At 39.9% G+C, this 55,482-nt stretch overlaps 2 protein-coding genes across 3 annotated transcripts; one reads left to right on the top strand and one right to left on the bottom strand.

Annotated features, from left to right (window-relative positions):
- The first annotated feature begins 723 nt into the window (after positions 1-723).
- Positions 724-29,782, top strand: afap1l1a (actin filament associated protein 1-like 1a). Of its 2 annotated transcripts, none has more exons than XM_059346647.1 (19): positions 724-925; positions 17,038-17,163; positions 17,292-17,375; positions 18,127-18,206; positions 18,623-18,758; positions 18,909-19,004; positions 19,094-19,308; positions 19,972-20,151; positions 20,309-20,392; positions 20,988-21,063; positions 21,867-21,977; positions 22,078-22,289; positions 22,781-22,926; positions 23,038-23,107; positions 23,649-23,763; positions 25,696-25,863; positions 27,649-27,824; positions 27,910-28,032; positions 28,858-29,782. In XM_059346647.1, the coding sequence occupies exons 1-19, from the start codon at positions 883-885 to the stop codon at positions 28,882-28,884; spliced, it is 2,268 nt and encodes a 755-aa protein (XP_059202630.1). In that variant the 5' UTR covers positions 724-882; the 3' UTR covers positions 28,885-29,782. The 2 variants fall into 2 exon arrangements, with proteins under 2 accessions (XP_059202630.1, XP_059202631.1); XM_059346648.1 differs by lacking the exon at positions 724-925 and adding an exon at positions 12,394-12,541.
- Positions 29,783-29,940: 158 nt separating this feature from the next.
- On the bottom strand, positions 29,941-39,793 carry gabrp (gamma-aminobutyric acid type A receptor subunit pi). The gene is made up of 9 exons (XM_059346649.1): positions 39,741-39,793; positions 39,477-39,589; positions 39,323-39,390; positions 37,923-38,140; positions 35,846-35,928; positions 35,508-35,645; positions 35,236-35,388; positions 31,766-31,959; positions 29,941-30,681 (listed from the first exon to the last, which is right to left on the bottom strand). The coding sequence occupies exons 1-9, from the start codon at positions 39,791-39,793 to the stop codon at positions 30,346-30,348; spliced, it is 1,356 nt and encodes a 451-aa protein (XP_059202632.1). The 3' UTR covers positions 29,941-30,345.
- Positions 39,794-55,482: the final 15,689 nt, after the last annotated feature.

Below are 55,482 nucleotides of genomic sequence, written 5' to 3'. Positions count from 1 at the left end.
TCCACTTCTCCAGGTTGGGGTTGGACACATAGACCAACAAAGAAAGCATTGTTACTATAAGCACAGAATAAATTCCCGATAATGTAATAAAAATCTGCACTTGAGTCCATTGAAAATGTAATAAAACCAGATAATGTAATAACTTCTCGATAATGTAATAAAAATCTGCACTTGAGTCCATTGAAAATGTAATAAAATCTGATAATGTAATAACTTCCCGATAATGTAATATAGTATAACACCAAGCACCTTTAGATTTCAAGAAGCTCTTGAATGCATTCGTGTGTCATGGATACCTCGTTTGTGAAAAAAAAGATAATAAACATTCAACTTTGACCTGTTGGTGGCGCTAGAGCTCTGGAGCTAGAGTTGCCTACACAGTATCACCACTTGAACCCAAGTAATGGGTGGTCTGCTGTTAAATTATTACAATATTGGGGAATTATTACATTATCAGGACCTGCGAAATGAAGGCTAACCTGATAATGTAATAACTTCCCATTAATGTTATACTTTATTACATTATTGGTTAAAAAAAAGTATATATTATATTATTGGGAAGTTATTACATTATCAGGTTTTATTACATTTTCAATGGACTCAAGTGCAGATTTTTATTACATTATCGGGGTTATTACATTATCGGGAATTTATTACATTATCAGGTTCTACAGGCCCTGATTTGCCATCTCTACCTGTGAGTTGTAGAGGCATTATATTGCAGCAGCTGACGCTAGGACCCAGCAGAGAAACGGCCTGCCTCCAGCTCCCGACCAGCGGATCTCTAATGTATCGACTGTATCTGTCAGCGGAGGCTCCACACCACACGCCTTCACACACTCACTCACTCATGGGCCTGCATTAAATTTCAACAACTCCCACATGGACAGCATCAACAGCGGAATGGAAACAAAAGGCACCAAATGTAAGTTTACTTCTTTAAACTAGAACAATGCTGCAAAAGATTTTAACGATGAGGAGTCTGAGTAAGTGTTTTACGACTTTTTGTTTTTGGCAAGTTTGCAAAGGTGAGGTAACATATGCATGTTTGTCTAATGTGTTAATTAGTCAATTTTTGCGGCTGTCAAAACTGTGGGATCGTCTCACACACCCACTGTGTTTCCTTCCTCCCACACCTCTGACTGTAGCACCCACACTGGGGCCGCCAACACTTCAATGGTTTTAGCCTACTGGGGGCAAATGGGACTATTTCTCTTAAAATGAATAGATTTTACTGAATATCTGCACTCAATCTGTTCTCACATTGCTCTCTAAACTTGTAATGTGTGTGTCTTCTTAGGACCAGGAATCAGTTGTCTGAGACACTTCCTTTCCCCTGTAATTCCCCCTCCAGTTGTACATCTAAAAACACAATGGTAGTGCACTTTAAACATAAATAACTGTGCTTTGGTTTCCCCCCCAGCTGCTTGGAGAGGCAGGGAACCAAGTACTCTTCTAAAGTCTGATTGTTGTTATAGAAAATGAACCTCACTCAACCTGAGTCAAGTCAAATAGCTGGATGTGGAAATAAGATATTTGGAGATTAGGCAGTCGTGGTTATCATTGTTTGATATTGGACACCACCAGCAGAGAATTCTTCATAGACATCTCTTGAGGGCTCCATTGCTTTTGTGTTGAAATAGCAAGAAATACAAAATGTGTTTCCTCCCCATGTGTTTTTTTTCTGGGAGGGGTGCAGTTGCCCCCTGCACAGTACAACATTTTCCACATTGTAACTGAAAACAAATACACTTGTCCCCCTTGTGGGTTTTGGCACATGGTTGGAAGTATCAGCATTAACAGGGCAAGGTGTGACCCAACTAAACATTTCAAATATGAAGTCATGAATTTAGTTGATTTTTTGGTTCGGTTGATATGTTTTTACTATTCAGCTTATGTTGCTGTATCATGTTTCTGCTTTGAGAGCTGTAGAGACTTGAGTGCTTTCCATAGACTTGTTGCCAGCCGCTAGGCAGGTAAACATGTGAGAGTGATTATAACATCCAGTCTAATGGACATTTTTACTCAACTGACTCGTGTTGAAAGGAAATGGGACAAACTGCATACATGGTACTAATCTTACTCCCAGCACCTTAACAGCCTTTTTGCCTTCAATAATAATACATTTTTTAGTCACATGCCACTAATTGGCCATCCCTCCTCACCTTGTCAGTGTATGTGGATTATGTCGATGCCACCACTGTGTTTAGTGTGTACACAGAGTATCTAAAGAAGGAAGTATTCTTAGGTCTTGTCCAGGTTGAGGGAAATCCTCGCCTGTCACTCCCATCTCTATAAACACACACACACACACATAGGAATTTCGCTTGACTGACTTTCTATCTGAGTTTTGTGTTTGTGTAAACACCACAGGAGAAAACACACGGTGATGGCTGATCCCTGGGGAGCATCCTACTGTTTACATGGTCTTTGAATCCCCTGATTGGCTGCTGCTAAATCACTTTTCCTTGACTCGTCTTAAATACCAGATTTAGTTGACAGTCGGGCTGCACAGTTAATCAAAATCGCAAAATGGTCTATAACAATATCCAAATCGTAGGAGGTGCAATATATTTTAAAGGCAAAATATGTGTCAAAATACCATATTGAATTAAGTTCTGTGTTGCTGCATATTTGACATTCCTCATATAATCACCTTTTCATCTGATATGGCAAACTAAGTGCCTTTTCACACACATGACATACAAGTAATAACATCAGTATTCATTCTGAGTCATGTTTACATCCATCTGATGAATAAGTTCAGTATTCTTTAGCAGCACTCCACTATGTTCACAACGCTCCACTATGTGCACCAGACCGTTGCTTACTTTGACTGTCAGCAGTTTGTTGCTGGGCAGGTAGTGTACAGAGAGCTTTTTAGAGCTTAGAGGTTTTTTTTTGCTAAAATCAGCTATCTGCTGGTGGTGGAAAAGTTACCAAAACAGCAAAGTTGCTGGTCATAACACCATAACAATAGGCTAAAAGGCAGTAAAGAGCTGAATGAACGGCCAATTTTCAATCGGCTTTGTGTCACTGCAGTGTGGGTAGTGTGTGCAGCTTGCTGTGTGGGATTACACAAGTTTACATATCAAGCTTAGTAAGTTTGATGAGAGGCAGGTATGAGCTTGAATGGTGGGAGTTTCTTAATATGCACGATTCAAGCCAGCTGGAGCAGCAGTGTAATAAAGGTTTTGTTTCCTCAGTCGCCTGAGCGTGCACAGTGAGGAGCAGAGCACCAGGTGGGTGTGAGAGGGGAGAGGCTGTCCCCACAGAGGTGCATTGCAGTGATGGGATTGTCTGTGATTTAGCCCAGCAGATATGATGAATTGTGTCTATTGTCAGGATTTTTTTGGAGCATATGGAAGAACTTGTGGACAAAACAGTGATCTGCTATGGATCCCACAATGATGCATAAATGTAACATGCTGCTCATGAAGCACAACTCTGCTGCATGTGCATGAAATCCCTACTTCACCCATCCTCTAATTAGGTGGTTTGCTCCATATATGCACATTCCACTGAGAAATCTATGACAAGAGATCCTATGTGTTTGTGTGAATGTGGTTTTGCTCGCGCGCACGTGCGCGCGCGCGCGTGTGTGTGTGTGTGTGTGTGTGTGAATCTGTTTTTACCCCTCATATTAGTTACACAAGTGGCTCTGAGCAACAGTTTAGTTTTTCATGATACAAATCTAAGTTTTCAGGCTCGTGGAGAATGTGTTAAGAAGGATTTGAATTGTTAAAAGTTGAATTAACATAGTGTTTTAGTTGGTCTGGGTTAGCAGGGCAGAAGAGCACAATTAAAATGCAGTCTGCTGTCGTCATCTAGCCAGTGGTCAGTGACCTCATTGTGTGTGCGCCTTTATGCTTTATTACTCATAATGCATGCCATGATCTATATTTTCATATAGCAAAAGCAGAGTTTGTTGTTGTAACTTTACTTCCACTTGAAGGTTTATATCATTCTTAAATAAGTATTCCTTTATTTTATCTAGGTCTTACAGTCTACTTGCTGGTGTAACTAAAATGTCATATTCTAGATTTTGGAAGCAAATGTTGAGTTGAAAGCAGCTTTCCAATCTTGTCCAATGGGGCCAAAGAAACAGCAGCCTTTACAACAATAAGCTCACCCAATGGTTCAGTTTGATGTCAATGCTACTTCTACATTATGACAGATTGTTTTGACAACAGATTTCAATGTTCAGCTTCATTAAAACATCCAAACCACATCTTTTGTCACTAGACTCTGTTGTAAAGCTGTTTCCAGTGGAGTACTCCAGCCTGCTCTCTCTGCAGTGCTTGGTAAATGGTGTGTTATTCCAAGTAATTGAAACACCAGCTATAATAACAAAGAGATATAAGGAGAGGAAATCACCCTCCCATATACGTTATTAATTGTACATGCAAGGTGAAAGAATTCACTTGTTTTGTTTGCACTATCAGATTTTATCAAGAGTTTTAGCCATAAAATTAATGTGCAGACTTGCTGACTATCATACATATAGTACATTATATTACACACAGCATGATATGTTATATATGCCCCATCATGTAGGAGCTGTAAATCATGGATGATTGTGGACCAGCCCTGTAAGAAGTGGAATTCCCCTCTTTAACCCTTGTGAGATGAGAAGATGACTATGATTTATATGTCTGAGATATGTGCAGGGTATTTGTATGCATGTGCACGTGTGGGTGTGCACATGTGCATTGTGTAAAGGCAATGGTCATCCTCTGCACAGCTGTTTATGTCGTGTCTCCATGGAGATATGGTGCACAACATTACAGCAGACAGCTATAGAGTGTGTATGACACTATGGTGCAAAGGACACAAAGTGACTGTGCCTGGGGTGTGCATGCATACAGATATAGGCAAAGTACTCACAGTGAAATTTGGCAGAATATCAGAGGGTCTTAGTTAGGATAGGACTTGCTTTACCTGTTATAAGTTTAATATGATGCTTGACAACAGCCATAATTTAGCTTTGAAATATGATTCATGTTAATATGCAGGTATGGGAGTGTAATAGTTTGGCCTTAGGGATACATTCAGGTTAAGAGGTAAAACAGTGCAGTACAATTCAGATAGTGCTGACAAAATGTGGTTCTGGTAAGCCCACAAAAGAAAAAGATATATATATATAACACATTCAGCACTTTTGGAAAATCATTTGATATGAAAAGTTTATTACAAGCACAGTATTGTACTTCATTTAGACCTTTTAATTGCACTGTTAAAATGTGGAAGTATACACCATCTCATCTTAGGCGCCTCAGCAGCCTCACCTTGGCCATTAAATTGTCACAAGCTGTTATTATGTCCCAAAAAGTGCACACTGTAGGTAGAATTACTAAACCACCCAGGGTTATACACACGGACCAAAGGTTTTTCGGGAAATCATTTTTATTCAGTAAAAATTTCAACTACTCAACATAATTGGAACATGAGAAGACAAAAGACACCTTAGATCATCTACAAGAAGAAGTAATGCTACATGATGGTTAGATTCAGACAACAGCAAGAAGACACTGAGAGTGTGCCCTAGTTTTCTGGTGCACAACTGAAGACAGGGCTCGACTCTGGTCAAAATCCCATTAACACGAAAAATCCCAAATGGAGACAAAGCAGCTCCTTTTCCCCCTTGCGTGTGCGTGTGTGTGTGTGTGTGTGTGTGCACAGTCATGCATGTGTGTTCTGTGTATGTTACCCTTGTCTGTGCAACATCAGTAAAGCAGTGCTTCCACTTGTAGAATAGCATCTTTCTCAGTGTGTGAATACTTTTCTGTGAGGGAGACATAGCATTGTGGTGATCTCATAGGACTGAGGGCAGATACGGGATCTGAATAATACTGACTGCACTATAGGGCCTTTGTCTGGCAGCAGGCTGAGTCAAGCCCTCTGTGCCATCTCAGACCTGAATAAATCAGAGAGCACAAGATGAAAAATGAGAAAGAGGGGAAGGAGGTTTAGCAGACGGACATCCCCTGCCTACATCATGGTCAGTTCTGTGACCTTTGACCTTTGACCTGAATCCATATTGAGAAATACCCAGATGCAGTGTTTGCCACCTGGCCAGTGCTACTATTACATTACTTCTACCCATCTGTCCATTCGCTGTAACTGTTTTTTTTCCAGTTCGGGGCCACTGGGGAGATCAGCTTTTCACATAATGCTCTGGGAAAAGACAGAGTTTGTTTATCATAGTGCTAAAGTAAAATGGCACTCGGTAAAGTCAGACCTCTGCCAAGGTCAATGGTGCATTCATGTGCTTGTCAGATGGTCCCTTTTTTCAGATTTGAGAAGTCCTTCTTCCAACTTCCGTGCGTTCATGAGCTGTAAGTCGTAATGTGAAAACAACATGGACGCTACAAAGAAGATGTGTTGTAATTTATTGTTGAAATCTTTTTAACAACATATTCAGAGCTGTTTCCAGTATTTGTGGGACAACAAAGAGCAAAGGAAACAGATGAAATCAGGAAATATGACCAGGAAACACATTTTTTCAGATCATTCAGACACCGGATAAATGCAGCACAAATGCTTTATCTTGCAATGTTAACTAAAGTGAAAACTAATTTATGTGTGTTCGTTTCCACTCCAAAACTGAATAGGTTCTCCCTTGGCCCATGATGTACCCTTCCACAAAGTTTAATGGCAGTCAGACCAATAGTTTTTCTGTAACTCTGCTAACAGACAGACAAACTGCACCGAAAACATGAACTCCTTGGCAGAGATAAGAAGCACATGTAAGGATACAACAGAATACAGTACAGTATTTGACATGATAAGTGGGGGGTAAAGGATTACATGAGGGATGAATTAGACATTAACAGGAGGAGAAGGGAACACTGTCACACAAAAACTATGGAAAAACCCTTCTTTGTGTCAGGGAAATTGAGCTGTAAAAGCTGTTAAAGATTACCAATGGGTTGTTTTCCTCCATGTCACACTATACACAATGAAAGTATTTTGTGGCACACATTTTTGTTGCCCCACATCTGTCAGATTTGGCCATTATGAAGCTCATAATGCAATCCAACCCCAGGTCCAAGCTTACTAAAACAATGCAAACACATAGTGAATAAACATAGAGGATGTTGGATGGGAAAATGAGCAGCATTGCTTTAATAACCTGACCTGTAACTGGGGCTCTTGACTCTGTCTCACTGCTGAGATAGCAGCTCCCTGCTATCTCCACTGCTTCACACTGCAGTGAAGCCATGGGTAGCAGTGGGTGTATAATGTGTGTATGTGTGCCTGAACATCAAAAGCTTCTGTGCTCCACTGCTGCCCTTCAAAAGCCAGTTAATGCCTAAACAGGTGAGTGGGAGTGCACTAACCCATAATTCTCCCACTCCATCACCATAGAAACGTCCCAGCAGCTTAAGCGGCCTAATGACTTTGAGTAGATTTCTCTCGATGTGACGTGCTCATTAGAGTGGCCTAATTAGAAGGAGTGAGGATGCACGTCTAAGCTAGAAATTAGCCAGAGACATTGTCTGCAGGATACATACACACCCCAGTTAAATGATGTCTACAAATATTTGCAACAATTTAACTGAAACCTTGCTCTACCTTATCTGCAGATTTAAATGAAGATGTGAGGCTGGGGAGTAATTATGCTGTGGAATGTGCACTCCATATGATGGAGATTATGAAATGGTGTTTTTAAGTAAGCAATCAGCTGAAGTGTATGCGTGTAAGTCAATGTACTAGCCAATTATTTCTGACTTTAAAAAAACTAGGACAGTATACTACCTAATGAATCAACAAATAAAGTCAAAGCATCTATCTCCCTGGACTGTTTCCATCTCGAGTGTATTTAATGTTTGTGTTCGTACACTTGTGAGTATCATGTTGTGTGGGATGGCATTCTCGCTGTATTTTATGATAACCCGAAGCATCTTCCCGTGTACAATAAAAACAGTGGGGAGAACATGTTTTTCCCCGCTCCGCTTAATTTGTATAACTTTACGACTCCTCCAAACCAAATAAGTTTTTCCACATGCTCCCTTCACCTGCTGCCCAACTTTGCTGGTTTTGCATTGTGCATTTGGTATGCATGTTTATTATTGTATGTTTGTTTCACGTCCACCCACATAATAAATCAACATGTCAACACCATGAGAAAGGAATTCTCACTCCATGGGAATACCTGCAGCAGCTAAAAAAAGGACCATAATAATGGCACATTCAAAAGCTCCATTATATTGTGACCCCTTTGAAATACAGTTATAGAAGCAGGGACCCTCAGTTCTACCGTATCTAGCCTCGAATCTAGGCAGTGCATTGAGAACGGGGTCACCAGAGACAGGACAGTAAATGTGGGAGTGGGTCAGCTGACAGGAAGAGGAAACAGAAGGCCGGAGGTGATAAGTGATGTCATCAGAAGAGGGAGGAAGTCCATCTCTATAGGGGGCATATGGGGCATCCCTTACAGTTGGTAAGCCCATTAACTGAAGTAGGACAGGAAAAGTGTTTTGTTGGCAGCATGTGGAATAAAATCAAAACCAGTCTCTAAGGGTGTTTATTAGTAGTCAGCCAGCATGATCTTTAAATGCCTGCTCTCATGATTTACATGTCTCTCTATAAGTGTTTATGCTACCTGTGATCTGGTTTTCTGACAGGGTGTCTGGGTTTCTACTGCACTGGATGACCTTTTTCCAGTATATTGTTTCTCTTGGAAATCTCATCTAATTTCCCCTGACCCTTCAAATGATCAAGAAAAATTAAGATTAATGTTACAAATCAAATAAAAAGTGGGGTCATTTTCTCATGGATTTTCATACAATCTAACCTCTTCTGCAGCCAACGGAGTCACCCTCTGCTGGCTATTAGAAAGAATGCAGGTTTAATGCACTTCGATATTTTATTGCCTTCACTTTTCAGACCAAGAGGTTGCCCACTGAAAGTAGCACAGTGTTGGATTTGGCTAAAAATGACTATATGCTGCATCTAGAAACAACACTAACGAGAGTGACCAAACAATACTGTTGCATGCTGTAAAATGCCCTGTAGAGCTGCAGATTTAGGTGATAATTATCTGTGGGTTCACTACTACAAGTGAACCCTTTCACATACATTGATTCATTCACCTCAAATCCAAAATGATGAATACAAAGGTGCAGCAGCAGAAAGACAGTTACATCATACAGTTGTCATCTTACTGATTCATATGATCATCCTGATAAACCAATAGTGTCTCTGTTTACCTATCACGGGCTCCGCTGGTATCAGTTTGTGAATGCCCTGACATGTTTTTTTGCTGGGGAGAGGAGGACTGTCAGACTTGGGAAATGCCTGGAATCTGAGGAGTAAAGTGGGAGGAGATTTCATCATGATAGGGCACAGACTGGTGAGAGACGACATTGTTGGCACAGCTCTTAGTGTAATTAAAAAACCTCAAGCACATCTGGTCATCTGGCTTACCTCACCTTTGTTAGCATGTGATGGCTGCACACACCTCAGTGATTTATGTGAAGCAAATAGGTGTGATAGGTCAGTGGGTTTTTGAACTACAGATGTGACATCCAATTTTCTATCTGTGTTGTAAATGTTATGATTCAGCTATTTTCTTTTAACTTGCATGTCCCAGCTTTGATGACTGAGTTGGAAGTGGTATTTAGATAACCTTCACACGGCATGAAGATAACATTCAAATCCTGCTGTCTCTTAACTGAAAAACCTCTCCTGTGACTCACTTAACATGAGATAAGATTGTGCTTTCTCACAAAAAGGAAGAAAAAATGTTTTTCATTTCCTTTCAAAAGTTGCTGGGTCATAATGTTCAGCTGACCTTAGCGGTGAGACAAAGTAAGACTCCCACATTTTGTGTCTGGACACCTCAAAGTCTTCAACCTGCAGTGCTCTTTCATGTCAGATCAGGTTGGGAAATGGCTGTATATCCAACATGTCCAAAGACAATAAGGAAGGGGAGACTTCCAAGAAAAGCCCAGCAGTTTTCATTAGATACTGATCTCTTGTTGAGTCACAGATGGTACAGTCGTTTGATTTCTCACAGCAGCTTTGTCTAGCAGGAGTTACATCTTTGAGGTTATAACTATGTTTTGTATAGCAGACTTGATTAGTCCTACTTACTGTTTATCTGGAAAATACATCAATTTTCTTAATTAGGAAACCTGAATACGTCCGTCCTGCAAGCATCAGTTTTACACAAACACATGAGAGCTATTGAACCCAGTCGTAACGTGAAGAAAAAATGTGTTTTTTACTACCCGATGTGTTTTCCCGTCCCTCCTCTGGCATCCATGGCCCCGTGTGAGTTCACAGCTTTACTCAGGAGGTCAGAGGTCACATTTAGTCACAGTGAGGAGAGTCGGTAGTCTATCAGGGTGTGTCTGTGGTATTTGTCACAGCTAGAGAGAATTTTGTCAAAGTTGGAAAACACTTGAAATACCCTAGGGAAGCTACAGTATCTGGCCTGTGTATCAAATTAGATGGTAGGAGGACTTCCTGTCTACATTATTAGGCAATTAATTTTCCATTTTTCAACACTGACATCCTTGATATTTATGCAGGGTTCTATATTGTTAGAGGTCATGGTGGTCTCAAAACTAAATAATGTTTTGGCGCCAGCCTAAACGTTATAACACGTGAATTATGACAAGCTGGAATTGAATGTCTGCTCGTATGTAAGTAAGTCTTGTTTGCTTTTTCTTTAATCTCATTCCAAGTAAATGGTTACTATGGACAAACAAACAAAGAAAAGAGTGATAACTACAGAGGAGGAAACTTTAAAAAAAAGAGAAAAAGTGAAAGTGAGATCCAAAAACACGCCTGCACTTACTGCTTATTGCTGTAGATGGTGCCAAGCAGAACAAAACAGAGATCTTCGAGATTTTATCTTTAAATAAAATACACATTTTAATTTAAAAGAAACATAATTTTGCCAGTTAGATTATTTTTTAAGCAAGGTTCTTGTTTTTGTGCTCTGACTACATTTAAAATACATCTTTGATGATCTCGCAAAAATGATGGAGTTGATTACTTTGAACATTCAATGTTCCTTTATCCCCAAACCATTTGCTCTCTTGCCAAGGCTTTTTTCAATCAAAACAAGTAAAAACAACACAATGTGGTTTCACTGAAGGTTATTTACTGTATTTCTTCATTCTCCAGGAGCAGTGCCTTACTGGAAGGAGAAAAACCTGAAAAACAATTTAAGATTAGAGGTGCTGGCTGCTGATTACAGTCTTCATGTTAAGCTAAACTTAGTATCGTCCTATTTGCCGTATCTCATCTAACATTTGAAGCGTTCAACAAAAAGGTGAATAAGCTTATTTGAAATGTATTATATAGGTAAGTTAAAAAGGGTTCAGTGGTTAAGTATGGCTTCAAAACAACAGGTGATCTTACAAAACGCTGGTTCCAAAAAGTTGCATGTATGTCAAAAAGGATAAGCAGATTATTGCATTCTGTTTAATTTACATGTTAGACAACATCCCAACATTTTTGGAATCGGGTTGCATCTTATATCAGCAGCTGATACTGTTTTCATTCTGCAGCTGATATACAGTGTGTTATGTCTGCTCATGTTAGTTTCTACATTGCTGTGCACATGGTTGTGTATTTGTGTGTGTGTGCTGGTGGGTTTGTTTGTGCAGCGTTGGTGCTCTTGTGATTGAAGGCAGCGTGTTGCATCGTGTTGGGGCACATGCGTCTGCCTTGAGGCAACGAGTCATCCACGTGTAACTTCGAAAAGTCTCAACTTGCCTGTACCTCTAGCCCACAGCCTTCACTCAAATCTCCTCTGTATCTTTCACTTTGCATTTACACATACATTAATTTGACATATAAAAGTTGCCGCTTGTAGAACCTGCTTCACTGGGAACATTTTTACTGATTTTTATCAAAAAGTTACCCTGTTGAAGACCCTCTAATGTAAAGTTGTAGTACAATGCCTTACTGTACCATCTGGTATGTCAATGGGTTCATTGGCATCATCTGGATGGCAGCCTTTATGTGAAACTAGTTAAAGGTTAATAATGTATTGAGGGGAAGAATGTGAAAGAATAAAGAATGTGAGTTAGCTATTAGTCGGCATGTGTGTGTTTACACAGCAAGCCTTTCCCAGGTGCTATACGATCCCTAGGATTACAGCGGAGGGGCTACACACACACACACACACACACACACACACACACACACACACACACACACACACACACACACACACACATACACACACACACACGCACACACACACACACACACATACACACACAGAGCACCACCACCACCTACCCCCCTGAAAGAACAGAGAGGAGGGGAGACAGAGTGGGAGGGAGGTACCGGGAGATAACAGATCAGAGGGAGGAAGGGAGAGGTAAAAGAAGTGTGAATTCAGCAGTAGGCAGAGTATAGCTCACCTCCACTACAAAGACTTCACAGGACCAAGCACACAGGGAGGCTTTGATTTTGGAATATCTCCTCCAGTATCTGCTTGTGTATGAATGAACCGGTTTGTCTCCTTCTTAACCTTGGAAAATGGTGGGACTCTCATCCACTGCTGTCGAGGGTAAGTGTTGAAGGGAGCTCATCAGGATATTAACACAGCAGGTATCTAAAGATATGTAAATAAACGGAACAATGCCAAGACACGGGCTGTGAAGGTGTTGTAAACATGAGACTGAATGCGAGACATCAGGTGATGTTTACTTCGTGCCTTAAGCATCATGCCAGCTTGCTGAAATACCAAGAAAAGCAGCAATGTTGAATTGTTAAGAAAGCAGCCACCCAGACTCAGTCGTGAAACATTGCAACTTTTTAAGCCACTAGAGACTCTTTGTGGGATGCAAATTCTTGTGTGATTAGCTGGAATGTCTGCCTGCAACAATGTTGTGAAACGGAGTTGCTGCCGAATGACTGAATTTTGTCACTTTCGACATACTGTGATTTCTTTTGGGGTGTGTGAGTGTGTAATGTGTGGAAAGATAAATAAGCTGAGCATGAAGAAAGCCCTTGGCGTGAAAAGGAGGGAGAAGAAAAAAACCCCTGTGCAGCCGATTGAGGTCACATTATTCTTCATATCAGGATTTGTTGGACATGTTAGCACAGGTGCTCAACTCGCTGACATTACTCACCCCCACCACCACCATCACCACCACCACCACCCCTCTCTCCCTCTCACTCCCTCACACAGATTATACAGAAGGTCTGCTAATGCAGGCCTCTTTCAAAGACCTGAGTCTGCACTGTTAAACAAACTTCTCTCTGTGTTTCACTACACATGCACACTCACACAAACACACTTTGCAAAGGCTTGCACTATTAACAAGGTGAGGAATGTGTCTAGTGTTTAACAGTGATTGTGAGACAAGTGTGAGGAGGTAAATGTTTGAGCTTTGAATGGCTCAACACATTCCTGCATGGTGCACTGCCCGCACACATCTTTTGTGCTAAAATATCGTGTTTTCTCTTATGGATTCAAAAGTAAAGTTGTTTGTCCTTCTTTCTGCTGCAAATATTCAAATGTTCACCCTGTTCTGACTTTAAAGGATTGTTTTGATTTTTTTGAAGTGGGGTTGTATGAGGTATTTAAACATCTGAGTATTTACTACAGTAGATGGCGGTCATCGGTTATAGTCTGACTTTGGTTTTTTAAAGGGTTAGTTTGGTTGACCAACGTCAAACAAGGACAAAAATAAACTAATCAACTGAGGAGCAGTAGACTAGCATCTCCCGTGTTTGGCAGAGTAAAATTACTATTTTTGTTAATGGAGTCTGGTGGCTTTGACAAGAGCATATAACTGCTACAGTTATTTTAGGTGGCTTGAATACATTTTGCTGCCCATCTTCACAGCAGTACAATTCTTAGTTTCCTTTCTGGTACTCCTGCCTGCTTTTTTGAAACAGGGAGCTTGCCAACTGCCATCCATTGCAGATAATACACTGAATATGGATAATAATCTCATACAACCCCCTTCAAAAACACCAAACTATCCCTTTAATCAAACCATATCCAACCTGTCTTCATGTAGCATTATTATCATATGCAAGCTTCAGTGTGGTTTCCCTCAGGTGCTAGGCTCACAATCTGTTTTATCTGGCTTTTAAACACATCAAAGACACACATCACACTCACACAAACACACAGAGTTACAGCAGGGATTTAAAGATTCATGTGCTGAGAGAACCCATGTGAGTAGTGTGGTGTTGATTATAAAGGCAAGGCGGGGGATTTAAGGGTGGTCTTATGCATCTCACATGCCAAATACTACGTAGTAATTCCTCTTTGCTCATATTGGCACGAGAATCACAGTGTAATCGTCAAATTGGATAATAAGCTTTTTAGAGCACTGGTGCAAGTGAAATAGTGAAATAGTTTTATGAGTGTTTTCACGCCAAGTCCTTGAAAGCAACGCCTTGATTTCTGAGTTATATTAGATTTAATGCTGACTGGTGTAAATTTCAGTTTCTCTCTGCTGTGAATGAGTCATGCAGTGGATAAAGTTCTGTCTTTCACTCGGCTAGGGGAAGCCCAGTGGTGCACTGCAGCCAGAATCTAAACAGCTGGAACCTCTGGCAGAGAGACAGCGCTCGCCAGGCCAAAACATCCCACTCTCATGAGTTTCCTTTCCTTCCCAGACCCCCACTTCCTTATTTCCCTTGGGTGAATAAGATCTTAATGAGGAGACATTCCAGGTCCCTGCATGAATTAATTCCTCATGCCCTCAGTGCGAGCGTGCTTTTTATGACAATAGAAGGAAACGGCACTCGTAAATAAATGGTTGAACAAACGCAGGCAAACACACACCTACTGTAGCTCTTGCTGCTTCTGACTGTAGCCTTGGCAGGGCATAGTGAAGCCCATAGGAAGACCCACCTCAGGAAACTATGTCTGTCTTTAAGGAGTGGGAGAGGCCTGAAAAAGGGCCGGGCCATTTTGGCCTAAATCTTCTATCCTGATATAGGTCATGTCATATCTGAATAATGATATAGCTCATAAAAATTATCATGTTTTTTGGTAATTCAATAACTCAATAGTCTATATATGACATAAACACATGGTAAAGCTTAGTTTTCCTCCAGTGAAGCTTCACTCTACAATAAGGGGCCTTCTGATTATGCACAGTAGTGTTTCTCACGCTGGCACTGCCAGGGAGTTCCCACTCGGCCCACAGTCTTCATGTTATGATGACATCACAGGTTTAACATTCACTTTTCTGGGTTTGAGTAAAGTTTTACAAAAATAAAACCTCCATGGATCAAAAATGCATAACAGAAAGAGACATAATTCACTTTGTTTTCAGTTGGACTCATCCTGTAAACAGTTTTACAGATGTCTCTTTTATATTAGTGGTCTATTAGGAAAATGCTTTTTGTGCTCAAGGGGGATTTTTCACTGCAATATCACAAGTGGCCACTTCAAAAGTTGGCCTCTAGTTTGTCATCCAAATAGCAAATATTGCTATAGTTTGTTTTTTCATCAATATAGAAATTACACAGAAACATATAAAACAATATACATTTATATATCATTTTACAATATATATCGTCATGTCGCCCAGCCCTAGTCTGAAATGTAGAACACACATCCTGTACAAACACCAGACACATCTCTCAGATAATCAAGAGTTTCTACCTGTCAGTGGTGATTACATACAAGATTGCTGTGTCAGAGTAAAACATTTAGGAGTCCAACATTCTGCCTGAAGTCATTAATATGCTCCTCAAACTGGCACACACTCATGTAACAGCACAGCTTGTTGACAGGTGCACCAAAGTTCACTTTTGACACTCCCCACTAAATACACAAGCATTCTTGTGTGTTTTACCTTTTTTTTTTTTGCATGTGTGCAAGTCTATACGTGTGTGTTTGTTTACTTGTTGCCATATGACCGCCTACCGAACAAAAGACTTTTCTGGCTCAGCAGTTGTCCCGTGGCTGAACTCTGCAAGATGCACGGTTCAGCAGGTCTAATGCAGCTGGACTGTGAAAATTGGGCAGCAGGGGAGTTAGTGGGAGAAAAAAAAGATGGAGGGAGTCGGGGGGAGGCAGACAAGTGTGCCAGCATTGACTCAGCCAGTTGTCAGGTTTGCTGGGGATTTTCAGGATTATAGAGGCAGAGAAATGGGTATTAGGATACAATAATACGGAGGCAAAGAATACAAAAGTAGCAATTAGCAGAAAGAACGCAGATTGCATGTGTGTGTCAGAAAATCAGATGAAGGAATCCAAACACACATCAGCAGCAGGTTGCGGACCTGTTCTCATGACGTCCAGCAGCTGGGGGAGTGAGATAGTTTATTTATGTGAAAACAGGGAGTGGAGCAGATCAACACTGTGGCTCATATATTCCTATAAGCTAAGTGTTACAGAGCCTGCAGAGTCTTGTGAACAATGTGTATTGCTGTAGGTCTGGCTGTCTGAGCCAGCTTGTGCTTTCTGTGAGTCCAGAACTTTAACTCTCTCCACTGTCAGATAAAGATCAGGTGCCATGAGACTGTACTTGCTGGTACATTTGGCTCCCTCAGGGCTCTGTAAAGTGGTGCTTCAGCTATTCTTGTCAGAATCTCATATTTCTGCCAACATCTTTACAACCTTTGCATCACAGTTAATTTACCTTTACAGCATTAAGAGTGACAGGTGATTGAAATTTGGATTTGTGCCCATCAGCCTGAGCCAGCAACATTCCAGAGCTGCGGCAGCAAGGCAACACTCGTTTTCTGTGCTTCTTGTTCTGGTCTTATTCTGAGTTATTTTTGGTAGCTTCACTTCCAGTTCTGTGTTAATAAGCAATTAGCAAAGGTGTTTCCTGTCACTTCTGCCTTTTGTTGTTGTTTAGTCTGGTTGGTAAACGAGAGAGGAAGACTGTGATAAGGTGGCAGATTGATATTGACAAACTGTGAAGCAAAGTGACAGAAAATGAAAGAAAAACACAGAAAGCAAAGCAGAAAGAGGCTCTCTGACATACAGCCCTTTGGTTTGTTTTGACTTGTCAGTCTGACCTTTGCCCTCCTTGCTGATACATTGAACCCATGCCTCCCCTGACCTTTGACCCCTCTGTGCAGCAATGGAGGTGCTGGTGAGTGAGCTGGGCGTCCTGCTGAAGATGCTGGACCAGGAGAACCTCAGTTCTACCACGCAGGAGAAGAAGACCTCAGTGTGGAACCTCCTGCAGCAGATCCAGCCATCAGGTCAGTGAGAGGAGGAAAGACTTCTCTCTGTCTTACCTTGGTTTCATTCTCTTGTTTCTTCTGTGTTTTATTCATAATTAAATATGCAATCTACTTGACGTTTTAAAGGTCTCTTTCTTTGCCTCAAGTTTCAGGAACAGACTACATTTACATGAACTCAGCAGTGTACAGAAATGGCACCAGCTTTGTGGAGTCCCTATTTGAGACATTTGGTGAGTTTGATGAGTATTGATGGTGATCCTACATAGTGCTGTAAGATGTAAAGCTATCCATATACAGGGTTACCACAGATTCTTAAAAAAGCCATTGACTCATTATTCTAAATATGAGGCCCAAATTAGTATTAAAATGTCTTAAATCAATTTTTCAAATGCTCAGACGTGGGTTTTGTAGGATTAAATTGTTTTTCTTATGTTGCATCATTGCAAAGAAAATTGGTAATTTATTAGTAAATGGATAAAAGGAATGATCAGAGCAGAGGATACAATGTCTGCTAGATATACATTAGCTATAAATTGGCCGTGGAACAAAGATTTCACAACATGGCAGAATACCGCACAAGGTAATTTAGACCAGGCTCACTGTATTTTATGCAAAAGTTATTCAAACTTGACACAATGGGAGTCAAAGCAGTGGAATCCCACATGCAGAGTGTAAAACCCAAAATTGCCAAGAAAACTTTCCAACAAACACCAGGCCAACATCAAGACATGTTTTATGGTGTAACATTTGGGCAAAATTGTTGATTGCTTAATGTTTTTTTCCTTCAGTTTTGATTATTGTAAAAATGGACTTGAATTTCATTCAGAGTAGCAATACAAAGTCCTTAAAACGTCATAAATCTAACTTCCCTGAAGCTGTAGGAACCCTGTATATGAAAGTGCTGTAGATATTGTGTTCTCTTTGTATGAGCGTGAGTTCAAATGTATGCTGTTTTTTTTTTGTTATTGTCTGTTTTTATAGACTGCAAGCTTGGAGACCTAAAGGATGTTACAGATGATCTGAAAGAAGACAAAAACACACAATCTGACACTTTAAAACAGGCAAGTGGCCAATAGTTCATTTTCTACCTTGTCCCTTTCCAGAATGATCAATTTCATATGACACTGTGTGTGGGATGTATGTTGTTGTATATATGCTGTTCACACCATCCAAATCCAACTTTGCAGAGAGCTTTTGCACCTCAATGAATTGAGGGAAAAAACGCAAAGAAAAACAGAGATTGTATTCCATGTTGTGGGGGTTTCCCATGCACACATGCTCATCACTCTGCAAGCTGTTGGAAAAGTAAAGATTTAGGGACCCGCCCAGAGCCCATGTGTCTAATTTATGATATAATTTTAAGGCTTTAACTATGTATCTCTTTGATGATGAAGCTCTAAGGCTGTGAAAAAAAGAAAAATCTTTCATGGTTATGAGGGAAATTTGAGAGTTGTGTTTGTGTGTTACCATTTCACAGAACTGTGCAGACTCCTCAGCCCCGCACTCAGCTGACTCTCCTCCCCCTCTGCCCACAACTCCTCCTCCTGAGGACTATTACGAGGAAGCAGTGCCCCTCAGTCCTGGCAAGTTGCCCGAGTACATCATCACACGAGGTCAGCATCTTCCCGCTTCTGCTGAACTCAGTGCCCTTAGTGTCATGTTGCTGTAAAAACCACTAAGTCTGTAATTACAAAGTACAAGTTACATTAAAAGGCACGATGGAACATAAGGACTAATTAGGATTTTTTTCCTTCCATTTTCAGTCAGGCCTAGTCCTCCCAACTCAATAGAGGATGGGTATGAAGATGCTGATAACAACTACCCCACTACCTGCATAAACACACATCGCAAAAACTCCTGTGAGTTCAAAACAAAATATTACCCCCAGATTTACATTATTACTAGATAAAAAGCCTGTTTTTAAAGCTCTTCTCTGTTGTCCTCTCAGACAATGACTCTGATGCTCTGAGCAGTTCCTACGAGTCCTACGAAGAGGATGAGGAAGAGAGGAGCCCCGGTGTTACACTCACTCATCAGTGGCCCTCTGTTGAGAGCTCCATGCCTCCTGCCAGGGACTGCCGTATCTGTGCCTTCCTGCTGCGCAAAAAACGATTCGGCCAGTGGGCGAAACAGCTCACTGTCATACGGGAGAACAGACTACAGGTGAGAAGTCTCTGATGTAAGTAACACTGTTCTTACACCAAGCTGGGGAGGCACAAGAACATGAACAGATCTTCGTTTTCTAGGACTCTGGGAAAATAGGAGAACCTGGTGCAGTGGTGGAGTGAACAAGACAATATCAAAAGTGTTTTTTCCCTGCATGTATGAAATCCACCAACCAGCACTTTTTTAGTGACAAATCTTAATTTTTGCCTCTCATTCCCACAGTCTTCTGCCCCTAAAATAGCTAAGCTAACACACATAGGCCAGTAGTGAATATTAAAAAGAAAAAAATCAACATATAAAGTTTGTACTCAAATACAGTTTATGGATTATGTTAATGCCAAATTGCCAATATAATGTCTTTTATCTTGTTTTTTCTAAAGTTATGTGTTTTTATGGATACCAAATGAATTATTTAATTGTCAAAATGTATTATTAGTCTTGCAAATAGTGACCCTGCAAAATGCCCAGTCTTTCCAAAATCTTATTGTCTGTGACTAAAAACTCACATTGTCTTCAGATGTGAAAGGTTGTCAAACTTTAGTCTTCTACTGTGTCACAGACACAAGTCTTCGAGAAAGCATGCAATAATGCTTTCAGGATAGATACACAATGCAGTTTGTCTCTTCTTAAACTTTCTATTCTGTGACCTCCTCTCTGCAGTGCTATAAGAGTTCTAAGGACACAAACCCCTATGTGGACCTCCTGCTGCCCCAATGCACTGTTGTATATGCGCCCAAAGACAGCAAGAGGAAGCACCATGAGCTCCGGTTCACCTTACCAAATGGAGATGCACTGGTGCTGGCTGTACAAAGCAAGGAGCAGGCCCACAGATGGCTGAGAGTGAGCTACACTTTTAAATTATATGCATGCATGCAGGAATACAGGCTTGTAACAGAGCCATTAATCTTGTTGACAATCAGAGGAAGTGACAATGTGGAAAAACAAACCTCAAAAGGAAGCGAACAGTCAAGAGTGATACGTAAAATATCACCCACAGGTTGTCAAAGAGGTGAGTGGTCAGAGCGCAGGGCCTGAGGAATCCGCCTCCCCCATCATCCCAAGAAAAATTGAACTTGACAAGGTAAGAGCAGGAGAGAGGATGTTTGTGTCGGCACGTCCCTGTCATTTTTATCTTCAAGACATAATTTATCTTTACAGCTGAGGTGTGAGGAAAAGTTGGTGGCAAGCAGCAATTGTGTTGTCAACATCAATTTTCCTAAAGAATCGTTTGGCTCCGCACAGTGCACAGTGATAGCTGTATTTGGCTTGCAGAACAAAGAGGAGATATGTAGCGTAATTGGGTGTTAAGGCAGCAATGATAGGGGTGGTGGTGAGTCAGTGTTGGAACAAGCACATCCTCTTTAAAGCTAACCAACCTGCCAGAACATAAACTGCAAAAGGCCCAGTCATGAAGGAGAGCATGGGATGAAGAGAGAGGGGCCACCATAAGAACTGAAGAAGGGAAGAGTCATATTATAGATAATAAGAGCAATCCAGATGCACATACCTGAAAGCTTGTTAATGAATTGTCTCAAGTATAGTTATTTAGCTCGTAAGTAAGACTAGTGTTGACGGCTAAGCTCTAGTTTGATCCTGGCACACAGCCCGATTCTGTGTAGGATTTGGACTGTGTTGCTGCTGAAAGTCTAAACCTGTATTCTGTGCTTTTTCCTCAGAGGCTATCTGCAGAGAGAAACACATCAGACTCAGACAGTGTGGGTGTGTCGACTGGAGAGAACTGCAGAGAGAATGGTGAGACAGAGACACACACAGCCACAAATGATTACAGCAGCTGCTGTAAATCATAGTAATGCAATGGCCATTTACTAGTTTCTTTTCAACTATATCTGTCTCATTGTGAAATTAGGCAGCTATTTTAGATTTAGTCTTCATCTTAAGATGAAAATCCTTTGTACATTTTGTGTTTCAATTTCATTTTATTAATGTTTAGTCTACTTCTAGTCATTGCAGTCAAGTTTTTAAATTCAAATGTTTCTCTTAATTTTGTAAGCTATCATTTGGTTTGGTCAAATTTTAGGTGTTTATATTATGTTGAACATTTTAGTCCTAGTCTAGTCAAAACCAGTAATTCGTTTTAGTACATATTTGTCATTTTACCACATATTTCACAAAAGAGTTTATTTGATAATTTTCTGGAGGAAAAAAACACAGGTTGAATGATTAATAATGAGTTAAAGTTAATCAAGCCTCTGACCGTAAACTCTATGCATTATGGGAGCACAGTTGTCAGGACTGAGGACAAGTGACACAAAGATAGAGACAGACTGACTTTTTCTTCAACAATACTGCGTGTAGATATCTTCACAGTTGGTGTTTAATGACATGGTGCCGCCTATTCGCCATCTTGTCTAAGTCATGGCACAGAAGGTCATTGACAAGCATTTCATTATAGGTTTCTTTAAAGAAATTAACACTGATCTGTCTCACAGTCCTCAGCAGCCAATAGAGTTTGCTCAGTTGTCATCACATAACTTAATATCTTACAGTTCCCACATGCCAACAGCACCTGTTTAATCCTTCCATTCTTGATGCAGGCAAGGTGAAACGGGGAGCTTTGGCTGCTGGCCGTAAAATCACACGTATCATCAGCTTCTCTAAGAAGAAGCCCCCCCGACCAGGAGAACCCCGGAGCGACCCTGGACAAGGTCAGACACCATTTCACTGTCACTCTTTAGCTCTCTTGAGCCTTTTTAGTCCTATTTGCTCTCCAGATGCATCATGTGTCTTTCTCTTCTCACCACGAAGGCCACCTGTCCGTGCTGGTGAATCAGGTGTGGCGTGAGCAGTGGTGCTGTGTGTGCAGAGGCTCCCTGCACTTCTACCATGATAAAGGAGACCTTCGGACCTCCCTGCCTTCACTTCCTCTCCACGGCTGCGATGTGGTCCCGGGGCTGGGACCCAAACATCCTTTTGCTTTCCGAATCCTACGGAACAGCACAGAGTTGGCTGCTATGGAGGTAAAATACTGAGCAAATGTTCCCTATGTTAATAGATTAGATTAGACTTTATTAATCCCACAGCGGGGAAATTTCTTTGTTACAGCTGACCACAAAAATGTTCACACAAAATGATTTCCCTTTAAGATAAAAATAGAAAAATAAACAATATAAGAAAAAGACATTAGACAAAGACATTATACAATATACAATATACTATATACAACTTAGTGCAAGTTAAGTGAAGAAAGTGCAGAGTGCAAATTATATGCAAAAATGTGCAGAAGAGAAAGAAAGAAAACTCCAACACGTTCAGGTTGTGCTGGTGTTGTACAGTCTTATGGCAGCTGGAATAAATGACCTGCAGAAGCGTTCCTTCTTAATATTTCCATTTGAACAATAACTCAAATTACTTTGTGTAATTCTCTATATGATTGAGGTTTTACAGTGTGCAATTTAGATGTTTGGCGCCACCTGAATATTTAAAGCTGATTTGTCTTGTCTCTTTTTAGGCGAGCAGCTCTCAGGAACTTGGAAGGTGGCTCGGTGTCATCTTGGCAGAGACAGGCTCGGCGACAGATCCAGAGTCACTGCATTACGACTACGTTGACGTGGAAACCATCGCTAACATCCGCGACGCTGCACGACATTCCTTCCTGTGAGTGAGACAGAGAGGGGGGAGTTGGAATATTTGAACGGGGTCAATGCAGGGCTACTGACCAATGCAATGATGTTTAGACCTCACGTAGATTTAATTTTTCTCTCCTAGGTGGGCCACGTCCTCCAGCACTAGCACAGACTCCAGGACATATGACGAGGTTCCTAATGAGGACATGCAGGTGGGGTGCATGTGCTCACAAACATTTTCCAATTTCAGTTATGTGTAATGCTTTACTTTGATGTGATAAGATTAGAAGCTTCATGTCTGTGTGTGTGCAGCTGTTTGGCGCTGTAATTGTCTGAATATGACACACAATATCAGTCATCCAAACAGACAGACAGTGCTCTGTTACATGTCTATCAATGACGGCTTTTTGTACGCCGGAGGATAAGCATGGGAGTGTGTGGGCATGGGAGAGGAAAAAAAGACCAAAAAAAGAAAAAGCAATCAAACTGATGACAGGAAGCCAAGAGGTCATGGCAGTTTTACAGCCTGTAAACTCCTTTCTTAACCCCACTGACATGCACTTAAACTGCTTCTCACCTCCTACAGCCACAAACATACACACCTCAGTGGTCTCAAACCAATAAATCTGAAGATTAGTTCGCTGCTATATAATAATATACAAACTTTGCCATCTTTTCTCCCTCTGTCCTCATCCCTCTTGATGCATCCTCCCACATCTGTCATGTCCCCCCACCCTTTTCTACTCCACCCAGTCAGTGGAGAACCACAGGCAGCAGTCTGGGAGTCAGACGAAGCGGCGCTCAAGTTTCTCCAGCAGCGACTCTGACAGAACCAAGCCTTTAGTCTCCCTCAAACGAACAGGCTCAAGTAAGTAAAAAAAAACACATCTTCACCTCCGTCAATGCTGAACCTGTTCTCATTATCTGTACTGATGGGTTAATGGAAGTCTTTATTTATGCAGTGGAAAAACTGTCTTTTGCTGCAGTGTCCTGTTTAACCCATTGAAGCCTGGAAAGCGGATACGTCGTTTTGTAGTATTTGTATAAGCTCTCAAATACTTTTTGAATTTCATTTCTATCTGCTACAGAGGCTGAAATATCTATTATTTAGTAGAAGCGACACTTCTGTTGAATTTCCAGAAAAACTTCAGGTTTTAGGGGCTTATTTTAAAATCGCCCAGAGGTTTTACAGGCGTTTCAGGCCTCAATGGGTTAAGAGACAACTCAGTTATGGGAACAGGAAAGTAAAGTAAAACATTCACATTCAACTAGTGTTTCAATGACAAAGACAAACGGTGAGAATCATATTAATGTGGCAAGTCCAAGAGCATTTTGAAGGTTTTTCCATTTGTAATGTGCAGAGAACCTGATTTCCTTAGGATGGTCTTAGTTCTAGGGATTTAAAAAAAATCTGATTTGCGCCAAACTAGTTGATGGAAACAAGCTGTATTTACATTTAACTCGTTTGACTGTTCCTTATCTCAGCTTGAGGTTAACGGCCCTATTACGATCCATTGTCGAGCTGTCAGTGGGTTAGTCTGACAATGTTGTGGGAGTGCAGTGCTAAATCAGTGGAGAACTACTTCAATCACTTGAAGAAATTAAGATAGGGTTAATTGTTTCTTGTATTGTTTTGTTTTAGTTTAGCTACTTTATCATTTTGTCAGTGTGACAGTGAATAACCAAACACCAAGACGAAGATCAAAACTATTCTATATGTTAATAAATGTTTTTTTGTGAGATTTTCATACAAATGAAAACGACTTTCTTCATTCAGGCCTAGGTTATTCATATAGTTTAAAAAGAGAAAAGGACCATAAACTGACCCCTGTGGAACCCCTTCGTTAATTTTACTGATTCAGTATCTGTAATGCATTTAAACAACATATTGTTTTAAATGCATTACATTTAAACCTCTGAGATCAGGACCAAAATCTTCAGAAACGTCCCTGCTATATCTTTTTAGCTTTACGCCCTTATCTGCTTTCCATCTGTCTCTCCTCAAATAAAATAAATCCAAATAAAATAAGGGTAGCAGCCTGCTGCCCTTCAAGGGAAACAAGAATAATACAGATGGCACCTCTTAATATAGTTGTGTGTCATACAGAAGTATTGTAAGTTAGTTTTGTTGCAGCTTACTCTATTCATTCAGTCCTTTCAGTGGTGTACCAATTCACAGACAGTCATAAAACTTGAGCTTTTATCTGGCTCAATATTCCCCTTCTTCCTCTCTCCTCTCAATCATCTTCTCGCTTTCCATCCATAATCTCTTTCCTCTTCACTCACCTCTCCCATTTGCTCCATTGTGTCAGTTGGCTTCTGCCATACAAATAAAGGAGATGAGCGTCCTTAGTTCAGGAAAGTGATATCGCCATGGTCGGCTGTCTCAGTGCTGTTTCACAGGCCTTCACTGTGACTGTCTGACACATCAAAGACTCTATGCTCTCCATGGCTGAAGGCTTCAGGATGTAACCTGAGATTTATTGGACACTCACATTAGATCCGCTGCCTTACCTTCTGACCTCTCCCTCTGCAGGAGTGTGTGTGTGTGTGTGTCTTCATCTTTTATTCATGCATCATATCATTGTTTCCTCCCAAAAGTCTTCGTTTGAATTATGAAAGATCAGATTTGTGTGCTCTGCTTTTATGTGAGTTCTAGATGTGGTTTCATACTCTTGGCTTGCAGAGCGTGACACTTATGAGGACACGCAGGAAGATCACTGTGAGATGTTTTGTCTCATTCCCATAACCCCTGCACATTCGACCCTCACCTTTGCTCTCTTCTGACATCTCTACCCAGACGCCAACCAATATGGAAAGTATGGGAAAACGCGAGCGGAAGAGGATGCCAAGCGTTACCTGAAAGAGAAAGAGGATCTGGAACGAGAGAGGGATGGGATAAGAAATGCACTTGTGACCCTCCGAAAGGAGAAGAGAGAGCTGAAGGAGGAGCTGAAGACAGCCTCTGGTAAGGAAAGCAAAACAGACAGCAGATGCTATATCATATCACTGAGCTCAGCTCCAATACATCTCTGAAGCTCTTCAAAGCCCGGAAGGAAACCTGTTACCATAGCCTCAAAATGAACAGCATAGCAGGAACATGTATCTACTGTTTTTACCTTGATTATCATAGGGATGGACAGACAAATGGGGTCTTCCTATACAAAAGTACTAGTTTGTAGTATATTTTCGCCAGCTGGATGGTTCAGTCTCTGTCTGCACATTAATGAGAAGGCTTAAATATTCAGTAGACATTCTGTATCCCTGCTCCATATCCGACCCTGACCTCCGTTATTAGAGGGCCGTGTGAGAAGACATTTTCCCTACAGGGATAAATAAAACATCTAATTGCTTCCATTATTAAATCAAAAACACGGTTATGAAAATTCCTGCTCAACGCAATTAATTTCCTGTACTTTCACATATTATGCTGCGAGCAGTGTTGGAAGATTAAAAGTCACAAGTAGCACACAAAGAAGGAGAAGCAGCAAAATGAATAACAAGTAACGGTACATACTAGTTTTAGAGATTAATAATAATAATAATAAGAAGAAGAAGAAGAAGATTACTTTATTAATCCCACAAAGGATTTAACCCATCCTTTTTTACACACAAGTGAACACACCATGCAAGGAGCAGTGGGCAGCATATTACTGCGCCCGGGGAGCTGTGCAGGGGGGTTAGGTGCCTTCCTCAAGGGCACTTCAGTCCTAGAAGTGTCAGTACCGGGATTGAAACCGGCGACTCTCCAGTTACAAGCCCGATTCCTAACCTCTAGGCCACGGACTAATATTACTTTATTAATCTTTTACTACTTTTGTGTAGTTTAATCTCTATGTGATATTTATTACACAGTATGTAAACTCATCACAGGTTGTCATGAATCTGAGAATCTATAAATAAGAATAAGAATATAAGAATCTATAATTGTAGTAATGCAAAAAATACATAAGTGGCAGTGTACAATGTAGTGCAGGTCTAAGTATAAAGCAACATGGAATTACTCAAGTCAAGTCAGTTTTATTTGTAAGGCATGTGTGCTTTTGTGTGCTTTTCAGTAAATATAGAAAACATGAAACAAACCAACAAACAAGGAAAAGTACTCCAAAACTCTACTTATAGTTAATACAGTACTTGAGTAGAATTATTATGGGAGTAGAAGGAACTGTTTGCAATGGTCACTTGACTAGTTCAAAAGGAAATGGCCATTGGGACGACACAAGCCACAGGTCGGTTTATATGGACTTCTTCGAAGTATCAGTGGTACACAGGGCATAGATTGGTCACCCACTGATCGGAAGGCCGGTGGTTCAATCCCTGTCAGCCTACATGTCGAAGTATCCTTTGGCAAGATACTGTGCCCCAAATTGCTCACACTGCATTCATCGGTGCGTGAATGAATGAATTCCTGATGGGGGGCAGGTGGCACTGTTTAGCGTAGCCTCTGCCACCTATATGAATGTGTGTGTGAATGGGTGAATGAGCGCCGTCTGTAGTGTAAAGCGCTTTGAGTGTTAAAGACTAGAAAAAGCGCTATATAAGTGCATTCCATTTCATCATTTTACACATAAAAATGTCCGCCACTCTGACCATCCTGCTATGTAGATTTGAAAGGGAAATCTGTTTTTTTTTTTTATTGCTATGGTCTAAACCCCAACTAAAAGAACCTAAAACTACAAAATCTGCCTGTCTAATCCTTTCTAACCTAATCATCTCAATGGGTTTTGTGTCTTGCTGTGTTTCTGTGGAGCAGAGAGGAGGAAGTCCTCCCTGAACAAGCGTGTGTCCCAGCTGGAGGACGCCTGTCGAGCTAAAGAGGCAGAGAGGGTGGATCTGGAGCTCCGGCTGACTCAGGTCAATGAAAACCTCAAGAAGAGCCTGGCCGGTGGAGCACTGGGCGCTCCTGTTGAGACGAAACCTCCCGCTAAGGTATTTTTGTTGCCTCATGTGGATAAAATGCACAAACACTATCTGTATACACAACGTTTATTTACTGTTTTTTATATTTATGTAGGCCTCCATCAAAAAGACACAGAATATCTACAGTGATTCTTTACCAGTAAACTGTGCCTCGGAGATGCGTAGGAGACCTCCATCTGTTTATGCTTCTACAGGAACTGTCATGCAGAAGGCAAAGGTAACTCTCTCTCTCTTCCTGAGTAATTCCTCAGCCCATCATTATGAACACATTTCTCTCTCAGGCTTCACAGGGGGTTGATAAGATCCCAGCAGCATGTGTCATCATCTAATGGGTTTTCACAGTTCACACATAAAATAAGACAGTCTGCGTGTTCACACAGTCACTTTCGACATTACAGTTTATTGCCTGCTATGGTTTTGAGTGATCAAATGTGATTCTGTCACTACACATGGATGTTTGATATCACTTTGCTCAGCTGCTTCTGCTTTCACAACATCTCTACCTATGTTATACCAGCAAGTCTAGGCGATTTACTGAATTAATATGGTACCCTGCTGTGGACCACCAAGACATTAATTGTCAATAACAATAATTGTCTTGTCTTATTAGCATTTTGATTTTGGGAAAATGAGCACAGAAACATTATATTTGCAAATTAAGCTGCAGAAAATATACTATACTATATATATGTAGTAGTCACTTGATATGCATTTCTGGTTTATTTTGTCTTAAAATTATTTTGTAAAAAGAACTTGATGAAGCTTAGAAAGCTGGATAGTGTAACTAATTGCTACAATCATGAAAATATTTTTGGAAAGCCATTCATTTGAGGCCTACAAATATAAAGATAGTATGTATTTTTGTGGACTCTTTGTTTGGTTGTTTTTTTCTTAATTACAGTACATTACAGCACAAAACAATTTTTGTTCAACTTATTGCTTATCCTTTTTTCAGTTCACCTGCCTTAACATTTTTTCCTTGGGAATAATAACCTTTTTCCCCATTGTTACTAAATCAGCTATAAATTTTCTACCTTTACAGGAATGGGAATCAAAGAAAGCAGCATAAGAGTGTCGAGGACTGGAGAAAGACTGAATGGATGTCAGAGTCTGACTGTTGCCTCATTCAATCCTACAAAGAATGACCTTCCATCAAAAAGACTTTACTGATGAAATAAACTGTAATGAAATAAATCAGCCACTAGGTGGAGGTACATCTCACTGAATATTTACCCTTCTGTCTTCCTAAAAGGACTTTTTCAAATCCAAGAACTGCTCACTGTGTATCCAAGTATTTTCATTGTCTTCAGTGACACAGGTTGAAATGTGGCAATTAGAAAAGTTACAAGAAGGAAAGACATAAGAAAAGTGCACAGTTAATGCATAGCTTTGTAAAGGAAAGGTTAACACAGGATTATGTTCTTATACAGTGTTGCATGTGGTGAAATGTCTGGTAAAGTGCCATGTGAGAAATGTGATGGGTTTGGAAAATTAGAAGATGGGGGCAGTATAAGCCACAGTGTGCCTTTTATATAATATAATGTTTTGATGTGCCTGTACAGAGTGAGCCATGACTACTGTTTTGTATGTTTTCTACTTTTTCTACTGTTCCACGGTTCATTTCTCATAATAACCACAAGCCGTACCTATTAGAGGTATTCAGTTCTGTGCCATTGAGGGCTAAATAGATTATCATTGATTTGACTGCACTTATTAGCTTCTCCTCTCAGGTTGAAGCTGTGCTGTTGACCCTCTCTGGCACACATTTAAATACTCCTGCTGGAGGTAATCGAACTGACTAACAAAGAGGTGCTATTCCAAGCTACAAGCCAAACCTTTTTCTGAGTGGTAAAATCTCCACTATATATCATTTTAACAACTTTTCCGCTGAACCTGTGGTTGATTTTTGCACTTTACTGTTCTCCTACCCGGATAAGGGAATAATAAACGTGTGTCTTATTCTCAAACATGAGCTCTTTCATTTCATCATTTGTGACAATACATAATTTATTTGTCATTAAAATGCATTCTTGGTCATTGATTTAGTCTTTTAATTTCACATAATATACTGTGAAGTAAATATACAGTATATGGTCTCGTAGAAACAATGTATGAAAGCTAAAACAAGAAAAAAAAAACACATCTACATCAGTCACTTAATGAAGGCAATTCAATGCAACACAGTACAGTGTGATGCAGTTCAGGCAGCCTATAACTAGTTAACTCATCCTCATTTGTTCGATAGAAGTTGTCAGGAAATAGATGTAGGCTTTGTTTCTTCACTTGTACTTAATAGCCAAACATGATCAATAATAGCTTTCAGCACAGAGTGTGATACAAAGATTAATTTCTGATTTTTATCACTTTGCAGCCCTGTCTGTGGGACACAAAGGTTTTTCTGTATGTGATACAAAAAGCTTGTATGATCAGTTTAAATCCAGGCAGTGGCAACTGGTATTGGGTCTCAAATGAGGAGGTAGAGCAGCTTCAGGATGGTGAAATGAACTACGCAGCAGCATTAAACCTACGCTCAGAGAAAGAGATAGTAAAGCCAGTAGAGGATATTGACAAAGAGGAATGCCGTAGGGAAAGCGGTGCGAGCGTGGCGATCAATGTTGTGCGGGTTTTCCACAATGAAGACGGATGCTGCTCTACGGGATGCGTCCTTCACTGAAGACAGGCCGCAGCTCTGCTCTGAGGCCTTCTCCTTTTTTAAGTCAGCATTGTTCCTAGTGTCACTGTTGGCTGACTGCTCTGTAGGCTCCTCTGCAGTGGAGCCGATCTCCACGGACAGGTTGGGTCGGGTGGAGCTGACGATGGGGATGGAGCCGTTTCCATTGGATTCATTGAAGTCCCTCAGAAGCTCCTGATAGGTAAAAAAAAAAAAACCCACATACCATAGAGGTTCGTCCTCTATCAATAAAGCTATAAAAATGTTTAATGTTTAACTTATGTTTTATTTATAATAATAATAATAACTTTAAAAACAGCAGCTTAAAAAGTGCTTGGTCAGAAAGCAGTTAATCACAAAGACAATGATGTCATAAGGCTTAAGAGTCAATATCACCATATGGTGCCTTTGACATGACAGGGTGAACATATTGGGCTAATTTTAGCATTTCATTTAGCATGGATTGACCTTCAGTTAGCAACATGACTCAGTTAGCAAGTTCACCTTTTCCAAAATCTCAAGACAATGGCAATTTTTCATATCAATATATACCAAATATGCATTTTTATCTTTCAGCATATGAATATTCCAAATTCCATTCCTAAAGCTTTCAGTGAATATTTCCATGTCAACTCACAATTACATAAGTACAATACAAGGCAACTGACAAGATTTCACCCTCCTCACTATCGTACTACCCTTGGTCACATAATGACAGGGTGGGCTGCGATTTGATATGATTATGAAAATAGAATATATATGATCAAAATGATTTGATCAAATAACTTGTTGTGGAAAATATAACCGTGTATTTTTTTTCTGAATTAGTATCATATAACCACTAATTACACACACTGCAGTAAGTGGTGCAGTGTGTGGCACATGCCAAAATCACATACATCCAATGAAAAAAACAGTATAAAATGAAGGAAACACATTTTGATATGTATGTAAATGTTTGGCTATTTATAAGTTTATAAGAATTTAATTATTTTACTACATTTTCATGATGACAGCGATTCTGATGAGGACAAAAAGCACTTTATAGTGGTATTGACTCTAAAAACAATTCTTACATTAAAAGGAAAAAATAAAAGACAGAGCAGGAACAATCATAATAAATTCTCAGATACACAGAAAATAAAAGGAAAAGGGAGTAAAAAAGTAAAAAGGAGTAGTAAAATAGAAAGCAATACATAAAAGCAAGTCTATAAAAGTGGGTTTTAAGAAGTGGTTTAAAAGAAGTTACATTTGAATGTATAAAAAAAATGTGGCTCACCCTGTGTAGATCCTCTAAAGTCTGGTGCTGCATGGTGTAGAAGTGGGCGCAGGCGTACTCCAGCAGAGCACCGAAGATGAAGGTGAAGCAGATTCCTAGGTAAACATCTATGGCCTTGATGAAGCAGTTGGCATTGGGCAGGGAAGTGCGGGCGCCCATCATCAGAGTGGTCATTGTTAGGACGGTTGTCACGCCTGGAAAATACATCACAGTATTGTTGTTTAATGATGTAAACTAGTGGTTGAACTTGTTAATCCATGTATTAGTAATCAATTCAAGTGTTGGCAATTCAGTGGCAGTTCCAAACCAATTTTACTGTGGGGACCAAGGAAGGGCCAGTGTTTAATCAGAGGGGCACATTAAAAAACGTCAAAAATGATATTTAAGCATTCAAAACCTTTATTTTAGCCAAAAGTCTCATATATGTATATTTGGAAGAACTACATTGATTGAAACAATGAGACAATTATTTTTGTACACCAATGACATTTCTAATTTTTGTGCACAATTACTTTTTTATCATTTTGAAAGTGCATGATCTTTATATTTAGCTTTTATTGCACAATTAAACTATTATACAATGTACACATTATGGGTTCCTTTTGTGTACAATGAGATATTGTTTGAACAAAAAATAGGTCAGAATTGTTCCGTCGTTCATTGTTATAAATTGATCATTTTATTATTAATTTGACACAAGGGCCACAGCAGGGGCCAAAGGATTCTTCACAGGGGCAGTGGCCCCTGTAGGCCCCTGTGTAGAACCGCCACTGGTTGGCATGTATGTTTGTCCAACACTTCGTCATGTCAATAATCCTCGACTGCTCAGATTTCTCTTCTACCTTTTTACTGTTTATTCTTTGTTTCTGTTACTCTTTTATCTATTATGAACAGGTAGTGGTGTCAGTAAAGCGTATAATGGTTGAATCATGTGTAGTCACTTCACTTTATCTTATCTCTAATCACTTTAGTCGATAATCAGTTGACTCTAGAAGTGACCGAGGTGAGGATTTTTATATCGTGCATAAGTAAAAACACATTATAAACCCCAAAATGTGTTCTAAATGCTTTTAACCACAATACAAATGGAATTTTATGCGTCATGCGTCATTTTTAGGTTATGGTAATTGTAAAGGTAAATGTCAATATTATATTATGGTTGGGAGCTTAATTCAATTTTTTTCAGTGTAGCGAAGTTATCAGGTTTGTGCTACAAAATACAGATTGTCATTTAAATATATGACATTAAAATACATCTTATTTCTCTGATCATATAAAGTCGCTTAGATAGGGTGTAATAAGGTCATAAAGTGAATCAAAAATGTGGAATTTCTATGATAGTAATGTTTTTATTTAATGTTTATTTGAAAAGGGACAAGTATGTAGCATAAACCAATGCCACATAGTACTGTTAAGTCTATTTCCTGTTTGTATATTCTTTTATTTTTAATCGTTTCCTGTTTTATTTATGTACTCTTTTTTTTGTCTCACATTTCAGGTGTCTTCACTTCCTACTCCCATGTGCCTGAATTGATTACCTGCCCCACCCTTGATCACTTTCACCTGTCACCCTTTACCCAGCATCCCTTGTTTAGTCTCTGTTCTTTTGTATCTGCAAGTTTGTCTTGTCTGTTCTTCACTCAGTGCACCAGCTTTGTTTCTAACTTCTCTCTGTTTTTTTGGTTTGTTTGTTTTCTGGCAAGTTAAGACTTCTAAAACTTTTCATCTGTGTCTTTAGTTGTACATTTCGGTCCATTTAACAAACACAAATTAAGTAAAAAAAATAAAATGCACAAAGCTCAGATCTCATCAAGCAAATGCCGACAAAAACAGTTCTAATCCCTCTTCACAGTGAGGATCCAGATTAAGTTCTGTTCATAAGAAGTTTCACATGTTGCTCCCCGAACAGAAAAATCTGTTTGTCTCAATAAGGATTTACATAATGGCATCTTACAGTTCCCCCTGGATGCCTCACATGTTACTGAGCCTGAAGCTCTGAGTGGAAGCACAAGATCACTGAGCACTCCCAACCAAAGCTTTACATTTTTGAAAGGATCGATCAAATATCATCATGAAAAGGTTGGTTGTTATACTGCCCTACAAAGCCTTACTTCAGTAACTACGCAAAAGGGTAAAACTGAGAAAAACTGCTTCCAAGTTTTTTTTATGTTTTCTAACAGGCATTTTTATGCTCAAAAATCATGACAATTTGTTTGACCTTTGACCCCCAAAATGTAGTTACTGCACTCTGGTTTTGCATTGCTGGAAAAGCTTCTTATAGTAATGTTGTTGTCTTCTTTCAGTTTTTATATTTAGTTTGTAAGTGTATTTGAAAGTGTTAAACGATTATTTTAAAAGATTTCTGTATTTTAGACCTAAAGTAAATGTTATATTTTAGTCTAGAATTTTATCTCACTTTTTTACTTAATCACTATCTAGATAATACTTTTCCTATTAAATAAACTTCATTTCTATTATTTTTGTCTTCACTGTTCAACACAATGATGAAATACAAGGCTGCACTGTATCAAACCATGGTAAGTGCAATTACTGCGATCTGCTTCTGTTTTGAGATGGATTTTGTAGTTACTGCAATTTTTATATAATTATTTCTCTGAAATAAAGCAAAAATTTAAATCTAAAACTTTGTCACAAGATAAAACAGACATCAAGGAGTTCATTTTTAGTTATAACTCAATTTCGACCAAAAGTTACTGCAGTTAGGCTTTCTGGGCAGTATAGCTGCAGCTACACAAGTTTACACAAACACTGTGTAAGATATTTTATCTCTGAGACCTGTTCAATAATGAGCAATAATTCAAAGGGATGCTCTCAAATGCATCTTTACCAGTGGTGGAAAAAGTATTCAGATCTATTACTTAAAAATACTTAAAAGTACTAACACCACACAGTGAAATTACTCCACTACAAGTAAAAGTCCTGCGTTCAAAATTTACTGAGGTAAAAGTACAGAAGTATCAGCATTGAAATGTACTTAAAGTATCAAAAGTAAAAGTACTTGTTATGTTGAATGGACCCTGATAGTTTTATATATTTCAAAAATATAATACGATCATTATTATTGATGCATTTATGTAAGCAGCATTTTAATTTTCTCAAGATAGAGCTCATTTTAACTACTTAATATACTGTTATGAGATTTCTTTTTTTTTTTTAAAAGATCTAATCACTTTAAATCGATCATGTTTTTCAAGTTAAATCTCGACCTGAAAAGGAATTAGAGCTTTCAGCTAAATGTAGTGGAGTAAAAAGTACAATATTTGCCTCTACTTTTAGTGGAGTAGAAGTATAAAGTTACATAAAATGGAAATACTCAAGTAAAGTACACATACCTCAAAATTGTACTTAAGTACAGTGCTTGAGTAAATGTACTTTGTTTCTTTCCACCACTGGTCATCACCATTACACTTTGATCTTTAGTGGAATGCAGTAAGAGGTCTGGTACTGACCGATACAGGTCCTAGCTGGGACAGAGGACTGGCTGATCCAGAAGGAGACCCAGGACAGAACCACCAGCAGAACGGACGGAACGTACGTCTCCAAAATAAAGAACAACACATTTCTACGCAGTGCAAAATGCAACACCAGCTTGGGGTATTGTCCTGTGAAGAAACACAAAAAGACACAGCTTCTAAAAAAAGGGGATAGATTTTAAAGATGATGCATTACATACAGGATTGCTCTGCAGGTAAGGGGGATTCTGGGAGTTGTAGTGTCCTACCTGTCTCATAAACAGCCTCTGACACTGTTGTATAGTAGCTCTCTACACTGTACTGAGCCAGCCGCAGTATGTCAAGTCCTTTCACTGAATCATTGCCTCTGGTCCAGTAGAACACCACATCCTGCAGGTTGTAGCCCCCTGAAAACACACACACACACACACACACATATAGATTAAGTGTCAGTGTGAGCCTGACCTGCTAAAGTTGATATCTCTTCAGTTTGACACTCACTACATTGATGATTATGATGATGAAGATGATGATGGGTATGAAATGATGGTGATGTATGTCCACATACACGCTTGATGGAGGGTTGGTGGAGTTCACAGGTACTCACAGCTCTCCAGCTGCAGAGTGCACACCTGTCTGTCCATGGGGTACTTGGTCAGGTCCATGTTACAGGCGATCGTAGCCGTGATGCTGTTGTGTATTCATAACAAGATCATGAGAAAAACTCCCCCTGAGACACTGTTAGTCCTTTGATGCTGCACAGGGTAGTTAATAACTAGTGAACACAAAGAACTCATCCACCTGAGCAACAATGGAAAGAACAAAGGCTCACATCAAGTGTCAGACAGTTCTGTATCTGAAGCATTAATTGTGTATAAGTGGCAGACTCGTTGGAATTGAAATTCCTCTGTAACATGTTACTTACCTAAAGAAACAGCATGCATTAAGGGTGCACATATTTAGAATATTTTCACTGCTTTACCTTGCTGTTAGACAATGTTTGAGAGTCAACTGACAAAACCAGTAGTTTTACCTCACAGAATATGGCTGTTGCTTGTCTACTAACCATAACCATAATTATAGCCCAACTACAGGTGCATCTCAATAAATTAGAATATCATAGAAAAGTTTATTTATGTCAGTAATTCAATTAAAAAAGTGGAAATAACAGATTATAGAGATCCATTATAAACAGAATGAAACATTTCATGTCTTAATTTATTAAATTTCTTGATGATTATGGCTTATGTTTAATGAAGACCTAAAATTCAGTGTATTAAAAAAATATGAATATTACAAAAGACCAGTTTTAAAAGGTATGTTTAATATGCAAAATGTTGGCCTCTGAAAAGTCCATCTATATGACTCAATACTTGGTTGGTGTTATTTGACTTGAACTACTAGAAATTGACTTTTCCATCATATTCTAATGTATTGAGATGCACCTGTATGTTTAAGTTTATGCCACCAGACTCCATTGACAAAAAGAGTAATTTTACCTTGCAGAACATGGGAGTTACTTGTCTGCTGTTGCCTCAGTCGTTTAGTTTGCTTGTGTTTTTGTGTGACTTTGTTGAATTTTGACTAACCCTGTAAAACACCAAAGTTGAATATTAACACTAACAATTTAACCATTCCAGGCAGCAGGGAGACCTGCAACTCCTGTATTCTGCAAGGGAACAATTAGCGTTTTTGTCAAAGGAGTCTGGTGGCTTTGAGGAGAACATGGAACAACTTCAGTTCTCTCCACAAAAACTTAAATAGGGTTGTCTGTCGACAAGGTAAAGTATTTAAAATATTCTATAGCACACACTTAAATTGATATTGATTCTTTTTAGGCGTTTCCTTTTTTTTGTTTGCTAAATTATGTTTTGCTGCTGCCCTCATCTGCAGCAGTACATTTCTTAGCATCCGTGCCAGTACACCTGCCTGCTTCTCCAAACTGGAGGCATGCCAACCACCATGTAATACACTGACAATGGAAGAGTACCTCATATAAAAGCAGTTCAAAACTATTTTTCTCATATAGTCATGGCAAAATATGCTAAATCCAATAAACATGGCGGATCTCTGATTGACAAGTATGGATGCGTACATCATTGATCTACTATAAAACGTAACTATTGAAACAATAATAAATAAGCTGCATAAAATCAGACTCCACTGACATTTCAAATCAAAATGAAGTCTTCTTCCAAAGAAGAATAATGAACATCCTGCACAGTACTGCCCTTTCAGTCCTCAATAAAGCTGCATAGTCATAACAAAGTTCTTTATCAGTGTGACATGACAGATTAGACATCGGGACAAATTTGTGTGACTGTGACCTTAGGGGACCCGACATATCTTCCCTAACACAATCTGAAGGGCAGGAAAAATACAGAAATCCACTGGCATTGCCTTCAGTTATATGACTGAGTGATGATACATAAGTGCTTCCTTTTTTTAGAAGAACCCCAGGCCAATTTACGGCTGATTACCACGACAATCATAAAAACAACATGAAATAGAAAAAAAAAGTGAAAAAAAGAAAAGAATCTGGGTCTCTCTTTTCGTTTTCGTGCATTTTGAGTGTCATATTTTCATTTTTTTCTCCTTCCAGGTCATTTTCCTCATACTGCAGCAGGACCTGTGAGGAGTATCAAATGTCAGTAAATGTTAAATCAATAAACATAAAGCTGTACCGTAGGGCATAGAGAACAGTTCCATTGCTGAAGATGCGTATGAGGCGGTTTTCCACTGTGACGTCATGCAGGAAGGAGCGTTTGGAGTCTGGGATGAAGGTATCAGGGATCCACAGCAGTGACACGAGGCGTCCGTCCACGCTGACGCTCTCATTTCCTGGGAACACCAGCCTGGAGTCACGCCAGCGCTGACGCAGGAAGATGGTTGCAGTGTAGTCCTAAAAAGATGATTTAAAGACTTGTATTAATTCATTATTTTCCTCTAGAGCACTTCATGGTGCAGGTTCATGGGTTATCATGATTTAATGCATGACCTAATGCATGAAAAAGCATGAATTAATTAAGGTAGTATCTCATGATCGGCTATGTACAGAAATTAATATTACCTCATGCATGAGTTAGTGCAAGCACAGCATGTCGATTAAGCAAAAAAAGTAAGGTATCTCAGTTCATGATTTCTGAGTTATTAGTGATGTTCGAGTCTTCTTCAACCTTTCTTGTCCTTACTTGTATTGGTAATTGAAATTAACTAAAAAATGATCTAATTTGCATTTGCAATTTTTTTTTCAAATGCATGCCTTCATACACAGAGCGACTGCATCATTTGTCATAAAGATGATTAACTCACATACAGAAAAAGGTTAATACATTATTATTGATCCTATGTTATTCAGAGTCCAACTGATATGGATTTTTTTGAGACTGATACTGATTTTCGAGGAAAAATTTAACGATTACCAATATGGCAGCCTTTGTAATTTATAATTAATTGATATAACATATATAATTGCTAAATAAACATCAGTACTGTATGTTCAGTATCAGCCAATTACTGAATATTTAGAAAAGTTAAAGACATTTAAAAAAATCTAATATTTATTGACAAAAAAATATTTGCAATATTAAAGAATAAATTAAAAATAAAATTACTAGCTACCACCATTTCATAATCAGCCAAAACATGGTTTTCTCTATTATATGTTCTGTAAAAAAAAGTTTTCATATCATATGTGACAACATATACGCCAAACGCTGGGAGGTACCGATATGACTGTGATATGCCAGTAACGGCTGACTGATATGATGAAGTTATGAAAAAGTGATTTATAGTAAATCATGATTATCAACAGAAGTTGTACATGTACAGTGCTGTTGTTTTCACTGATACATGTTAGTTGATGCATTAATTAACCAATACTTCCTGCATTAACTCATATATAAGATACTATTGATTCTTGTACATTCATGAAGTACTACATGAATTAATTCATGCTTTTTCATGCAATAAGTCATGCATAAATTCACGATCGTTCCTGAACCTGCACCATGAAGTGTCACTACCATTCCTGCAGTGACACACACATTTACCCATTGACTAAAGAGGGAGAAGAGTGGTGTACCATATTGATTTCAGAGATGGCATCAATGCTGGCGATGTCAAGACTCATTCCAATTTCCACAGGACCCTCTATCAAAGACAGAGACCCAGGGAGATTTAGAAATAAGTCTGCTTTTAAATGAAATGACACAATCACTCATCAAGCTCCTCCCTACCGTTGAAATTAGGTCTGAGGTAGCGGTTGTATCCTTTCATCAGCTTCTGAATCGTTGGCTGGAGCTGAGAGTCATTCCAGTCTCCCCAGTGGTTGCTAGAAAACATACAAGCCCTGACAACAATAAAGAGAGATGGGAAGGAAAAGAGACATGTGATGGACCATAAAAAAACTGGTGCAGAGCATAAGTGAGCTCAATCAATACACACATATCAATGTCAGCACATGAAGTTCTGAAACCTGATTGTAAGTTTTTATCTCTCACCCCTGTATGAATGTCAGGCAGAGGGTCAGCAGCGCGTGCAGATGGACAGACATTGTGGCTCGGCGGGCAGGGGTCAGCAGCTGTGACAGAAAAAAAGCAAAAAAACAAAAAAATCTCCGGCATTTAATGGGGTGGCAGCGTTTCACCATAGGATGGCAGCACCTAACTGGAGTGATCCCAAACCTCAGGGGAAATTTGCAGCACAGCAGCAATTCTCACCCTTTGATGTTATAAAACTGTGCCTTCTCCCTGCCTTCATACTGTACTTGTAAAAATGCGGTAAAAACTTGTATTGATCTCCGCCTCCCTGTTCCATGAATTCATTAACAGCTGCTTCAATACAGAAACATACACTGACAGAGAAGTGTAGATATAGGCACCTATTTACATGCCTGTTCCTGTGTGTATCTTGTGTGTCGTATACAGTCTGTCACCTGGTGATTTATGAGGCTGCGACTTCATGGTTTATTCAAAAAGCTGATAACTAATCCTGCCTCTAACTCATCAGCGAGTCCCCATTGTCTTGTTGTTAGTCACCCTTTTTCCTCTTGCAGATAAATCACAGTGTCAGTCATCGACTTGAGCCTTTTTTTCAGTCTTACTTCCTTCCTTTTCATTTTAATGTTGTTTGTGCATTGGGAATTTTTTAATAAATCCAAATAAATATTTAAAAAAATCTGAAATCTATCATTCATGTTTGTGTTTCCATCTACCGCCATTATATTCACATGTTCCTAGCACCTCAGCAAAAGCATTAAATATGCAATGTTTTATTCACACAGCACTGACATTATGAATGATGACACCTAGTTATTGATTTCCTTTTTCTAATGGCCAATATGAAAGTTGTAGGAGTGAATGTTATTAGGTTGTTTTTCTCCACATGCATCTCGATTATTAATTCATGCCACCATATCTTCCTGTTTTTAATTTATTTTCCTGTTTACCACTTAGGAAAAAGTCTCAGCTGATAATTTGAGTTGGTGTATGCATGCTGCTTTCCTTTTTCTCATTACACTTTTAGTCCACACTACCCATCGCCTCTCTCATGCAGCTGCTAATTAGAATAATACATTGATTCATAATATAACCTTTTTATTTCCTTTCTTTACATTTGTGCATGCACATTCAAATTGTCTTTTTTACATTTCATTTACTATGCCATAAAATTTTCCCTCTACCAACATTTCCACATACAATTTCCTCCTCCTCATGCCTCTCTCTCTTTCTCCTACCTGTTTTAGTCTTCTCGTTTCCTTTTTCCACCTCTGGTCACTCCTCTTCTCTTTCCACTCTTCCCTTTGTTTCCTCCCCCACTCTTCCTCTCTCCCAAACGTGTGAGCGGCTGAGATTCCCCTCCTTCCTCGCTTAATAATAATTATATCCCAGTGTTCCTTCCATCTAAAGATAAACCACAGTTGCTTCTATCATTTGATCCTGGTGTGTGGGCTTGTATTGCTTGTTTTGTTGTGTGTGCATCTCCTTCTGTCTCCCCGCACAGCTGTATTCATCTCCCCACAGAGCCTCTGTGCACCCCCCTCCCTCCCTCCGTCTCTCTCTCTCTCACTGTTTATGCCACTCACCCTCCCATACGCGTTGCATCTCTCCCCCTCTTTTTTTCACTGCCCCCCACCTCCACGCACAAGCGTACTGTATCCACACACACATACACGTTAATATCCAGTTTGATCCACCGTATCACTTCTCTTCTGCTCCCTCCTCCCACACATTCTTATTCTTTTGGCCCCTAATCTACATCTACCTCCCTCCCCTCCAATTTACACTGACACCGCACCCCCTTCTGGGCTTCAAAGCTCTCCTTCCCTCTCGTCCTCTCCCTCCTAAACTCCAACCCCGTTTCCTTGCATTATTGTCATCATCTGCATTTTTTTCCTCTCCAGCTTCGTCTCCCATCTTCACTTCCATAAAATACCCATGTGGCTCTTGTATGTGCTGAGAAGACCATTTAAAACTACTTTTCTCTGTTTCCCTCATAAAACCTTATTGGAAATGCTGTTCATGTCTTCCCTCCCCTGCTGCAGCTCACTTTTCCAGCTACAATAGCTGCCGCTGTCTACATTTTTGATCATTGAAAATGTGTTGAAGCTCTTGATGTTGCTGCTGATGATGACTACTGGAGGTAATAAGAAGAAACAGAATCCTGGTATAGGCAGAGATGGAGCTGATGGACTTATCTACACATGGCAGTTGACTAGAGCCCATTGACCAAAGCACTTTTTGTGCTAAACGGTCAATCTTTCTGCTCCAGCACCGGTGACATTGTGTGATTAATCTTTATTTTCTCTTCGCTCTCCGAGATTCAACTCTAATTACATAACCTGACCTCTGAGCTCACTGGTAAAAGTCCCAGTACGTCTGAGAAAGCCCAGAGGGCATCCAGTCTAATAAGACCTTATGTGATTTCCTATGAGAGACCTACTGCAGCCTATTGCTTTCCAAGCACTGATAATAACTGGTTGCTAACAAGCTGATATGTTGCTTTCCCAGGCTGTTCAGTGCAGTATCAGTAACTCACTGTAGCCATAAAACTCCCTTATTCCTAATTTCATGCTCTGGTGGTGGTATTCTTGTATAAACAGTCTTTTACATTTAATGATAACGGTAAGGAGCGCTGTGGGATGTACATAAGATAATCTGATTTGCATCCACCCTGTGACTGTGTGAGTACACACACACACACACACACACAGAGTCACAGTCCCTGACAGTGAAAGAGACAAATGGAGACGTTTGAGAAGCACCTGAGGGGGAGGATGTCAGTGTTTGATCTGTGTGTTAGGGGGCTAATGAATAATTATAGTCAGGGATGTCGGCATGGCAGAGAACTCAGTGTTAGTCAGCATCCACCTGCCCGCATGTTAACGCCCGCCTGTGATTGAGTGTTTTCCTTTTTACTACTCTCGCCACCTAAAAGGCCTGTAAAATCCTTGTTTATCCATATCTGTCCACCTGTCCCCTTCTATAACTGACTGCCACTGTTTATCTGCCAGTGTCATGTTCCTTCACGGCTGCTTTCCTTGGTTAATGTCTTGTAAAAACCACAGATGCATCAAATACTAGAAGTTTGGTTGTGGCTGAAGTTAAATCCAAATGATCCAAAAGATAATGAGGCCTGAGCCAGATCTGGCACCAGTCAGTTTACCAAAGCTGAACAAATGGCCTTCTGGACCAGGAGCTGGTTGCATCAGCTGTTGAGTTCAAACTTAGCCTAGTTACAAGCGTTTACTAAGTAGAGATTTATGCATAACTTGTTTTAAACATGCTGCACCACATAAGTCTTACATTGAGAATAGTTCTATTTATCTGTGATTTTATATATATTGGCCATATATGAGAGCGGTATTCCCATCTAAATCTCGGGCGGAAAGAAGAAACCATTTCCCAAAATATGGAGCTGACATGACTGTACACGATTCTGATACAATGAGTAATTTATGCATAAATGCAGCTTGGTCTATATCTACATAGAGAGCGGGACATCTTCCATGGCCATCTTGCACTGCCATGTTTTTGCAGTAGCCCAAAAACAAACAAACCAAACATTGGCTTTAAAGAAAGGCCTTTCACGTTCTTACATTACCTGAAGGCCACAGTAGTTCTCTGACATTCAAAATTCAAATTCAAATTCAAAATTACTTTATTTGGGGCGTCCCGGTGGCTCACACTGGTAGAGCGCTTGCCATGTAGGTTGAGGCCTTGCTGTGGCGGAGCCGGGTTCGAATCCGGCCTGAGCTCCCTTTGCCGCATGTCTTCCCCTCTGTCACCCCCTTTCACTCTGTCACTGTCAATAAAAGCATAAAAATGCCTAAAAAAAAATTACTTTATTTATCCCCAAGGGGAAATTCAGTTAGTCTGTTAGCTCTTGAAGAATGAGACAGCCTGATGGCTGTAGGAGCGGAGGATCTTTTGAATCTCTCTGTCCTGCAACGGAGAGAGAGGAGCCGCCCACTACTGTTTTTTTGGTCCATAAAGATGTTTGGAAAGGGAGAAGTTAGTGGAATCTGGAACCTCACTGCTAGATGCCACTTAATCAAACACTGGAGCTTTATGTTTTTAATGGCGCGACATGATTAAGTAAATCACCAGTTTGAAAGTAGCTGGAAGTAACACTTGACATATAAACTTGGTTCTATAATTAACTGATACAACCTGACACACAGCATTAGAATCCTCATTTGTCTTAGTTTCGTATTTCTGAATCTAATGGGCTTGAGTTAGTTGTTTAGGGGAAGAGATGCAGCAAAGGGACCCGATTAAAACCCAGGGCTGCTGCAACAAAGAACATTAAGGATGTGCTCTACCAGTGAGTTTGGTGTTTATGCATTCATTTGTTTACTTCACCACTGCTGGGCAGGAGCTTCCCTGTCTCAGCCTCACACTAAAAGGTCAATATATGGATAATTGGTCCCCTTTGACCACCGCAAGTTCATTTTTTATTTTAAATGTAATCAGTTACCCTCGGCTAACCACTCCACTCCACACACACACACACACACACACACACACACACACACACACACAGCAAGCGACCCTCCTTTAGTTGATTCTCCTATATCTCATTTTATCTTTATAGCCTCAGTTTCTCACTTGCTCCATCCACTCGTCTATCTGTTTAACCCAAGAATTCGACATGTTCACATCCTCCCCTGTCATCCTCTGTCCAGCCAAGAACACTTAATGCTGCACTTTGGTTTCTTTCCCATCAATCCCCTGTTGCATAACCATCTTTCTCAGACTATCTGCGCCTCCGTCTTCAACTCAATTCCTATTTCGCTGCCTGCATCTCTCTCCGGCCTCTATCAAAAAGAATAAACATTTTGATGACACCATGTTTCAAGTAATGTTCACGTCCACAGCGGCACCAGAAAATAGGAACGTCATGGCCCACGCCTTGGCCCGGTGATTTGCTGTCATGTGAAAAATGGAAATGTCAGTGGACCACTCATGAGATGGGTGGTGATAAATCTTTCCTAAATGACTGTGACGGCTGCATGTCCAGGAGGAACATGTATGCGACGTACACTCGGGGCCCTGAGCCTGCGCTCTGAGCCAGCTGTCAACACTGTTGTGTCCAATGGAAGAAGATGAAGTGTATTCTGTTGTCTTTCTTCCTATACAATGGACATTAAATCGTAATTTAACATTCCTCTCAACTCTTTGTTTCCCAGAAGGTCTCCTGACTCTGGCTCTGTTTGCGTGGGCTTTATCTGAGGCAGAGCTTAAGGCAAGTCTCCTTTTGAGACACTTTTATCTTCCTCAGCCTTTTATGCACTCCTGTCACTGCACTTGTTGATCCCAAAGTATCAACTGGTTTCCTGTCTGAGTTCCTGTCAGGCACAGAAATCTTATAGACACTTTACCATCTTTCCTCCTTGCACCTTTTTTTTTTTTTGCAGTCATAGCTTTGGTGAAGTGTTTTTCTCTCTTTCCTGCATTTGATCACTTGTGTGACATTATCCTGGTCCCTCAAGATAGCTTTAGTCACAAAAGTATAATTAAAAAGCTTTGAAGACAATGTTCACAGAGCATGGCACAGCATTCTGTTTGGGACTGGGAGCAGAAACCAACCTGCAGGACTACTAACCACAAGTGCATTTAGTGCATCAGTGAAATACCTTATTAAAAGTACACACCCTCAGAGGATTAGAAACTAAATGACAAAATAACCTCTACTTCAGACAGCCGCTGGCTTTGAGTTGATAAGTCTGGCTCTATCTGAACAGAGAGACATTCAAACTAGCCTTTATGTTAGCATAAAGATCTTTTCAGACCAAATGCAATTTATTTCAGCAAAAAAAGAATCACACATGAATTTAAACATTTAAGCCCATCTATGAGTCGGTCAACAAAGAATTCAATAGTTTTTTGTACATATCAGGTTTGAACATGAATAATTGTCAATGAATATTGTGTAATTGTGTTTCTTTTCTCTCTGGTGTCAAAAAGGCCTTTAGTCTGCAATTCTACACATTGCTTAAGAAAGCTACAATGGCGCTCCAAGAGCACAGACTTCCACCAAAGCCAATGATGCATTCACATGCTCCTCATGTGGAAACAACATTGATGCTAAAAATATTTTATTACTCACATCGTTAACACATGTTGACAGTTGTTTACAATATGTGTGTGACAACAACAATGACTAAATAAAGGTTATATGTATATGTTTGCTCGTAAGAATACTTTGGTGGTTTAAAAATGATTTTTCCGTCCATTCATTCCAACCTGGGTGGACACGACTATGAGCATCAGGCACAAAATATTCAGTTATTTTTCTAGGAATCCAACATCTTCAATATGAATAAAGATTAGAAAGGATTTCACAAAGCATATTGTAAGTTTGGGTGTTTGCTGAACATGTAAATCCTCTTTTTGGCCCAAAAAGAACAAATTCTGCAGCTCAGGAAGCTTCTGAATGAATAAAAGGTCACCTGGTGTTTTGTCTCTTGTGCCTCAGGCATTGTGCACACAATTAATTATGTATTGTATTATTAATAGGGCAGGACATACGCCAAAGACTGACCTAGTCTATTAAGTAGAACCAAAGTTATAAAGATGAGTAAAAACTGTTCAGGATAGCTGTCACACCACAATCATTTTGGATTTGTTTAGAAGGGCAGCTGCTTCATGGCTCTCCCATGAGGACTTTGGGATTTGTACCTCTGCCCAAAGGGGGTGAAAATAGAATAATCCTGCAAGAAATAAGCTGCTTACTCCCTCGATGTTAACATCTTATTTTCTGTCTTTACTCAGCTGCCACTTGAAACGACTGGGAGGATATTCAAGTTTCAATCCCTCAAATTGAAAAGAAAACAAAAAACATCACGGCAGGAGCACTGCGAAAGCAGAATAACTTCAACTAATTTTATTTTTTGCTTTTGCAGCCAAAGATATGAGATAATTATCTTCAGGAAAGACAAACTGACACTGTGACTCAAGCATCCAAGTCAGGCATCCACCTGAGTAAGTAAGTAAGTCAGTGACTCTTTGATGTGAAATATTGCTGGTAGGGCTGAGAAAATTTGCATGATTTTAACAGACTGTTAATCTTAGTCTCCAGATAATAACACCCAATTACCCATCTGCCTCCAATCCTATCTTTATCAAACTAGCATTGATCCCTTTATCCTCGGGGATAAACTTGCACATTCTGTAATAGGCAAATTCTGTGTTGATACAATAATATGGATTTAGACTGTATTACACTATTGTACAATGCTTTTAATTTTGGGCAAGTGCATGCTCAGGGCAAGAAAAATAGTAGGAGCTACACTGGCCACGTAGCTCCTGCTGCTCTGCCCTCAGGTCCATTCAGGTTCTTATTAGAGCTGTCAGCAGCAGAGAAAAACTCAGAGCTCCTCTGTAAGAACAGGATATAATGTCCTTCCAGAGAGGGAAGTCTTTCTATCGTATCAGAAATTCAATTTTTACCTTTCCCTCGCTGTGGGACTTCCATATTCCCCTAAGCTATCACGCTAGCCAACCACTTGGGAATATGAGGCATTCAGGCGCAAATTAGGGTATGTGATCTTTAATTAAATAAATAAATATCTTCAGGCATGGGACAATAGGAACGTAATGAGTTTTACTTTTGCAAGGAAATTATTTTAAATGCATATATGAGGTGATAGTGTGAGGATAAACTCTAAGGAATGGAAACGTATTTCCGTCCTGATTAGCCAAGTTGAGACTCTTGGACATTACCGTTCCCTCTGTTTCCTGTGGCTGTGTTGATTAATATCCGCCAGGCATGAACATTAAATTGTGCTTGGGCTGCATGTGTGAGTGCGTTTTTATCTGTCTGTCTTTCTGTTAGTCTGTCTCTATGTCCGAAGCTTATCGCTCGTACTTCTGGACCAATTGCACTGAGATTTTTTGAATTACCTCTCATGGTTGGAGTGATTCATACTTTCTGATAAACCTGTTTTTATTGTTTTTTTTTATATTGTGTACTGACTGCTGACTTCTGGTTCCTCTGACTGGTAGGGGTTGCAATCCATCAACAACTGCTTCAGTTCAGTTCAGTGGCAATCGTTTTATCTGAAAACAAGCTTCACTTTTGCAGGCCACATTTTGGCCCATGCAGCCTGGTGCATGTGCTAGTGCTTTTCATTTCGGCAAGAAGGATCAATCTTTTTCTGTCATCAACCAGGGCCATAATAACTACTACCGCTGATGAAATCATCTGCAGGTACACACAGCTTAGTGAATTTCATCGCCTTCTTCCAGAACTGTGTCTGGATTACTGCCGGTACAAACACATCAGTATGTAACCAACATACACTGATTTTGCTGTATATTTATTCATTTATTCATTATTCTTAACCGCTTATCTGCACACGGGTCACTGACATTGGGCGAGAGGCGGGTTACACCCTGGAAAGGTTGCACGGCTGACACTTAGAGAGACAACCATTAATGCGTTCAATCACACCTAAGGGCAATTTAGAGTCACCGATTAAACCTAAGTGCATGTTTTTGGATTGTTGGAGGAAGCCGGAGTACCCAGTGAGAACCCACGCTGACACGGGGAGAACATGCAAACTCCACACAGAAGAGCTGCAGGCCAGAGTTGAACCGGTGACCCACTTGATGCGAGGCAAGATTGCTAACCTTAATATGTAACAAATAAATCAAAAGTACAGTATGTCGAAATAACTACAACATGATGCAGATGTGTAAAAAGTGCAAAAACAGAGAGCTACCAAACTTTTGCTGCTCCTCCATGAAGCACATTCCGGAATGAGGTGGTGGAGAGATGCACGGTCAAGATGTTCGAGGCCATCCTAAAATACTTAGATCATCCGCTACACAAAACCATTTTGGACCAAAAAAACAACAGTGGATGGCTCCTCTATCTCCCTTGCAGGACGGAGAGACACAAAAGATCCTTCTCTCCTACAGCCATCAGGTTGTCTCATTCTAACAGAGATTCTACCAGACTAACTGAATTTCCCGTCGGGGATAAATTCAATAATTTTGATTTGATTTGATTTTGTGTAAAAAGTACTTCACATGCTTTGTCAGATCTGACTGACACACAACAAGCAAACAACTTTTAAAATGCTTGTTTTTCTGAATGGAGTTCGGATTAATGGCAGAAGAATCTCAACGCCTGACCTGCGCTTTACAGAGTGCACTTTTCTAGTTCTTCCCGTTTCCAGTCTTTGTTATCTTTGTTGTGTTGTGATAAATAGCGTCTTTCCCTCCGTCTTCTCTGTTTTCCAACATTGTTATGCAATCCAATGAGACAGTGTTTCTTAAATGTTTATGAAATACAGTAAGCCAATTCACTTTCTTACTGAGAGTTGGATGAAAAAAGATTAACACCTGTCTTATTTCGGGACAATTAATGTAAAGCTAACAACTAGTTAGCTTAGCATAAAGAATAGGGACGGGGAAAACAGCTATCATAGCTGGCCGTATCTCCGTCACCACAAACACAGTACCCATGGAAGTCAATTAGGATCCTTTGTTATAGTGAAAACAAAAATTCACAAATTCAACAGATATATATTTTAATCAAAGTCAGTGTGGGGATGAGATTGGCAGATATGTCAAACATGGGACACCCAGGAGACTGTTGGGTTCCGTGTGAAACCAAGGTAATACTAATGTGTCATTTTTACACAAACAAGATATATAACGTGTTAATTTGTCAGCTTTGAAGGTGCTGGTAGGTTTTTTTTTTTCAATCTTTTGACAGAGCCTGGCTGGCTGGTTTCCCTGATTCCAGCCCATTGCATCCAGTGCTAAGCTAACCCACTGCTAGCGTTTGCTGCAGGATTTACCATACAGACATCACATTGCTCTCCAGCTCCATAATCACACCAAATGTCCTTTTACCTTCCTTTCTCACTCCATCACTTGCTGTCTCACCCCTTTTCTAAGTTGTCCATCTGTCTTCAGTCAGTCCCTTTTTGACAGTCGAGTGAAATGTTTTGTCCCCAGCTCTGAGTGCTCTAGTCTGTTTTTATCGAGTAGCCGAAGCGTGAATCCATCAACCAGCTTGGTGGATCCCATGGGATCTCACAGATTCAGGTCATGTAATCAGCCATAACCCTGACTGAGCCAGGGAAAAGGACAGGTCAAGGGTGTAAACGCTCCCAGTTTGTGCTTCAAAGGAATTTTGTGTTGATGGTGTTTATTTCTCCTTATTTCTGAGGTCAATTGGGTAACTTGCTCTATCATATATATTTTCTCATTTAATCCCTGTCTCCTGCATTTCTGTTTTCATAGGATATCTGCAGTACTGACCTCTCTAATATGTAATTCCATGGTTGTATGTAGTTTATCATGACTCTTCTTACCTTTGTCTAATGTGTCTACTGACCCAGACTGTCTTCTTCCAGAATTACCCCCTCTCCCCGGAGCAAATCTTGTCCCTTATGCCTTACTTGAAATTCAGATGAGTGGAGTGTCAGGAGTGGTTATCATCTGGACCTGGGGTGGCATCTCATTTCATTCTACGGGGGGAGGAGAGGTTAACAGGGAATTCGTTCTCTTGTCACCTTCTTCCTGCCAGCTCTGATGTGCCGACGGTGCTGAGAAGACAGAAGTAATGCTGATCAGGGCCCTGATCTGTGTCTTTTGCGATTCATTGACTCTCTAAAAATTCCATTAATCTGTCTCTCTCTGCTGTTTTGCTTATTGATTTTATTTCAACTCGATGACCACATTATTAAAGGGTAAGCAGAATTGTTTCATTTTGTTCACTATCAAGAGCTGTTTTTTCTTTTTCTGTGAATTTCAGATATTATCCTCTTACGTCGTTTGTAGAGCAACTTATTAATATTCAAGCTTATTGTTAGGATGGAATCCAAGGCAGAAGTTAGGGTACAAAGAGCAAGTATAAAGAGAAACAAAGTCCACCCAATGTGGACAGAAGGAGCTATTAATGGGTCAAATTAACACCCAGCGAGATTTTCATGTTCCCAGTGAAATCAGAAGTAAATGCTGTTGTTTTAAGTTCCGTTTGCAACCACCATTGCATAACTACATCACATTTTATTTCATGTAGCACTAGTTATTTTATGCCAAACCCAGTTTTCCTAAGCCTAACCATAGTTTTATTTCAGCCATTTAACCAAATTGTTGCTTAAACCTTACCAAACTGCCACAATGTATTTAAACTGTTATGTTTAGGTATAAGGGCATGTTGATTTTGTGCTTTGGTAGAGACGCTAATCTGGGAAATGCTCCTGTGGCTTGCATTAGAGGGAATGGACGAAGAACCCATGGTTTGGTCGTATGGTTTGGAGAACTTATTAGAATTTGCTGATAGAAAATGAGCCACTCTTCACTCACCATACAGCTGATTATAGCTTGATGTAGAATGACACTGGAGGTGGTATCTCCAACGGACAGTTAATAATAATAATTTCTGCGTTGCTGCATGTGTCAATAAAATCATTAGTCATCAATCATCAATCTTTTTTTATATAAAACAGAGACAGAAAATGTCTTTGACAACATCTGCTTTATATTATTGGTTATGTACACAATACAAGTGATGAAAGAAAGTTGGAAGCTGATCAGTCTCACAACTGCCGGCAAGCACAGGTTCACCAGCAGTGTTGGTGAATGATTGATTACAAGAAAATTGTGCGGCAGATTGTAAAAGAAATCTGTTAAAATCCTGTCTCAACTACTGTGCAAAACTACCAGTATCAAAGATGTCCTTTCTGAAAAAAATGTTCAAAAAGCATTGTATTTAAATGTATCTAAAATAGAAAGAACGTGGGTAATCTCTCTTGGTGTGAGTCTGTGTGTGTGCACAAGGAGCCAGTGTCAATCTGTACTGTACTGATGTGAGCTGTCAAGGAAAGGGTTTTTCCTGCAGCAATTTCAGGATCCAACTCATCTGCATGGTCCAGTAGAGACCTCTCCACCCACACACACACACTTACACACATGCATGCACACACATACTGGTCCATTTTTTGCCACAGGGATAAAGACACACCAATTAGTATGCACCAGTTGATTTACTCAGGAAGTGGAGAAAAGCCCAATGGGAAGATGAAGGTTCAGTAGGCCAAGGCTGTGTGCCTTGCCCGGGCATTAGTTAGAGTTGCATGGTAGTAAGAATAATTAGCCACACATTTGTTTCTTGGATATGTAATGACTTGTAAGAGAATTTCCGCCACATAGCCAATTACTGAGTAATGGGCATTAAAACCCACTCGCTCCCTGTTTGTGGCTGCATTCCCTTTTCCATGGAGATGAATGCATGCAGATGTGAAGGCATGGACAAAATCATTTTTCCCTTGCAGGTTCTCTTGCATCAGTGTGCTGAATATGTAAATTTTCATGTCAAATGGATGATGCATTTTCCCCGCTTAGTGAATAACACGGCTAGCTTTTCAGGGATTAACCTAGACAGCCTTATTTTCTCACTAACAGCTATTCATTAATATTTTTCATTGTGGCTTGAATGTCTTCTCAATGATATGTGTAGTTGTTCCGCAAATACAACTCCGTTTTCATTTTCAGTTTACTGTCACAAGGTTATTCCATAAGGAGAAGGAGACAATTTTCTCTCTGCAAATGAGAAACATGAACACGGTTTTGTTTAAGGAGTTTCATACAGTTTACTGATTGTGCACCACACTATAAAAACATTATGTGAGAGAGAGAGAAATAGAGAGGATTTTATATGGATTATTTTAGAGCTGACTAATCTAAAATAAACAACATTGGTGAACATGTGGAGCCACTTTTTAGTCTGCGTTTAGTCTTGTGTTCAGTCAGGTAAATGCCACTACTGGATGTCAGTGTACAGCTGTTTAAACAGCATTGTGATTTTAGTCTAGTTAGGTGTGCACTGGACTTGTGGTTTAAAAAAATCTGTTCTGGTTTAATGATTGTCAAGTGGAAAGTAAATTCATTTATTCCTGCTCTGGGAGCTCCTTTTGTTCCCTGGTGTGTGTGGTCACACCTCAGTGGCTTTTTTTCTCTCGATACAGATCCTCATCTATTTCATTTTTTTTCTGTTGCCCCCATACCATGTTATATTGTCCTATCTTGTGACTTGTGAATAATTCTCTTTCTTCTGCCCACATTTGTTATTCTCCAGCCTCCTCTTTCTCTTTCCCTCGCTTATAACTTTCATTTTGGTGTGCCTTATTTATATGGAAATAAGTACATAGAAAGTGTGAGGATGATGATTGCAATGCAGGGTACTGTACATTTAATCTATACATATACAGTATGTAGTTATATGTGGTACTTACTGAGTCTAAGCATGCAGCCACAAGCTCAGACTGATGAAACAATTAACTTAAACATCAGTCAGTTCTCCTGCAAAGTCTAATCCTCTTTCTCCACTCGATTTTTGTGATCGATTATTCAATCTAGCAATGAAAAAATGTTGGCTTTAACAGGCATTAACAGGCAAATTAGCATGGTAAACACATAACCATGCTAACTGTTGTTCAGTGTTTGTTTGTAGGCCTAATAAAATACACTGTTTTGCAATTTTGAGCAGCGTGCCACGCCAAGGGAAACAATTTGCCTTGTTGGGCGTCACGGCTCTCCCTGCCTCTGGGTGACTTTAGCATCTGCTATGCTGGAAACCAACCTTTCATCCAACTATGACTACTTCTGGCCCCAAAAAACAAGATGCCAATAGCCAAAACGCCAATTTTCAGGTTTCCACAAACCAGTGATGTCGTTGTGGATTCATCCACGTCTATGACTTTAACATAAAACATATTGCAAACATTTAAAACTAATAAGCTCACATAACACAATGCAACCAGTGGTAGCATGACATAAAATCTGGAGTTATATGGAAACTGCTCCTCTGCTGACTCCTCCTGAGCATTTAGTAGTTATGGCACTAGGGGAGAAAATAATTTCTCACAGTTAGGCCTCACATGGGCTGAAAAAATGCTGCTTATCCACAGATGGCTACTGCATCAAAGTCAGTTAATTTGCTTTTTTTTTTTCAAAGTTGTTCCTTTGTCAACAGAGCCAACCTGCTGGCATATGTTAAACATTCTAACGTCAGTAAGAGAAGTGAGAGTGCATGTAGCCAAAAACATTTTCCCAAACATGAGAAAAATACTCTCATACTTGTGAAGGACACTGAACAGTAATAGGAAAATCCCTATCAGTACCGATCTCACCAATGGAGTCAGGACCCTTGTTTTTGACACTGAAGTCACAGCACTGTGTCACAACATACAGCTTATGAGGGTTTGGAAGACAAGGCTGATCTATTCAAGCATGCAGGAGCGACAGTTTGATCCAGACGTTTGCTGTTATCATACAGTAGGTGTGACATCTAATCCATCAGAGGTGACCTCCAGGCACAGACAATAACAAGAGGGCTTCTGACTGAAGGTTTTATGATTATATATGACGCCCTCTGTGGTGAGATGTATCGTCTTTGATGCCTTTGCACATTTCTGCACCCTGGCCTGTTAAATCTGAATATGTGACACACGTTTTAAGACCACTCTGCTCTGATTTTCACATGTTAGAATTAAAATAAATAGTAGGAGCCTGTGCAGCCACAAAACAAATAGATTTTCTCTCCCTCTTTTCCAATATTGAAGGCGACTTGAAGCCCCAGAGAGAACATTCTCCAGAGCTTGTGTTAACACTTACACGTTTGCTGCACTAAAACCTCCTGTGTTTGTTACAACATATTGGAATGTCAGTAGTTTTAAAAGGAGCTATTGAGCTTCCACACTTTGGTAACTCCTTCGATTTCTCTGTGTGTGGCCAATGCTGCAGTTCCCGTTCATGCCAATAAATGTTCAACAAGTGTTTGTGCAGCATTAACAGGATTAGACTTAATGCAAAACCTTTTAAACAGGTTTAAACATGTTGTAAATATCAATATGTGAGTTATTTGCATCACATGGATTAGTGAATAATTGCTAAGTTTCTGTGCAAGCGGAAAAGAAAGTAGAGAGCTATCACACAGGCATTTTAATGGTAACCGCAATCATCATTATTAAGCAAAACAAACAAATAAAAGAAACCACAGTGTTCTCTTAGAATATTAAAAACAGTGAGGTTTGAGTTACCGTGCCAACACCGCTGCTTTGCATCATTATCCAGCAGTGATGCGATGTGACATTTTCTAGAAAAACAACTTTCATTCAGTTCTGCACCAAAGCAGCTACTTTTATAATAAGCATGGACATGGTCATTCTTATTCTGACATCTGCCTGAGGCAAGATAGCAGGTGGAGAGTCCAGATCTGAAGGTTAATGGCCACATCTGCAGACTGGAAGTTGTTGTTTGTTTCTTTGGTTTGGTTTCCTGTTGAGCAATTCATCTTCTAAATGGACACAGTTTGGATCGCAACCATGCTGTCTGATACGATTCAAGGTTGGTTAATGGAAATAAATGTGAGTGCATTAGAGCACAAGCTGCCTACTGAACAGACACAGTCCTCACCTTGCATACCAAAATACAGCCTCATGAAGTGTGTGAGATTCAGCTGGCATGTGGAGGACCAGAATGCAATGAGCTAGGATTTATACTTAGAAAGTGATTTGGTTTGTTGTTCCATCCAGATATAATAACATTACATAAAGCTTCCTGAGAGCATTTATAGCGTTACTTGCTCTATTACATTTCCTCATCGCCTTTATCGGAATAGCTGAGGATTACTGTATTACTGTGAAACTGTATCAGCAGAGACAAAACCTGAAGTACCTCCCTGGTTTTACACCCAATATTGAACCATAAGAAAGACTTT

The sequence above is a fragment of the Centropristis striata genome, chromosome 12 (genome assembly GCF_030273125.1).
Source record: "Centropristis striata isolate RG_2023a ecotype Rhode Island chromosome 12, C.striata_1.0, whole genome shotgun sequence".
In the NCBI taxonomy this organism is placed as follows: Eukaryota; Metazoa; Chordata; class Actinopteri; order Perciformes; family Serranidae; genus Centropristis; species Centropristis striata.
Note: the sequence above shows the minus strand (reverse complement) of the source record. Positions and strands in the feature narration are given on the sequence as shown.

What these genes read in the sequence shown, in the direction of transcription:
- afap1l1a (XM_059346647.1), top strand. Translation starts at nt 883, where the DNA reads ATGGACAGCATCAACAGCGGAATGGAAACAAAAGGCACCAAAT. An exon ending in CCTCAAACGAACAGGCTCAA is followed by an intron (nt 23,764 to 25,695) that starts GTAAGTAAAAAA and finishes ATCTCTACCCAG; the next exon opens with ACGCCAACCAATATGGAAAG. An exon ending in AGACGAAACCTCCCGCTAAG is followed by an intron (nt 27,825 to 27,909) that starts GTATTTTTGTTG and finishes ATATTTATGTAG; the next exon opens with GCCTCCATCAAAAAGACACA.
- gabrp (XM_059346649.1), bottom strand. Translation starts at nt 39,793, where the DNA reads ATGTCTGTCCATCTGCACGCGCTGCTGACCCTCTGCCTGACATTCATA. An exon ending in CCTCAGACCTAATTTCAACG is followed by an intron (nt 39,391 to 39,476) that starts GTAGGGAGGAGC and finishes TGTCTTTGATAG; the next exon opens with AGGGTCCTGTGGAAATTGGA. An exon ending in CCCAGCTAGGACCTGTATCG is followed by an intron (nt 31,960 to 35,235) that starts GTCAGTACCAGA and finishes TGTATTTTCCAG; the next exon opens with GCGTGACAACCGTCCTAACA.